Source organism: Phymastichus coffea, unplaced genomic scaffold (assembly GCF_024137745.1).
Source record: "Phymastichus coffea isolate CEN01 unplaced genomic scaffold, Cenicafe_Pcof_1.1 PCOF00267, whole genome shotgun sequence".
Lineage (NCBI taxonomy): Eukaryota > Metazoa > Arthropoda > Insecta > Hymenoptera > Eulophidae > Phymastichus > Phymastichus coffea.
In genome coordinates this window covers 24,823-87,680 of record NW_026707078.1, presented here as the reverse complement: position 1 = coordinate 87,680, position 62,858 = coordinate 24,823, and the positions used below count along the sequence as shown (strand labels likewise).

The following is a 62,858-nucleotide window of genomic DNA, read 5'->3' as shown; positions in this document are numbered from 1 at the left end:
CCTGCCCGGAGGGATGGTCGGTTCTCGCGGCCAGCTGCGCAACGCTCCAATGATACGCTCTCCGTCCGTCGCGCTCGGAAAATCAATCCGAACTGTCGTCTGCCATTAGCGCGGGAGAACAATGCCGCGGATGCGCGCACACGCACGCACACGGGCGCAGGTGTCGCGCGCGAATTGATTAGCCACGAGAGCCGATCATTAAAACCAGCCATTTGCCTTGCAGATAAATCCGTTGCCCGTTGTACCTGGGAAACGCGCGTCGATGATTGATGACGACCGATCGATCAGCGCGCGCGACCATTTCTCTCTCTCTCTCTCTCTCTCTCTCTCTCTCTCTCTCTCTCTCTCTCTCTCTCTCTCTCTCTCTCCTTTGCGGCGTTCGTTTTTCGGATTCGAAAACCATCCTCCGCTCTTACTCCACTTGTGCATCTTTTCCGATTGCACGCCTATTCTGGTCGGCGCAATTAAAAATCGACCCGAGGAGAGAGACGAGGCCTGGCGATAAGAAAAAGGAGAGGGAAAAGAGCTGGAAAGAGTCCATCAGCCGCACGCCACGTATACGTGCGTTCGCCTCTCTCGACGCGAAAACCGATTCGGCTAATACACGAGGAAATGCGCGCGGCCGCGGGGGAAGGCTCGTCGTACATCTACGTGCGCACGTGTGCGTGAGTCCGTGATGAAGACGTGACGCGCCACTATTGAGCGCGAGCGCGCACTTTAAAAAAAAGGGCTACTTTCACGTACACACATACACGCGCGCGTACACTCGAGCGACGTTCCAGTGGCTCTCTTCTCTCGCTCTCGCCCTTTGCGCGCCCCGGCTTCATGTTTTTTAGTCTGCCGTGGGCTTTTCCGCCTTGTTTTTTTGGCTCGCCGTGCTCGGCTAAAACTTATCCCCGATCGAGTTGAATTTTTCAGCCGCGGCGAGCGCCGAATCGCTAGAATGGATAGACCGAGAGCGAGGAGTGTCGCGCCGAAGGTCAAAGGACATTGGAGAAACGGTGTCGTTGTCCCCGCGAGATAAAAAAAGGAACGTGGCAGCGTCGGCGAATGGCAATTTAATCTGGCGCGCTGATCTAGGTCGAGCAACTTGCGGCGCATTGTACTTGCAAAATTTGGCCTTGCCACCGTGATATTTACTAGCGAATCCGTAAATATTGAGTAATCGCGCGGCAGCGGATGTGCAAGCGTACGCGTCTGCGCGAGAGAGATCCGGCGATAGCTATAGGTGTCGGATTTATTCCCGTTGTCGGCGTTCGCGTGCGGCGGCAGCGGCGGCGGCGCAGCGACGACGACGCCCGGTCGCCTCTCCTCGCGTGCGCCGCTGTAATTGCGCGCGCAATTTTCATAATTTTCATTCGGTCGACGAGCGCATTGAGACGTCCTCGAGCGAACCGCGAGCGCTCTACAAAACTGCAGGCGAGGGAAGCGCAGCTTTCAGCTCTCTCTTTCGGCCCGGAGTGCCTTGAATAATTCTTCGCGCCTTTCCCTTTTTCTCCGCGCGCAAATAACGGGAGACAGTGGGCGCGCGCGTCGGCGTACACGAGGCGCAAAACGAGGCTTCATTTCGCGGATCTGCCGGCTGCGAAGCGTTGAATGTGCGCGCCACCCGCACGCCCAAGCGGGTAACAGCTTTCTATTTGCGCACCCCTTCGCTTTTCACCGCGCTGCTGCTCGTATTTGCATTGAGAAATTGGCCCTCTCGGGCGCGCAGCTTTCTATGCCCGGCGCGCGCGAGGCGATGGCGTGCGAGCGCGCTCTCCCCTGCCGCTCCCTCCCGAGGCGCGCGCTCGGCTGCGCGGCGCTGTTTGCCCGGCTTTCCCCGCTCGGCCGCGTCGCAAATGCAATCGGTTCGTCGAAAAGCGCCGCCGACGCCGATTTTCATCCCGCGGCGCCTATCGGCCTCGGCGGATCTCCGCCGCCGCCGCCGCCGCCGCCGCCGCCGCGACAGCTGCGCGCCGCTCCGGCCGGCCCGGCCGAAATTACAGCGCGCCGCGACCCGCGCCCGCCGACGAGGAGCCTCCGTGGGCGCTCTCCCGATCGAGAGCGTTTACATGCTCGGCGTAAAAACGCGCGCTTATAAGGATGCCCCGCCGAAAAAAACGAAGGAGAATCTCGCTCTCTCCCTCCTCCCTCTTGGTCTTGTCCTTCTTTCTCCGCGCTCTCCGGCCCGGCATGCGCGCAGCAGCAGCAGCAGCAGCAGCGCACCGATATAAATAACGAGTGGCGCCAGGCTGGAAGGAACCTTCTCCCCGGCGAAATTGCCGTCCGAGACGCTAACGCGCAGGACCTTCCTCCTGCTGCCGTTGCCTCGTTTTTTTCCTTCCTTTTTGCCCTCTTTTCAATTATGCAAACGCCGAGCCCGCAGCGCGATGATTGGGACGACGCTTCCCCTCTGGCCCTCTCTCTCGCTTCTCCTCGGCGAAATTGATTGCCCAAATGCTGGAGAATCGTTTGCGGTGCGCGCTGCCCGAATCCTCGTCTCGCGAGCTGGGAGTTCCGCGCGCCGTGTAATTTCGCGCATTGTTGCAGCCACGGGCTTCTCCTCGGGTGCCTCTACGTCTTTATTATTCCGAAGCCACACGGCGCGGCTTTGTTTCGCCTTGGTCGCCCGCACGCACGCAGACATGTTTGCCCGGCGACAGCTCCTCCGCGAGTGTTTGTTCGGGCGTCGTCGCCGAGTTCGCGCGCGACACCTCGCGAGCCGACGCGCGAGCCGACGCGCGAGCCGACGCGCGAGCGAGAAAGAAGAAAGGAATTGACAAATCCGAAATTCAAATATCGCTCGAGGCGCCTTTCGCATATGTATCAGGAGAGCGCGCGTACGTGTGCTTTTCATCATCGTCAATCTAATCTGCGGTATCGGATCTCTTCGTTCGCCTCCTTCTTCCTCGCCGAAAACCGATTTAAATACAATATATGCGCGTTTCTCTTTCCTCCCGTGTCTTCTCTCTCTCTTTTTTCGGCTTGCCTCTCGGCCGTGCCTTCGTTTCGGCTCTCGGGCCAAATTGTCGCGCGCCAGTTCCCGGAATGGTCCACGCAACGACAGGTTACGCTGCACTTGTCAAGCGCGCGCTCGATTAATTAATCATGCATCGGTGCGGCCACGCTCGACGGACGCGCCTCCCGCGCTAATTGGAGCGCCGAAAAGCAGTCGAACGCGCGCCGATCGATCTTTCCGGCATTGTCCGCTCGCGCCCAGATTAGATCGGCCTTCCCTCTCCGCCTCGACGCCGGACGCCGAGCGCTATCCTTCTACGGACGTCGACGTCCGAGACAAAGAAGCTACGAGCGGACGGCCCAACAAATCCGTTGCCGAGCGAGCGGCCACAGGTGTGCTCGATCGCTGTAATAGAGAAATACGAGGCGCTCGAGTGGCCGGCGACGGCGCGCATTCGCTGCGGAGAAAAGCAGCGATGGCATCTGCGGCCGCGGAGACTTTTCCCGCCGAGTCGAGAAGTCCTGGCCGGGCTCCGCGGCGGCGCGCGACGGGGGGTCCCCGGCCGCGGCTTATCTGGCTCTGCTCATCTGCGAGGTTCGCGACTGCTCTCTCCTCCTCGGGCGCTCCCTCGCCGGCCGATCGTTTGTAGCGATTTGCTCGACAGACTCTCGCGATTTCTCCGCGCCTCCACCTCCCCGCCGCCGCCGACGCCGCCGCCGCCGTTCCGCCTGCGCCGGGAACGAGAGCGCGCAGCGACGTGTCAATCCGGCGCGACGAAAGTTCGGGAGGCGCGGCTACCGTTGGCCTGGGCAATTTACGCGCCGCCGATTGATATTTACGGCCGCTCGTTACGCGGGGGCCCTTTACGAGCGCCGCGGCCCCTGACTTATATTGTCGCCGGCCGAGGCAGGAAACGAGCGTTTATTTATTAAACAAATCGTTCGTTAGGCGCGCGCGAAGATCGATCTCGACGGCGGCTATCGGCTTATTAAAATTGCGCGCCGGCGACTCCCTCGTTCGCGCGCCAGCGCCCGTCTCCGGCGCGTCGCTCTCTTGCCTCGTAAATACAACTACTTAACGTTAATCCCTCGCGCGCACGCGCTATCGCGTCGCGAGATCGGCGAGCGATAAATTGACCCCGCGCGGCGCCGATAAACAGCGCGTTTTTACTCGACGGCCGGCAGCGGATTATTGCGCGCCGAGCCGCCTGGTCGATCTCGAGCGACTCGCCTATCGGGACCCGTGGCGCGGTCGTCGACACGAGTCCCTACGGGGGCTAATCCGCGGCCTAATGCGCGCCACGGATTTTCCGGGGCTCGCTTTCACGAGAGCGGACAGTAGGCAGATGGGCGAAAACCCCGTGGCGCCGCTCGGCCCTTCCTCCGCTGCTTCTTTTTTTCGCTCGTCTCCCGGCCGACGTCACGCTGTGACGACGGACGCAAAGGAAGGAAGTGCGCAGGTTGAGTGCCATCCTCTTCTCTTGTGGTTTTGCCCCATTTCTCGTTTCGCGCTCGGGCTTTCTTTTCCATCGGAACGCTCGAGTGCGCGTTCGCTGCTCTCGACCTCCTGGGCAAACGCGATGCGCCGCTCTCGTCCCGATCTTCCTTCCAATTTTTTCCCGAAATTTATTTTTTGCCGGCTTGCATCGCCAAGGCCTCGGATCGCTTCCAGATCGAAGCAATTGTCGTTGCCGCGCTCCTGGCCCGAGTCGTTGGCTCGAGAAAGCGTTTCCCGAGGGGAAAACGGCCAAGGAAAAAGGTAAAAGTTAAAAGCCAAGCGATAGTGATCTGGGCGAAAATCTTAGCGGTCGTCCGGCCGCGTGCTCTTTAGTCTATATCAATATCAGCCTCTGGGATCGCGGACAATACATCATAATCGACAGTCATAAATAGTCATCGAGTGGCTCCTCGGAGTGCCCTTTTTCGTCCTGTAACCGATCCTCCGCTGCCCGCCCATAAACAAGGATCCCCACCGAAAACGGAAAATCCTTGACTCGGCTCAGGTACGCACAAGTTCTTCCGTTAATCGCCGACTCGAGCTGAACGTTGGCCGCGAGTTTGCGCAACGAAAATGGGAAAATAACGAACTTAGGAAATGTCGGGAAATCCTGCGCGGTAACCATCGTCACGCCGGCTCATTACCGTAATTGGTCGCTGCTGCTTTGGAGGCCGAAAAGGCCGGCCGTTTTATTTTTTCTCTTTATCTATTTTGAGTTTACGACTTTCGGTGCGCGCAGGAAAAGTCCATCGGCATCGGTGCGCCCGCGGATGATTTATAGGCGCACAGGTATGCCAAATCGACGTAGATAAAAGTGGCAAAAAAAGGAAAAAAACACGCTAATGGCGAGAGCGCGCTCTCGCTTTCTCGAGAGAGCCTCTCAACAAACACACGGAGCGGCGGCTCGCTCCTCGTTCTAATTTCATTTGATCGTCGCTAACGATGCCTTGTAAAAATTCATGCGAGCCAGTTGCGCAAGACCAGTTGGAGACAGCCACTCGTTCGAAGAATCCCTCATTAAAGTGGCCGCGTCGCCGGGACCCGACTTTTCAACCATGGGTGGTCTCTCTCTCTCTCTCTCTCTCTCTCTCTCTCTCTCTCTCTCTCTCATGGGAATCAATGTCAACTTGCATCTTAACCTCCGTCTCTCGTCGATATTACGTATGATTCGCGCTAATCTGCCGCCGACCCTTTGACCGAGAGGCGCGAAAGCTCTTGACTGATGGCTAACAATTGGCGCAGCGACGAGAACGCTCATTTTTCTCTTCCGTCGTTCTTGTTCGCGGAAAAAAACATGACTCGTTGCCGGCAAACGAGGAAGCGTCTGCGCTTTCAATCGAAACATCCGAGCGGCGTGGGACTGCACGTGAAAATCTGTATTTTCTCCGCGCTCGCTAAACGCAGTTGCACAATGCTGGCTGTAATTTATGCCAGATTGAAGGAGAAAGCACGGCGGGCCGAAAAAAAGAATACTTGAATTACTGTTGTTCTGCGGATATTTATAATTCGTTGGAAAAAAGAAAACTCGCAATTACTTTTTCTCAGCTACTGGCTTTTTCTTTATTTCTTTTTTGCGCCAATCGTAATTCACTGATAACGGCCAAAACTTTCTTTCCGCGATACTTAAATCAGTGGAGTGCACGAGTTATTATAATATTATTTGAAGAGATTGGCTAGCAGTGGACTAAGCGGAACGAATGAAGCGAGAAATCGGGAGATGGATCGCATTCAGAGGCGGGACAGCCCTGCAAACGGCAGTTGGCGCGTTGCGGAAAACGGCAAACGCACATTCTGCGAGCGACTTTGAAGGTTAGGCGGTTTTCATCTCGCGAAAAATGCCCGACTGACCGCGCGAGCGCTTCCCAGCACCTCGGTCTCGGTGCTGTCGCCCGATGCGAAAAATTGGTTCGAATAGCAGTCGGAAATTCGTCGACTCCGAGCTGCTTGCCGTTCCAACGTCCAAATTCAATTTTCCGCGCGCGATCAACGGCATCATGACGCAACAATCGACGCGCTTACCAACGGGAATAAATCCGCTGGCTGGCAGAAAAATAGCAAGCGTGCTCGGCATTTGGCAAGCCGACGATTTGCCGCGCGGTATTCTCGGCTGGTGCGCGCGATGTGTGCGATTGCTTCGCGCGCGAAAGTCCCATCTAATGGCGAGAGAGAGAGAGAGAGAGAGAGAGAGAGAGAGAGATAGAGTAATTTTGCCATTTCGCCAACTTGTGCCAGCTCATGCCGCAGAATTTTTATCGACTCGTGGCCTCTCTCGTCTTGGGAAAACGAGAGTGCACCCAACGACAGCGGTAACTCCTGGTATATTGATTTTTGGTCTTGTCTTTTTTTTCTTGCTTTCGAGGAGAGTAATATCTAACCTGCACTCGTTCGCGTTCGCCCGGTATATGTGTGAGAGTTCATCGCGCTCGTTTTTCCCTTCCAGTCCGGGAGTCCGCTGCCGGGAAAAGGAGGAAGATTGATGGGGTTTGCTCGACTCGGTTTTTTCCCGCATGGCTTTCGCGGTGGCGTGTCTTCATTGCGACTTTGGCGCCATCTTGGGCGACCTCAGCCGAGTCACGTTTTCGAAGGAGGTTGGGTTGATAATGTCAATTGGCTTCTAAAAGCGAAAGCTTAAATTTTAGCTTGGCGAAATGGTGCGTCTTGAGCGACGCAAATTAACGAACGGCAGTTTTCGTTTGACTCGAGTCGCAAGGAAACCCATTGAAACTGTCGTTAATTAGTCTTTGAAACGAACGAAGAACAATAACGCATTTTCGTTCGAATCCCTTGAAAAGGTCCCTCAGACGTTGCTGCACTCCTCAACGGCTACGCTACGAATGTTCATTGACCTTAATTTGTTTTGCATTGCAGGCAAATGTTTCCGCAAATGAAGTTCAGAGTGTCGGGGTTAGACGCCAAAGCCAAGTACATACTGCTGCTGGACATTGTGGCGGCCGATGACTACAGATACAAATTTCACAATAGGTAAGCGAAACATTCGCGGCCGAGATAACGTTCACGCTCGAGTGGAATCGCATAGAGCAATATCCAAGTCTTTATCTGCTAATACGCGAGGGGTCGGAAGCTTTGCAATGCCATCTCTCCCTCTCTGTGTCTCGGTCACAGGCGCGCACTGGGGAGACGACGACAAACATGTAATCCCAGAGCCAGAGTGTACAGAGAGAGAGAGAGAGAGAGAGAGAGAGAGAGAGAGAGAGAGGCGCGCATCCAGTCCGTCGGTGCGCTCATGTTTGCTCGGGTGAGATGACACTTCGGGCTCCGGGAGGCGGGCAGTGTTCGCGACTATTACGCGCCAGGGGGAAGGCCTTCAATTGAATCAATCTCGGTGCGCGACAGAGCCCGACTACACAGCTAGTCGAGGCCAAGGCGAAGAGGAACGCAGCGCTAATTCGGTGACTTTGTCGAGCAGCAGGTGGATGGTCGCCGGCAAGGCGGACCCGGAGATGCCAAAGCGAATGTACATACACCCGGACTCGCCGAGCAGCGGTGAGCAGTGGATGCAAAAAGTCGTGAGTTTCCACAAGCTCAAGCTTACCAACAACATCAGCGACAAGCACGGCTTTGTAAGTACTGTACGTATAACGCCAAATTCCAACCAATTATCTTTATTTATTATTATTAATCGTAAGCTATGTTATAAGCTACACGCGCAAACACACACACACACACACACACACACACACACACACACACACACACACGTACACGCGCGCGTGCATGTAAACCGTTGAGCAAAGTGCGCGGCACCTTTCGATGAGAGAGCCTTAGACACATGCGCACACGGAGAAATCTAGTCAATGGCCCGCTCTCTCGCATTATAAGCCTTTGTCGCGCGCTCTCTCTCTCTCTCTCTCTCTCTCTCTCTCTCTCTCCAGGCGCGCGCGCACTCTCTTTTCTTTTCGCTTCTGCGGGCGAGCTTCTGTGCGCGCAGTACGCGACCTTTTCAATCGAGCGCTGCGCTTCGATTCGCTCGCGAATATCGCGACGGTGATTTCGCAGCTCGCGCCTCGCGATGAAAATATCGTAGGAAACGGTCGTCGCGAGATGGAAAAAAAAAACAGAGCTCAACGAGAGCCGAGCCTCCGCTCTGTAAATTAAGCGCATATCCTCGCGTAACGTACCCGTCGATGCACGCACGCATAAGCCGGCGGTTTTCACCTGGCGACACACGGAGTTCTCTCGGCATGGAGGGGGTAAAAAAAGGGTAAGAGAGAGACAGAGAGAAAAAAAAATAAGCGCGCAGTATGCAGGCCCCTCTTTACCGGTCCAGCAGCAGCAGCAGCAGCAGCGGCGGCAGCAAAGACCGGCTCCTTTCAAAAGGCCGCTCTCACAATAAGCGCACGCAGGCTTTCTTTAAAGCCGGCTAAGACGCCGAGAGAGAGAGAGAGAGAGAGAGAGAGAGAACTGCACACGCACACACACACACGCTTGCCAAAAAAAAGCGTTCGTTCTTACTCTTTTGAAGCGGTGCATCGCAGTTGCGAAAAAAAAAATAGATTCGCGGTGAGAGCAACAGTTGCGGCGCGCGTATCCCTGTCTCGCCGAGCTAATAATCCGCAAAGCCTCGAGTTCGCTGCGCTCTCGCTGGGAAGCAGCGAGTCTCGGTGGAGAGGCGATTCGATTAAGCTCGGGGAATGCCCGCGGGCGAGCCTCGCTTGCCTTCGCCTCCTGCTCGCTGTCTTCCTTCCTCCCTGGCGCCGCCGGCGAAGCCGCGCTGTCTATCGCGCGCGAGCGACTTTTCCGGGAGCCAGCGCCAGTCTCGCGGCCTCGCCCGCGCACGGCGCAGCTTCCGAGTCAAGAAGCTCCGCGCGCCGGCTGATCAGATAGCGCGCGACCACTCGAGGCGTTATAGAGCAAGAGGAGAAAGAAAAAATCGGGATCGAGAGGCCGCTACTTGTACACGCTCTCGTCTCTACGGAGAGAGAGAGAGAGAGGTGACGAAAAGCCGCGGCGCCAACCTCATTTGGGCGAGGCGAGGCAAAAAGCAGAAGCCTATCGCTCAGCGCCATCGTTTGCCGGCAGCGGTCGCGTGCTAGTAGGCTAGTTTCACTGGCGAGCGTCGGCTAGTGGGCTTTTCCAAGGCTTTACATTGCCGCGCGTCCGATGAACGTCCGACGCTGTCGCGGCTTGGACTTGGCTGTTCGCGCGTCGCTCGCGCTCGGAGTGCCGTGCGGTAGCGAGGTGTCGGACGAAAGTCAAACGAGTACAGCGATTCTCACGCATGGCCGATGAATCGTCCGCAAATATACTTTGCGCTCGTTCCACAATGCCCCCCATTAAGATTCCACTCGCGCGTGAGTCTCCGATCCGGCGTTTCTCACGCGCTCACTTTGCTTCGCCGAAAGAAAAATAACGTAAAAGAACGGCACGATCTTCGACGAGGACAACTATCTTGCGTACATACGCAGCGCTGCGCGGTCGGCGCTCGTGTACGCGAGTCCAATGTATGCGCCCATTAGGCGTCGTCGTCTCGCGCCTAATGACGGAGTCGAGCGAGCGGTCGAATATTCGGCCGAGCAGAGCGCCTGCGACTCGCGCGCAACAGCTCGACCAACGCGGATTCGCGCGGATGGCTGTGTTACAGAGCGCGGGCGAGTGCGCAAAATGGCCACCAACGAGCAGCGAACCGAGGAGGGGGGAGGGGGCTACACGTACACGGCCCGGCTCACGCGATTTCGTCGTAAGGCTTGTAAGTGCGCCGCTGGCAATGTTGGTCGACTGGAGGCGCACGCGCTCCTCGCTGGCTGAACGTATGGCCGGCAGTTTTTCTAGTCGAAGGCCTCCTCGGACTTTTCGAGGTTGCGTTTCTGCGACAATCCTTCGTCGATCAATTCGTAAAAACCAAGACACTCGCAGTCGCGACGCGACGTCACGAGCGAAGGAAAAAATAAACACGCGAAAAAGTGGCTCGGCAAAGCAAACAAAAAGCAAAGAACAAGTATATACGACTTTTCGTACGCACGGCTTTTTCTCGCCCACCATTTCATTTTTATTTAGCTCCCTCGGCGCGATTCTCGGTTACGCCGCGCTTCCGCTATATATACGATCTTTATCTTCCAGATGAGATGAGAGAGGAGGGAGTAAGGGATGCTTTTTTGTATTCCACCGAGGATATCGTTCGCTCGCCCCTTTGACTCCTTCCCGATTCTCGATGCGCGCAAGCGAGAGTCCGAAATGGATATCGAGGGAATTGCGTCTTCTTCGGCGCGAGCTTTTTCGACGCGCGCGCTCCTCGCGTAAACAAGGTGTTATTTCGTGGACAACCAGACGAACGGAAAATGTTTGTTTGTTGTTACGTTTGGAGTAATGAAAATCTGTATGAACGACGGTCAAAACAAAAGGAAAATCCATCATTGCCGCAGAAGATATAAAGACGCGAAAGCATGGGGCGTAACGGGCATTAGGGTAAAGCTCACACACGCGCATCGAAAGCAGACGAAGGGTGGGCGTTGTACACACACACACATACGCACGCGCGCGCGCATACACACACACACACACACACACACACACACACACACACACACACACACACGGCTTAATAGAATCGAACTACCAAAGAGAGAGAGAGTAAAGCGATCTTTCTCTTTTCCCCTCTATTTTTTTCCTCGGGGTCGAGCGATCAGTCTATCCGCACAGCTTTCGCCAGGGGGAGAGATCAACTTCAATTCGGACACAACGTTTCAATCGCTCTGAAAGCCCTAGCATCTCCAAACGCGGCAAATACATATGTATTTATTTTTTATCACATGTCGGAAGAGCCAAATACACGAAAAATGCCAAGCGAAGGAAGAAGCTTCCAGAAATAAAAAAAAAGAGAGAGAGAGAGAGAGAGAGAGAGATAACAAACACTTGCACGCTAACTCGTTAATATTCATTAATATGCCTTCGCACGCGGTTGTCTCGCGCGTGTTTGTACGTGCCCTCTTGCGCGAAACTTTCACTTAAAGTTCTTTGAAGTTGCTTCTTTTTGAAGCCTCGCAGTCGACGGTGATCAAGACGCTCGCGAGTCTGCTGAGGACTGCCGTTGTCGCTGCTGTTGCTTTTTTTTACCTTTTGTCATACTCGTTTTCAATCAACCGCGCGTGAATTAACCAGCGCCGGCGAGCGTCACTTCCATCTTTGCTCTGCGCGCACAGTTGGTTTTATTTCGTTAGCGCGGCGACGGCGACGACGACGACAACGACGACGACGACGACGAACGACGACAGAGGAGAGAGCACGAAGGGGAGCGAGCGAGCCAGTGTGTGCGTGCGTGCATGTGCGTGCGTGCGTGCGTGCGTGCGCGCGCGCGTGCCCGTGTCTGTGTGAGAGCGTTGGAAGGGCGTTCCTAGAGGCGGTTCGTGTCATCCCCACCTGCGTTACTACACACAGCACAACCAAAGGCTTCCTCAAAGCCAGTGAGGTAGGGGGAGAGAGTCAGACCGAGAGATCAGCCAGCATAGGTTGCCGCTTGCCTCGTCGCCGCCGCAACGCGCCAGCTAGGATTTGTCAGCTTTTGCTTATTTTACTTTCATAATTTAAAAAAAATATTTTTGCCGTTGCATTCTTTCGGTTCTCGTTATTGGCGATTAATTTTCAGCTTCTTTTGGATTAAGCGTTGAAGGGATCACAGTTGCACCAGGTATCATATTCTAAGGGTAGTTCGGGAAGCTAAATCTAACGAAGCAAGACGTAGAATTTTTCAGAAGTCATTGTAGTAGTGGCTGAATTCAGTGCGCGCTGGGCACATAACCTATCGAAAGAAAAAAGACTTGCCGTTCGCGACTTGCATTCTCAAACGTCGGTCATCGCGCCAGCTTTACGAATTTCAACGTCGTCGTTGTTTACGAGCAAAAGCTTGAAAAACGAGCGAAAAGAGGAAGCAGTTCGGACGACTTAACGGGCAAAACAAAGTTCGCAAAAACAAGGAGGACAGCGCGACGATGGAGCAGCAGCGAAACATGCTCGCAGCGTTATAGGAAATAATTAAAGCATTCGGCCGGGCGTTCATTACGGGCGCGCTGCCCTCGCGAGTGTGGAGCGTGCAGTTGGCGGGTGCGATGTTGTCGGAGGGTAAATATTAATTAGCGCGTGTGCACTACCTCCCTGTTCATTTCGTTCTCTAGCCTCCCCCCTCCCCGTCCCCCGCCTTTCGCTCTCTTTGCATACACTCGCACACAGCCGTGTGCTATATACAACGATTCGGCAGCGGCAGTAGCAGCAGCGTGTTAACGCGAATAAACACATTTCGGCCATGCATCGCACCTTCCGGCGCGCCTACTGTCCTTATAGAGGACGCGGAGGGAGCCTAGCGCGACGAGAGAAGTCGCGCTCGTCTTGTTTCCTCGACGACGGGCAGCGAGTTTTTGTCGATTTTTCCCTGAGTTCATCGCGTAAATTCGAAAGCGCTGACAACTCCATTGTCAAAGACAAGAGCAACGCAAAAGGAAGAAGCGAACGGAGAAGGAAGAGGAGAAGCGAGAGAGAGAGAGGATAGAAAAATACGACGCGACGAGGCGAAGACTAAGCCGTCGCGACATCTCGGAATCGCGACACGTTCCTTTTGCGTCCTTCGATTTTTCGGCTTTTGCCTTTCTCTCACTCGTCCGACTCCGCGTAATTGTTCGGACGCGGCGGCGGCGGCGGCGGCGGCGACGACGACTACGACGACGACGACAACGACGACAACGACCGAGGAAGAAAAAAAAGGAGCATTACGCGGAGATGGCTCACTTTGCTCGGAAAAATGGCAGATATTTGGCTTGCTTGGCCGCTCCCTCCCCTCTCTGCCTCGTTTTCTGCGGGGCGTTTCCTTGCCGCGTTGCTTTCAAGGGCTACGTATACGTGTCGACGAGAATTTTGCACGTGCGACGAGCGCGACAAAACAAGTACGAGTTGACGCGGCATTTTTTGCTCTCGGCCGGCGAGCGAGAAGGAGGAGGAGGCACTCGCGCTCGTGGAGTCGAGTGCGCGCGGAGCGACCGAGAAACGCGCGAGCGAGCGCCGCGGGGATTCCCGATTTTTCCCCGGTGAAAAGAGCATCGAGCCGCCGGCAGGCGCAACCATTTTCTCCGGCGCGGCCGCGTATGCACGCGCAGTCGTTAAAGTTGAAGCGCGCGCGGCCTGCTTGGCCCCCGGTTCGCCACCCACGGACTGTAGGCATAAGTCACTTAACCACACGTTTCGCCTTCCTCCGCCGACTACCTACCACTGGCAGCGCACTGTCGTCGTCATCGCCCATTACGCCGGCTTTTATGCCTTCTTTTTTCCCGCGCTGATTTTCCACCGAAATCATGGGCTTTCGAAATTGCCCTCCTCGTTTCTAATTTCCCTACACGAGAAAGGCATAAATGACAGCTGCCTACCGCAGCAAGCAACAACATTTACGGGAACCGTGTAATTTCTCCTCTCCTCTCTTCGTTTCTTTCTCGTTTTTTGTTCCTCTTCCCTCTTCCCTCTTCCTTCCTCTCCGCTCGGAGTGCCTTACGACATACAGCGAGATTCGGGCCTCGTTAGCACCGAATCACCTCGTTCTCTCTGTGTCCGTGAGTCTGTGTGTGCATCACAGGTGGCTCATCTTCACGCTCGCAGAAAAGGAAAAAAACGGCTTTCGAGGCGCGGTTTCTCGGTAGCGAATTGGGCTATTTTCACCTTGTGCTTCATGTGGTTTCGTTACACTTTTACGACGGCACGCCATGCGAGCATTGTTGTACTGGCTGCGATTCCGTCTACTCCGCGTGCTCCGATCAAGTTGAGCGTGTAGCTCATCGAATCGAGATATTTCCAAGGCAAGCTTTTTAAAGCGAGAAGCGGAGCAGCCAACAAGCGATCCACGCGAGACACTACCGAATTGCCGAGTCGACTGGAGGACCCGTCCAATTATACAATCACTTGGACGAGCAAGCGAACCGCAAACAATAACAAACGACTACAGACGTTGACAAGCTGGGCAAACCGTAGCTGCCTGGAGAAATGCCCTCGGCAAACGGTCCTAAAGCCACAGCGTCGCTCTCGAAATAAAACAGCCGAGCAGCAAGTGGCGCGAATGGTGGCGGGCCTGCCGAAAAAGGCAATATACACATCTTCGGGCGCTAGTCCACCGACTTTCGGCCCGAAAACTCGGCCGACCGCACAGGCCTCGTTAGTCTCGTCGGTCACTCGGCGGAAGAAGGAGGCGGGCGTCGACAGGATGCGAGCGATTTGCCGCGTTGTACGCGCAGTCGATGACGATTCTCCGAAAGCCCATTGTCTTTCTCTCCCCACCCCACGGCCCTCCGAATAATAATTAACGATCGCCTTCCAAAATCGTAAAACGCTTGTCGTTACACATCTCCCCGCGAAGCAGACGAGCGCACACATAACTCACAAATGAGAGAGAGAGAGAGAGAGAGAGGAGAGTCGTTAATTTTACGGGTAAATCGTAACGCCCATTTGCAATTTCGACTGGCGCCAGGCGAGTACTTTCCTCACTGGCCGCGCAGGCTCGTGTGCGAGCGAAATGCACTTCCGGACGATTCTAATTAGGGCCCCCGCGCGGCGTTTGCGATTCAGCCTCCCTCGCGAGAGAGCATCATTCTCCCATTTGCGCGATTGCCCCGCGGGCCTCGATCTCGCTGCACTGCTTTCGATCGACGTGATCCGCCCGTGACTTGGCCGATGCTTATTTGCGGCGCCTTTCTCCGACGCTCCGATGGCGCAATTTCATTTCCTCCTTATACGCTGATTCGCCTTTGGAATCTCGCGAAACGTCGCTCGAGAGAGAGAGAGAGAGAGAGGGAGAGAAGAAGCGCCTGACTACCGTGGCAATTATCGCAACTGGATACGCGCAGCCAATTTTCATCGTCTTTTTTTCCCAACGAGTCGATGAGTATTCTCTCTATGAATAAATAATTCATTGTCTACCTATGGGGTCACGGGTCGACCACGTTATGGATCAATTTTATTCTTTTGCTCGCTTGCCAAAGTTTACCTTTCTCTCTCTCTCTCTCTCTGAGGCTTGTTTGGCGAATGATCGCTCGTAATTATGGGTTGTATAGCCAGGCGCCAGCGAGACGACTCTCTTTCGTTCTCTCCTGCCTCCTTCATTTTTTTGTGGCTTCTGACCTATATGCTTGTTTCCATATTGCACGCGCACGTATATACCTGCACGCGGGCTCGAGCATTCCTTGGATTCTGCGCGCGTCGTTCAACTGCGCACGCGAGACGCGGCAAGTGCCTTGATCGAAAATCGCGCGATCCCGGCGACGTCATCGAGCAGCGAATCCCGCTAGAAAACGGGAGGATAACTGGAGTGAGTAACCATCCATTAGGAGTGGCCGGCCATTACGAATTCGGCGGACGATCAGCCGCTAGATCCCACGCGGCGACCGAAAGATTTGACGTATATATATATCTGTGTAGATACGCTGGGATACATACGTACGCGAGGCGCGTCACGAGCGGCCTTTTCTTTCCCACGACGGGAGAGCCTCGTGCGCATGAGCACGGCAGAGAGAGAGAGTGTGTGTGTGCCACCCATCGCGAAATCTTGTTTTTTTTTTCGTTTCTCCCTTCTACTACCTCGGCTCTCTCACTCGGCGCTGCCGCCTGCCTTCAACCCCTTTTTCTCTCGTATGGGGTTTTCTTCCGCGGTTGCCGCGCGCGACGGTGATATTGGGAAAATGTCGTTTGACGCTTCGCTTGGGATTCAAGCGGGATGCGGTGTTACGAAAAAAGCAGGACTCTTTTTTTTTTTTATTCAAAAGCGCCCTTGAATTAAAAAGAACAAGAGAGAAATAATCCATTGGACGCAAAGGGAGGGATGATTGGAATGTAGGTATCGGCTGTCCACGAAAGAATTCCGGGCGATGATGCATTCTCGCGCGATCATCGTGGAGCCGACGAGCGAAGAGGAAACAAAAGACAAGTGGTCAGCCACACACATGGAAAAGCCGGGAGCCAAAGTAAAGATAGAAGAAGTGCCTCTCGCTCGAGAGGAGTTTATCGCGCGCGCGGCTCGCGGCGTTGATGAAAGGGGCTCGCGCGTGTGCGTGTGTCCGCATCTCTTTATCTAGAACTGCCTAAAGGATTCCCGTGTTCCCTTCGCGCGTCTCTCTCTAGATCTTATTTATGCGAGGAGGCTGTGCCGCTTAAATCGATGGATGGCACGCAAAAGACTCGCGACGACACGTGATGCGCGGCTACGCTCTCTCTCTCTCTCTCTCTCTCTCTCTCTCTCTCTCTCATATAGAAAAGGCGATTGATATAAGTACTCGCGGAGGCATCGTATTTTTTGAGCTTACAAGGCGAATAACCAAAGGCAACGGATAGTTTCACGGCTGGAGAAGAAATGCTGGGTAATAATGATTCCAAGTGAGGAGGAATTCCCGTGCGGTGAGCGTTAACATTCCACGCAAGAGAGAGAGAGAGAGAGAGAGGATCTTTTGGTCACTGCTCCCCTTCTGATCGCGCATTAGCACGCGAGCTCGTTAAAAATGCAGCGCACCGCCCCGAGGTGTTTAGGATCCTCGCGTGTTGCGGGAAAATTGCCTCTTCTCCTCTCTCTCTCTCTCTCTGCGGTAGGTGTATGTACACGCCACAGCGTATACCTTTTTTTCGGGCTTTCGCACAACTTATACCACACAGGAAACATTAATTTTTTTCCCTCTCGTACATATATATCCGATCCAATCAGTGTGTGCGTGGAGTGAGTGAGAGAGAGAGAGAGAGAGAGAAGGATAGATCGTTCACGCCCCGTTTTAATAAAGCAACGCGAGTTGAATTTTTCACACGCGATAGCTTCCGCGATTGAAAATAAAAAAAAGAAGAAAGGCGAAACAAAGGCGATCGTCCGTATAAGCCTGTCCTCATCTAAATCGCAAATCTTCGGCGTACGTGTTTACGGGCGGCGTGTTAATAACCGCGCTCGCGCGCGTGTTGGGAGAGAAAAAAAAACCGGGAGCTTGCAAATTGAGAGCAGAGTGTCGGTGTAGGAAGGATGTCAGGAAATTTGCATTGGTCTCTCGCTCGGTCTTTTTACTTCTCGTTCGTTCACCGGCAACGAGCTCTATTTACATAGGGGGAAGATTAATCTTCGAAAGGGAGTCGGGGCATTTTTCAACCTATTTTTCAGCGACGACGTTAGACACACACGCATACACACGCACGCGCGTGCGTGCCCGCTTGCATAAATTCTCGCGGGGAAAAAACAATGAAAGCTCATTGCACAAGTTTTCGTGAAAAAAGGGTTAACAAAAGACGCGAGAGGAATATACATCTCGAAGAAGAAGAAGCGGCAGCGGCAGCAGCAGCGGCAGCGGCAGCGGCAGCAGCAGCAGCAGCAGCAGCAGAGAAGAAGAGAAAGGCACCTGTACAAGCGCGCGAGCGCGAGACCCCCCGCGACATGGCGCCACGGTGCTCCGCCTCTCGGCTACGGCGGCGACGACGGGCCCCGCGAGACACGGAAAAAAAAAGCGAAGCCCGTCGGGGCCCTTCTTCTCCGCTCTTCTTGTGCAGCGTCGTTGTTTTACTCTTGCTGCTCCGGCTCGCTCTCTCGGCGCTTCGATTTATCGGCGCGCAGGAAAATTGGACGGCTGAATGAAGGTACACGCGTGCATGAATAAACGCGGAGAGCGGGGCTTGCGTAATTAGCTCGGAGCGGGTTTCGCTCTCACGGGCCGACTCGTCGTGTCCTCCGTCCTCGCGCGCCGGAAGTTTGGCCAAATTCGTTGAACGCGAGTCGGCGGCTGGCTCCGCTCCTCGATGACAACCCTCGCGTTCCTCGATGAAAGCGGAACTTGGGGTGGACGACGCATTGCTTAAAGGGTTGTGAAAAGCGCTAAAGCGCGTTAAATCTGCCGGCCATTAATGCCTTTTTGAGCCTCCCCCGTGGCGTGTAATTCGCGCAAGTGGCCAGCCCGGCCGAGCGCAAAGAATGCTAATTTGGCGTCTGCCCCGCCGACTAGTTGCAGTATTCCGGCGCGCGCCGCCTGATTTATGGATACGCCGTGGCGTTTCTGCGAGAACGGACGATCGCGCAGTTTGGCGAGTGAATGAAAGAGGAGCTGGCGAGCGAGGTTCATTGAGCGAACACGGCCGAGAAATCCGCGGGCCGCAACCGCTCATTCAGCACTTGGCCTTCGCCGTTACGAGTTCTCTAGCTGCGCAGGTGAATGGGAGGCCAAATAAGAGGAGGCAAAAAGGCCAGCGAAGAAGAAGAAGGAGAAGAAGAAGAAGAAGGCGAAGAAGAAGCAGAAGAAGAGGCGGCTGAAGATCGCGCTCGAGGCACGAGGAGGGTGGTCGTCGCGGGCGCAAGCTGGCTCTCGCAACGAGGAGCGAAATCTCGCGCGCTGATTAGGGGTTTCGCGGCGGGTTAAACAAACATGTGATTACCCGAGGCGCCCGCAGCTGGCTCTCCTCGTCTTCCGTTACACACGCCTCTGCCAGCGAGAGGGCGAGAGAGCGAGAGAGACGATAAAGATCGCTTTGTGCCCGATACTTTTTTTTTTCATTTTTCGAAGCTGGCGTGCACGATGATTGCCGGGACGGACGGACGTTGCGCGGGCTGGGGCCAAATTGATTGGCCGATATGTTAATCCCCTGGTCGCGCCTGAGACTCGCAAAATGGCGCGGCGTCGCAGCAAGAAGCTCGGCCAGACGCGCTCCCCCAAGAAGGGTTATCGAGGAGGAAAGGACGAAGGAAATCGACGAGCGACCTGGCAATAGAGCTTTAATGGGCTGTCGCTGCTGCGGCGGCGGCGGCGGGACTGCTTCCTGCTTAACGCTCCGCCGTCGTCCGGCCGTCGTGCTCCGCGAAGCCTCCTCCGGCGCGCGTTTTCGCCGGCCGCCAGATCGAACTGGCGTGCCTCTTAATTGCCGTCGATCGGCGAGAAAACGGCGCGGCTCGGGCGGATTCCGGCCTGCGGCGCGTCGAAAATTGCATAATGGGAGGCAGGCCCAGGCCTGCGGGCACTGATGGCGTCCAATTGAGCTCTGTTAGGCGGCCCAACGATAATTTCCATCAGAGCCACCTCCGGGTGACGACTATACGTCGTTTAGCTTTATAACCGGACGAACGCTCTTATTGTCTCCTCGTCGATTGGCTCGTACGGCCTCTCCCTCCTCCCACGGCCTTCTGCTTTCTCTCATTGTCTTTAATATGCATCAGCTTCAATTGGAACAATTCTTATTCGGAGCGAGTGCACTGGCGAGGAGAACCGGCAGCCGGCGGCCGGGCGGCAACAATGCGGCGCGGCCAAAAGAACAGCGAGCTTCGATATTACAATAAGGCGGTGCTCGCAAGCTCGGGGCGGCCGGAAGCTTTCAGGGATAAGGAGCGAGAGAGCGCTGAGAGCGCTGCCGGCCCTTTGAGCGCGGTTTATTACAAAATGTTGTTTGAACGAGTGGAACAGCGCCGGGGCTTGCGCTAATTACCGAAACACAATAAAAGCTCTCTGCGCGCTGGCCTTACGGCGTCGGGCTTTTTTCCGCTGAAACCTGTCTTTCGCTCACTCTCTGTCTCTCTCTCTCTCTCTCTCTCTTGTCCCTCTCGAGTGGCCGCGCGAGACCGAAAGTCTCAATGCACGAGCTCTTTCTCTCGTGCGAGCGCGGTAGGTTTGTTGAGTCAATCTTTGAGAGCGCCGCGCGATTATCGCTCAACGAGCTGCTTGTGTTTTGGCCTCTCGCTCTGTCCGCCCGAGCGACAGACGTGCGCGTTGTGCGCACGTGATCGCCGATTTCCGAGAAGGCCGCTGTGTCGATATTGTTTCGCGCGATCATTCGGCAATTCGGCCGTGATGGCGCGCGCCCGGCGAATCCGCACGTATGCGCGCGGCTCTCAGACGCGCCAGCAGCCGAGCAGCGCGCGGAAACTTCAGAGGCTCGCCGCCGCCGCCGCCGCCGTGCAAACTTAAAGCCTAATGGACCTTTCGCTCTCTGTCCCCGAACGTTACATATGGATGCGCGTCGTCGCTCGCTCTATTTGCGCATCAACGGCGCCCACTCTTCTCCGAGTCCCCTCTTTTTCTCGTGCGACCACCACGGATATCGGAGACACCTATGGATACACAGCCGTCGTCGTCGTCGTCGTCGTCGTAGTCGTACTCGATCAAACACAGCCTACCGACGCTTCTTTTTTTTGTCCTCCCGCTCGGCCTGCTGCGATGACTTTGTTATTTGAGATTTTTCGTGACGATTCGGGGATGACGTCCCGCTTGCGGGCCTCTTTCTTCTTTCTCTCCCGAAAGCTCGTCGGAGATTCGATCGAGTCGCAATTACGCGAGCGCTCGCTCCTTTTTACGAGCTGCGGTCCAACGAAGCGCGGAACGCCATCAGTGCGATGGGGCAGCGCGCCACGCAACCTTCCAGGCCCCTTCGCTATCCGCGTTCGCGCATCTCCGCTTTTCCGTAATTAAGCGCTGGATCCTTTTACCCCCTCTCGCTTGATCGACGCTCCCGGGAAACCTCATCGCCGTTGTTGTTGTTGTTTCGCGGTCCTCGTTTTGCCACCGTGGCTGCCGTTATCTTGGCGTCGACGAGCGAGATAACCGATTGGCTCTTTTCCTCGTTCGCCGCCATTCTCGAAAATCCGCGCGCCCAAATCGAAAATAGGTCGAGAGAGTCGCGGCGGCTCTCGTCGTCGCGCGGAGCGCGCCGCGATTCGCAAAGCAGCGGATCGTCACCTCTCGGCGACAGTGCGACGCGATAAGCGACGCACGCGCCCCCGAAACAACTGGAGCGTAGCGGCGACGATGCGTACTGCTGGCCGCGGGAGAGCTGCTTCTGGCGCGCGTGTTATTGCCCGCATAGTGCAGACGATAGCGAGTGCTAACTGGACCTCGATAACCTTATTAAACTCCACTTTTTTTTCCGTTGCGCGCCGATACAGAGGCGACAAATTTTATGCGCTAACGCCGAAACTCGACGCCGCGCGCTATCGAGGCGCGATTATGCTTTATCGCCCTCGCCGTTTCCATCACTCGTCTCGATGTTTTCCTTTTGGCAGAATCAAAATTTCGAGAAAAGAAACGCGGATTTGCGCGGGTCGCTTGACCGCGCGTAAAAATTCTCGACGTGTCGCGTCGATTCCCGCGCCTGCTTATTTTATCTTTTTTTTTGCGAGCCGTAAATGATAGACTCAAAGTGCGCCGCCCGGAAGGAATCGGACCTCGACTGATTCATCTCCTTTTTTTTTCGTCAATCAAGTCGCCTATTGTCGAGTTTTTCTTTGCGCATGGCGCGCAGGCGATTCCTCCTTTCTCTCCTCCGTCTTTCCAATACTTTCAATGTACATTTGCGTGCGTATCAATTTCGCACTTCCGAGGGGGAAAGCTGCTCCACTTTGAGGGCTTATTTCCGTATCGGGACTTTTCTTCGCCTTCTTTACTCACAGTTGGATGTCTTTTCAAGTGGCGGGATATCTTTCTTTTTCTTTCCGCGCGCTAAAAGTACTCGAGTACATCTGCAGCGACATATAAATTTTCCATTGAGCGCGCCGTCATTCATGCTTCCGATCGAATCAATTGGAGGAAAACGCCCACCGTCGAGCACTCGATTCTTCCCATATCCGTCGCTCGAGACAGAGGAAACTGAAAGGAGAAGAATGAGCAGAAGAAAAAAAGTCAAGGCACACGCACAGGCGTACACACGTGCTACGGCATATTTGCTCTTTAGACAGAGAGGAAACGGGGTGGCATTCAAATATTTGCCGAGCACAGGCAAGAGCAGCGGCAGCGGCAGCGGCAGCGGCAGCGGCAGCGGCAGCGGCAGTAGTAGCTTCCATGGGAACTTCCGTGAAAATTTCTCGCGGGAGGGAAGCAAGGGAAAAGAGAGCGATCGCGGAGCTCGGAGCGCGAGGTGCGCGCGGTCGATAGCGCTGCAGGCAGGCGGGCGGGTGGCGCCACCCTTTCAGCGGTTTTCTCGGAAAGCGCCGGGCCGCGCGATTTCCATCGAGAAAGCCGCTCGAGCAATCCGAAGCCGGCGAGCAGCGAACGCGAATCCAGCGCGCAGCAGAGGGACTCGCGGCTTTGAGCGCCGGCCCGATTGTTCGCCGATAAGCTGCACTCGATAAGCGACGATCAAAGCCGGCGCACGCAGCCAACGAACGAACAGCGAGTCCGCGGCGCCTTGGCTAATTGAAGTGGAAAGTAATTCGCGTTTTATCGGGTGTTTACATGACAAAGCGCAGCGGCAGCCGCTTTTGCGAGAGAGACTCCGTCGTGCCCCTTGTTCCTTTTGTGCTTGGTCGCTTGACAAAGAAAAATCTTGTTGTGCGCGAAACAAATTGGACGGGGCACGGCCAGAAGGAGAAGAAGAAGCTCGTTAAAAAGGAACGCCGGCGCCTTCTCTCCGTCTCTCGTGATTCCAGGTAGGTGGCCAGGTAGCGACAGATAACAGTAAGAGATTGGAGGCCACATCACCGGGACAGAGTCATTAGCTCGACAGAACCAACGGCTTCTGTACTGCTGGACCCACGTGTATTTCTCTCTCTCTCTCTCTCTCTCTCTCTCTCTCTCTCTCTCTGCCTCTTGCTTTTGCTCTCTTTTTCGGCTAATCGAATGAGACGTTGCTGCTGTGCTTTCGCCATTCTTCTCGTCCCTCTGTCGACTCTGCCGGTGCATTTTTTTCGAGCTTTCACCAAGAGTTTGCCTACAGCGTGCTGCGTACGTCCTTCAAATTCGACTTCATAACGGCGTGCAGCGCGCTCCCAGGCAACTCGACAAGTCGTCCGAATAACTCTCTCACGAATTCACGAGAGCAACCTCCCAACAGAATTTCACGTCGACGCGCAGAAAAAAAAGGAAGGAAACCGTAAGCCTACTCATAGAAGAGTCGAAAGGGGAGAAAAAACGACGCGAGGAAGAAGCTCGCGCTCGGAAAAGGTATTCGATAGGCTAATGCCTCGAGAGAGATTAGCTATCTCTCGCGCTAATTATTCGGAGCCCTTTGTATTATACCGCCAACGCCGCCACCGGCTTTGGGATTATTTTATTTACTGCTCTTTCGCCGCATACCTTATGTATATATAATTCCGCGGCTATACGAGCCCGTTCAATAAATAACGAGCTGCTACCTTTATTTTTCGTTTGTCTTTTTCATCCTTCCGAACTCGAAACGCTGTCACTTTTTACGGGAACTCTGGCATTTTCGACCGGCTGAAAAATATCCCGGCGAATGAATGATCGACTAAGCGAATGCTAATTGACGGAGGTATTATACTCCGGCCGAGTGAAAGCTTTGACTCAGCCAAGTATATACATAAGCTAATAGGCGAGCTATAACGTGCACGACGTCGAAAGAGAGTTGTGTCGAGGGACAGGGGCGAGAGGGAGGGAGGGGGAGGGCGCGGGAATGATCAATCTCCATAATGGGGAAACTTCAGTCGCGTGGCACCTCCCATTACACCTGGGCCTGTATCGATATACCACCCACGCACACCCACGCACACCCACGCACACCCACGCACACCCACATACACCCACATACACCCACGCACGCACGCACGCGCGCACGAAACACGTAGTGGCCGGCACTTGGCTGCCTTTAACGATCGATGAGCGCGGCTTTGTAGCGCAGAACGCTGATAAGTGATTACACGGAGCAGTCTGTCCCAATAAAGTGTGCTTTTGCCGTGTTCTGTTGCAGACGATACTAAACTCCATGCACAAGTACCAGCCGAGGTTTCACCTGGTCCGAGCCAACGACATCCTCAAGCTTCCCTACTCCACGTTCAGGAGTTATGTTTTCAAGGAGACTGAATTCATCGCCGTCACTGCTTACCAGAACGAGAAGGTTCGTATTGCGCGCTTTTCTCTCGACGTCGCATGATCGTCTCGAGCAACCACGCGCGCCTCCACGGGTCTGGGGCTTCGCACTTGTTCTCTTCCGAAAATCATCGGTCGATCGATAAGAAATCATCATCGGGGCACATCTTTGGCGCGCACGGCATCTTTCAACGTTTCACTCGCGAGATAACAACGATGAGAACGTACAAGGCAGCGCACTGTCCTCGAGAGCGAGAGAGAGAGAACTCTCCTCGTAGCGGGTGACGGACGAGTTGAATGGGAAACCGACGAGCAGCTTCGTGCCGCGCGGCCGAGAGGAGAGAGAGAAAAAATGTCTATATTTTATCGCGACCTTGAAGCGCGATTCAATGGGGCTTTGTGCGGCGGCGGCGGCGGCGGCGGCGTCGCGCGATTATCATTTGTCGCCGCGCGCTGGCGATAGCTTTTCTCTCGGCGCGCGATGCCGATTTGTTTATGACTTTTGCAAGTATAAACGAACACGCGAAGGCTATCGAACGGCGATTGAGAGCCGAGTGACGAAAGTGTGTGTCGAAACGCGTGCGAGGACGAACTGATGAGAAGCTCGACCAATTGGATTGTTTTTGCTTTGCTTGTTCGCAGATAACGCAGCTGAAGATCGACAACAATCCGTTCGCGAAGGGATTCCGAGACACGGGCGCGGGCAAGCGCGAGAAAAAGTGAGTATATCGAGAAGAGAGGCGACGGCTGCACACAGCCCACAGCCCACAGCCCACAGCCCACAGCCCACAGCCCACCCCTCTCCGCAGCCGTCCTGTGCCCGATTAATTTGCACCCTCCAGACGGCCAAGAGCGCGGCCTTCATTTGTATTCAATATCGGGGCGGAGGCCTCGGCCGCTCATCGAGTTATATCCGGCGCGTTTACGTATGCATGGAATAGATCACGCGCGCAGCGCCGATAAATACTTTGAGGCCGCGCGGATAATTAGTTTTGGATGGGCGCAGTTCAACGAACGCGCCGCCGCGAAAGAACGCCGAGTGCGCTTCTCCTCGTTTTTTGCGCAATCGATGACATACTAACTGCCGGCCCGGAGGAATGCCGATGATGTTCGAAAGCATACGCTGCGCGTCCTCGAGTGAAAAAAAGAGGCATCTCGCTCGCGCCAGAAATCCAATATGGCGCGCGCGCGCGCGCTCGGGGAGAGCCTCTCTCGTGCGTTTCACGCACCGCTGGCGCACCGCCGACTCGCTTTTCGTTGTCGGCTCGCCTCCTCTTCGCCGCGCTGACGATGATTCGCACTGTCGTTTGCATTTCTTCTTCTACGGCTAATTAAGCTTTGTTTCGCGCGGGCTTTCTGCCAGAAAAATATAGAGCGAGAGAAAAAAGGTTGGCGATACAACGCGAGATAAGACGCTGTCGAAATTTGAATATTCATCGGCGGATCGCGGTGCGGCTCCCTTTGACTCGGACGTCCGAGCGAGTGGACCCGAGCCGGCGCACTCGCACGGCCGTCGCCGAAGACGCCTGGCCTTTGACGGCCAATCCCCGGGCGCGCGCGCGCCTTCGATTCTCGCCGCGCGAGCCCGGCGACAGCCGAAACCGAAGAGCGAACAGCGAAGAGCGAACCGAGGCGCGCTGAATAATAAATAAAGTCGAAGCGCAAGGCCATCCAGACGTAGAGCGCGGCGCAGCCTGGCTATGCTAATCCAATGATTGGCCGTGTTCCAGAAAAGCGGCCGGGGCGGGGAGCGACTGCGCGAAACCCTTATTCTAATTAGACCGACGCTTCGCGGGGGCCGCTTTGCATATTTTCCCCATTCGAGCCTCTGCTCGGCGCGCTGTAAATCGGCCGGCGTATTCCGACGTTCGGGGCCGGGCGCGCGCTAATCGAGTCGTCGTCGCTTCCGCGGAAACTCGCGCTCGCCGCCCGCGCCGCCCGCGCCGCCCGCGCCGCCCGCGCCGCTGGCAAAGGGTCACGCGAGTCTACTTCGACGACGACTACGATTTCGTTCTACTTCGGCGACGCCGTGTGTTACGTGTCGAGAGTGCGAGAGGGAGCCGCGGGCGCAGGCTTGATCGCATTACACGGCATTAGGGAGCGCTAAGCCTCGTCGTCTCGCCGAGCCGCCGAGTTCTCTCGCGCGACTTACACGGGACTTAGTCGTGCTCGCGGAGCTGCGCGCGCTCCGTGATCGTCGCGCCGTCGACGGCGCCGACTCGACCGATCGCCGAAAACCAGACCGCAGCGACCCGCAGCGCCAGCCAGGTTGACGCGCGGGAGAAACCCTTCGCCGCGGAGAATCAGCGAACTGTGGTCCGCGCGGCGCCGATCGACGAAACGGAAGGGCGTCGGTAGGTGCGAATCTCGTCCGCTTGAAGGGATTCCCTTTCCCGCGGGCGCGAAATTGGATTTTCCTGCTGCGCCCTCTTCGGCGCGCGCGGCCACGCCAATTGCTGCAAGTGCAAGCGCTCGCTCCGTCGTGCGGCTTCTCCGCTCGCCTCGCGCGCTGTATCGCTTTGTTTCGCTTATCGGAGGCCTCGGCTCGCCTCGCGCGCGCGCGCGTCCACCGGTCGAAAGCACGCGTTCGCGAGCGAGCGGTCGCGCCGAGGCTGCGCTGCAATTAAGATAACGCGCGCGCGCCCACGCGGCGATACGACAGCGCTGACCGTGCGCCTCGCGGCCTGCTTTCTGTTCCAGCAGGCAAGCCTTGCTGACCGTGTCGGGCGGCGGCTCCAGGCTGAGCAGCAGTCAGGGCGGGCCCGGCTCCCCCGACAAGCGCCGCTCGTCCAACTCCGGCAACGACTACCTCGACGACGACGACAAGCTGCTGGACGTCGTGGGCCCCGACACGCCGCACCCCGCGAGGTCGCACTCGCGGGACCGCGACGAGCGCCTGAGCGGCCTGAGCGACCGCGGCGACGGCAGCGAGTCGTCGGGCTCGGAGAGCGGCGGCACCGGCCTGACCAGCCACCACGGCTCCTCGGACGGGCCGAGGCCCGACGTGTCGGTCGGCCCGCCGCTGCACCCGCCCATCCTGCCCTACCTGTACCCGCCGGTGCCCGGCCTCTACCCGGGCCCCGGCCACCTGCTGCCGCCCAACCCGCTGGGCCTGCACGGCGGCGTCACGCCGGGCATGCTGTTCAACGCCCAGCTCGCGCTGGCGGCCTCGCAGCACCCGGCGCTCTTCGCCGCCCACTACCCCCACCCGCTGGCCAGTCCGCTGCACTCGCTCAAGGGCCACCGGTTCGCGCCGTACAGCCTGCCCGCGCCGAGCCACGGCTCGGCCTTCGAGACCGTCACCCCGGGCAGCCGCGGCACGACCATGAGCCCGCGCTCCCCGCCGCCGCGGCCGCCCACGGGCTCGCCCACGCCGGCCAGTGCGCAAGTCGCGTCCGGCGAGCTCAAGAGCATCGAGAACATGGTGAACGGGCTGCAGGACAAGCGGCCGCGGCTCAGCCCCGAGCTGGACCGAGGCGGCGGCGGCGGCAGCCCGTGACAGGAGCCGCGCCGCCGGCACAGCCATTCCGAGTTGAGCGCTCCACGCTCGCTGGACGAGCAGAGGCAACCGCCCGACTCGACTAGCTCCTCGTAGCAGCCGTCGATCCGGGGACGAGTGCAATTGCTGTTGACGTGCGGCGGATTTGCACAGGTGTGACCGCGCGCGACGGCGCGACGGCGCTCGCCGCTCTCTCGAAATGGCCGGCTCCGGCGGCCATTTCGTCGCGCCCGGGGGAGCGCGCCGAGTCCGCGCGCGCTCGTCGTTGCTCGCGCGTCCTTCTCTCTTCGAGGACCGCGAAAGACGCGCGCGCGAGAGTGCTTTCGGGAGGCTTCGAGTGACACGGACCGGCAGATATATACATAATATACATAGGAAGCGCCCTCCGCGATGTCTCCCTTTGACACGCCCCCCCCCCCCCCCCACCCACACACACACACGCGCGCGCCACATATTGACGCGCGCGATGAGCCGACTTAGACGAACGACGGCGATTGCAAAAACGGAAACGTTGGTTGTTCTCCTTTGTTTTCGCCTAGACTCGATAAGAATTTCATCTATTAAACGATAATTGCAATATTAAGCGCATTCTCTTACAACTATCTTGCAGCCCCTTTGTACATACGTAAAACCCTAGTGATATATTAAACACGATATCCGGTTATAAATAGATAAAACAGCGAACAAAGAAGCAAGTAAGAAATTGACCAACGATAGGCGAGGCTCTCTACGGTATACTCCGCGACGCCGAGTATGCATATGAATCCCAATTGATGTCGAAATGTATCGCGGTAAACGAGAGAGGGATGGGCGAGGAGAGCGACGGCCGAGACGAGAGTAAAGCAAGAAAAGCAAATAAAAATATCGGGCGACGACTTTTTGTGATCCGATCATTATCTTACGTATGTAGTAGTTAGGCGTTCGCGAGTGTGCGAGTGTGCTCGAGGCGGCTCGAAAACTTGTATAAAGCGTAGACATTGATGTAGATAATTTTAATGATGCGTATGCTTGCAAGTGTGAGCGTGAGTGTAAGAGAATATTCAAGGAGCGAGAGAGAGAGAGAGAGAGAGAAAGAGAGTAAAGTAAATTTTAATCTTGTCGCGTCGTCGATGATCTGATTCTCGTTTTACCTCCTTATAGCGCACGCACCATCCGCTTGCATACATATAAGAATGTGGCATGCCGAGAGAAAGAGAGAGAGAGAGAGAGAGAGAGAGTGAGTGAAAGCGAGCAACAACAAAAAAACCATGTAGTGAACTAGGCTAGTCCGATAGCTGCACCTGTATCATACACGTGTATCATAATTATATAAATTATCAAGCAAAAACAGGAGGGGAAGAGAGAGCATTGGCGCACGAGAGTCGCGAAAGAGAGAGACAGTGAGAATGAATAAAAAGCTATTATTAACCCTACAATGCTATTAGTGGGTTCACCGATTAATTATTTCTTTTTTTTTTCTCCACTTTTTTTCTGCTGTTTCTCCTCTCCTAACTCGCTCTTTTTCCTTACTTCCTCGTTAATTGTAAATTTTCAGCGACAAAACTCCTTCTTTTTTCTTTTCTCTTTTTGATTTTTTTTGTTTGGGGCACGTGAGCAATAAAAAACAAGCAACTTGGCGCGTATTATCGAAAAAAAAAAAAATTCTTTCCCATTGGTTAGTCCGGAAATCAAATCATAAAAATGTATTAAATAGTATACATACATTATTATCTGTTAAAATTGTCTATAGCATATGATACTGTATTTAAAAAATTGTTATCTTCTTTTAAATTATAACAAAAGTATATAGAGTAATTACGTACAAATACGATTCTTCATTTTTTTCGTAGCAATAAGAAATAATTTTTAACGGTGTAAAAAGTTTTCGATTTGTATCTTTACGTGTAGTAATTATAGTCATTGTATATTTGTAGCATGAAGTAATAATTAAATTAATAAAAATTGGGAAAGCGTATGAAGTATGTCATAATTATAGTACAATTTAATCCATTTTTGTGATGAATCTGAATTGACGAAAGCATGATAGCAGCAGAGCATCAGCGAGTAAAAGAGTGTAGACGTGCAAACATATTGGCATTGCAGGGTTAACAGAAGAACATTTGTCATTAGGCCTGGTTTCCTTATTTTCTGTGAGAGTCTTAGTTTGGATCTTGGACTGTGTAAAAATTCTTAGTCAAGCGAAAAACCCAATGGTTTTCGATATACTTATGTGTAAGTATAAAAGTGTGGGTGCAGCCTGTCGAACGCCGTGTCGAAATCGCAACGCCTTTCGGCAAATTTTCGGGCTCGCAGCCGAGTCCGGGCCGAGGCGCGAATCTCGAGACTGCGGCTAGCGACGCGTGTTGAAGAATTCAGAGAGAAAATTAAGAAATTTTATCACGATAACAAGTGACTGAGGATTTTTATTGTGTTTAGCGAATTGCGGTCCACGTTATCGAATGCTGTACATGTATATGAGATAAACAAGCGCGTGGCGGGCTTTCAAGCGAGTCGAAGAGGAAAGACAAAACAAGCAATAATATACAGAGGAAAAAAAGAAATAAACGAACGAGGCTCCGATCGCTCGCACTCTTGTCCACCAATGTTATTCCCGTTTACGAACGGAGTTGTTCGTCTTCTTTTAACACGGATCGTTCGCCCTCGTTTTAAGACGGAACTTTTCGCCCTTATAAGATTATAAGATGGAAGAAAAACAAAGGTATTCCTATCGCTTGTATTGTATATTGTACACTTTTAGTCTCCGAACCTTCCGAAAGATCCACACGATTAAAAATTATATATTAATTTAAAAATAAAACAAACTGTCTTATTATTCATTGCCACCCGATTTTCAGCATTCGCTCCTCGCGCAGCTGGGACGCCGATCGAACCGAACGAACCGAACGAACGGCGCGTCGGAGAGTAAGTACTCGTAGCCGCAAATCGAGAGCGATGATTCGGGCCAGTGACTCCCAGCGCAAGCTCGCGCCTCGCGCGGCAAAGGAAGGGAACAAAAAAATCAGAGCCGGCCACGGAGAAACGAGCCGAGGATATATGTGCAGGAGAGACGCGTCGCCGTTCCCAACGCGCGAAACAAATTATTCGCCGCGCGAATAAATTTCTCAGCAGCGTTCTCCGCCGCCATCAATTACGCTCTTTCCACGCGCTCGCGGTGTGTCGCTCCTCCACGCGCGGTTCGACATCAAAAGCCCGCGAGTCGCGTTTCTCATCCATATTTACGAAATAATCGGCCGCGCCGTTTTTCTGCGCGCTCCGCTAATTGTGCGCGCCGCGCGCTCCCGCAGTTGTCGATCGGTCTTATGAGGAATCGCGCGCGCGCGCGCGAGCGCTCAAATATTTTAATTAGAGACCGAGCGGCCGCGCGAAGCCGAGTTTTAATTCGATTCCTCAAACGAGGCCGCGCGCGAACGTGTGTTTGGTTAATGGCAGGAAGGCCACGAGCCCGGCGCAACAATTAGCGATAATGGGTAATTAGGCACGCGCACGCCAAATCTTGATTAATCCGCGCAAGCCCCCCGGCTTTTCCGCGCACCTCCTCGCGCACCTCCTCGCGCGCCGGTTCGAGGCCCGACGCCGAAAACCTTCCAAGCGAAACGTCACGCGTACAGAAGTACGCATCGAGAGAGCCTTTGGCCGCGCGAGCCGCAAAAAGGGAAGCAGAAATTACATAAGAGCGGCTCGCTCCCCGCGCGGCCAAAAATTAGCCGTATATCCTGCGCGCACAAAGTGTACGCTACGAGGCCCGTAGGCCACTTCCCTTATGCGCGAGCCGCACGCGCTCGATCATCTAATTTTCCCACAGCGCGCGCGACAATGTACGAATCGAGAACAAAAGACCCAAAGGACAGAGAGAGAGAGAGAGAAAAGGAACGGAGAGCCGAATACCAAAGCGTCTTGCTTTGTCGGCAAAGTAATTGAAGCCTCTCTCTCTCTCTCTCTCTCCCTCTTAAAAACCTTCTAATAATAAATCGCCTGGACGGCGGATTTTCATTAATTGCTCGGCTGACGTTTTTATCAATCGAGCGCGGAAAATCGAACTCGCCGGCCACGTGCTCCGCGCCGATCGGCGGGATCCTCGCGCGCGACCGTTCGGAAGGACGCGGCACTCCGGACGACCAAGTCCGATTCGGCTGGCGAGCCACGCGTAGCTCTGGCGCGCGGAGGAACGGGAGCGATCGATGAAACATATCTAAATAATTCAGACGGCCGTCGATGTGCCGAAGCTACATATTCAAGCCTCATGAATATCCGAAGGAAAGTGTCACGCGACGGGGGCGAGCTTGCACGTGCGCGCGCGCGCGACAGCGTTTCGCCGGGGCCTGTGTGCGAGTGCGCCAAAGGTTAATTATAGCCCTCTCGGGCGCGCGCAAACGAAACCCGACCCGTCTTTTAATTCTCGAGCGGAGCGCTGTCGATAAGCAGCGCGAGAGCTGCTCCCGCGTACTTGACATTAATTCGCTGGATCGGCCTGCCTATTACGGGGCCAGCTCTCTTTCGTCAAATATTAATCGGGCGCTCGGCCAGAACGACGATAGGTGTTACTAAACGGCTTCCACTTGGGAAATATCCGAATGGTTTTTTCGAAGCCTATTACGCGGATGATTTATGGCTCGCGTTTGATTGAATTCTTTTCTGTATCGATAAGCAGCTTGTCGGCCAGCCGGTCATTTGGATGCCATTGATTAATTCATTCTCGTGTTTTTTCGTCGACATGTGTATAGCTAAATATCAATTTGCAGCCTTGAACGCGACCGACGTACATCGTTAGCCGTCAAGAAAGTTTTCGTTGCCGTCGGGCCGGCGGATCGATCGCCGCGAACGAAGGATCGGCTGGCGCGGAGAAGGCTGATCAAAAACTCATCGACAGTCGCGCTCGCCAGATCGCCGTAATCACGAAATTCCATGCGCCGCGCATATGCACCGCCGCGAGAATACTTATAAAAGAAGCGAGCCGTGATCGGCGAGGCATTAAAATACGATCGCGCTCGTCGGAATAAATAAGAGAGAGAGAGAGAGAGAGAGGAGAAAAAGGCAGAAGACAGCGCGAAGCCGCCGGTTCGGATCAAAGAGGGGAAATCAAAAGATAGTTTCGAGCGCCGCGCTTTTATGACATCGATAAATAATCGAGCGGCGCGCACGCATGCGAATGAAATCTCGAGCTGATTTTCATTTTCACGCGGAGGATAAAGGGCCGCCTGCGTCGATTATTATCTCGTTAAAGCTAATTGCTCCATTCCTATTGGCCTACGCCTCGTCTCTCGTCCTTTTCTCCTCTCTTCGGGAATTTTAGACGCTAAATCAGCGTTATGGAAATCTTATTTATCGCGAGAGACGCTGCTTTCGGCGGCGGCCACGCCGCCACACGCACCGTTCCGAAGATGCTGAAGTGTGATTTGAATGGCTTATCTCGATCGTTTGATCGATATAAATGGAAATTTTATTGCGTTGGCTTCGCTTAATGAAACTTTTTTCTTCTTCCTCCTCTCGAGACTCTAATGGCGGTACGTTTTTTTCGGACTCACGTGGAAAATATGAGGATTGTCGCGATGGGAGTCGATAGTGGATTTTTATTCATATGTTATTTACTCGGCGTCGATGATACGGTTCGTGAGACGAGAAGGCGAACAAGACGGTACGCTCGCGTGCTCACGTGGTGCGTTGAGGAATGATAATTTTATGAATATAACTGTTTATAACGACTACCAGATATTTCAATGGCAGTATGATTCCTTTTGGGAATAACAAGAACATAAATATAGGACAAGACAAGTCAAGTCATTACCACAGAAATGGATTTGTTGCTGAAAAAATTACTATCATCAAACGCGACGTTGAAAAAAGAAAAAAAAAGGCCACAGTCGACTACTTCGGTTGAAATCACTCGAACGATACGCGGAATTCATTCGCAGTCGACATGGCGGGTAACCATTGTGCTGGCACGCACCGAGCGCAAAGCGTACGTGTCTCGCCCGTGATTTTTCGCGTGAGTTACGTAAAGGCGCACTTTTCTCACTAGGGCAGCGCGCGGAAAAAGAGGAGAGGAGAGAATATGAAGAATGGATATGCGCGATGCGCGGCGCGACTTCCTGCGGAAGGACGGTAATCACAGTGATTCGCAAAGTAGTAATGACACCCTCGTGTCTCTCTCTCTCTCTCTCTCTCTCTCTCTCTTTCATCGTTCGCTGCGACGGAACGACGACCCTCCTTGACCGCGACCGAAGCCAAATTGGATGAAGCTCTCGATCGTTTGGCCGCGCGCGATTGGAGTGCAGCTTTCGCGTGGGGAAAAAATGTCGAGCGGCATTCCTTTTGCGCGATTGCGGATTCTGCTGGCGGCAGTGGCGCGGATGCACCATTAGAGTGTGTATTTTAGCACCTACTTCGGCGGGAGCTGCCGCGCGCGCCGCCGGGCTGTAAATTTTCGAGCTCTTAGCGGCTACTTTGCGTCCGTTCGTTCGTTGGTTCGTTCGTTCGTTCGTTCGTTCGTTTTCTTCTCGTTTTCCTTCTCGTGAGCTCTAATTGATGGCCGTGCGAATCGAGCGCGCTCGCGAACAAACGGCAGCGATCTCCTTGTCAGCGTTTTGGGACGCATCCGCGTGAAACTGGAAATTTTTCCCGAAAGGAAAGAGACTCCCGTGGCCGCTGAGAGGCTTGTGCCGGGGGGGGGGGGGGCAATAAGTCGGAGCCCGAGGCACTAAATCGTGCCTCCACGCTGGAGCTTCGTTCCGCAATTACGACGGCGGGATCGTTTTGCGTACGCGTTCCCAGCTGCTCGTCCGAAAGGAAGGTGCTCGATTCCGGTAGCTTTTTCGGCTCTGTCGCGCGCGCAGAATGCGACAAAGGCCGCGCGCTGTCTCCTCCGTGTGTGAGTTTGAATAAATCTCGCTCTCTCCGGCGAACGAACGAACGTTCGCGCGCGCCTCTCTCATTTACACTCCTATACCTTATACGATTTACTGGCCTCGGAATACAATGCCAGTGCTGTCCACGGCCTCCTTTTCGAGCCGAATGCCGCCGTCACGAGTGAAAATTCTTGCGCGCGCCGCTGAAAAATTGGCCGAGCGTTTCCGCGGCCAGAAAATGCCAGGCGGAAAGTGGGCGTGGCCGAGTTTCTGATCGGCGTCGTTAACCCGAAGAGAGAGAGAGAGAGAGAGAGAGAGCCCAAAGCGGCTCGCCGTTTTCATATATATGCGTGCTATCGGTCGGCGCTGGACAAACGAGCCGCCGCACCAAGTTCAGGGGCTTTTTTTGACCGCACGCTGCGAGAGCGCGCGCAGCTTTATTAACAGCTCCTCAGCGCCGGCTGTTGCAGCGCGAGAGCGCGCTCTGATTAATTTATCGGCCGACGCCGCCACGATACGACCCATGCCGAGAGTTATCGCCGGCGCGGACGCTATTATGCTAAGCAGATGCGAGCGTCGCGAGCAGATTTACCCTCTCGCTCGGCTCCACGGAGGCCGAGGGCGCATCAGCCGCACGCGCGCGCCCATTGTCGATCGAGTCCTCGGCTCTGCGCTCTAAGCAGCTCGCGAGCGCCAGCGGCACGCACGAGACCGAGCAACCTGGTCGCCGCTGATTTGCGATCAATTTGCCCAGATTTACAATCGGCCTCGAGCGTCTCTCCGCGCCGTTCGCGGTACACGCGCGGCTTCGGCTGCTGCCAGCTGCTCGCCCTTCGCGACGTTCGCGCATTCCGAGCGAAACTGCCTGCCTCGACTCTCCGGAGTGTCGAGCTGTTTTACGCGAAGCCTCGCGCGTGCCGAGGGAGGCGATCGGACGTCCACGAGCGCGCAAATCGCGAGCGCACAACGCGGCGACTCGAGCCAATTTCGCGGAGCAGCCGATGGGTTCGAGGCCGCAACGAGACGGGGGTCGCGGCTGCGCGGCGCACGGACGATCCCGAAAGGCCTAGCCGACAGCAGCCGCCGAGAGTCTGCGGAGCCACGCACACGCGCGCACAGGCACACAGAGGCAAGATCGCGCGCGACAGCGCGGACCGTGAGGCCGAGGGAGAAGATATATAAAACTTTCTCCTCTCTGCTCGCACGGCCGATGGTCCGGCTTCGGCGCACCTTTCTCCGCACGCGTGCGCGCGCGCAGCCGAAAAAACGACGAAGGGAAACGGGTTGGTTGCCGAGGCGGCGCCACGTCGCCTTTTGGCTCGGACTCTCGCACAAAGGAAGAGAAGGAGGTAGGTAGGCAGCCTCGCGCGCTCGCGGGCTGGGATAATGCAGCGGTGGCGGCGGCGGTGGCGGCGGCGGCGGCGGCGGCGGCGGCGGCGGCGGCGGCGGCGGCGACTGGCGGTCGGTTATTTGTCGGCGCCGCGATGTTGGTTTTTCGGGATGACCCCCTGCGGCGAGCGACCCGCTCGCTTACTCTTCTTCGTCAGAATGTTTATCTGCCTACTATCTTTGCTTTGGCCTGTTACGATGATGATGATGATGATGATGATGATGACGACGACGATGACGATGATGATCGGGTTCGTGCGTGTATTACGGCAACCCTTTCGTAAGACACGGATACCTATGGCTGATACGCATTTTCTGCTTCATTGTGGGACACGCGCACGAGCAGTTGTTTGTGCTGGCTGACCAGTGCGTCGACGAGACGATACCGCTGGACGTGTCGCTGAATTTAAGTATAACAATTCATCATTTCCAAGACGATAGCGCGTAGCTACGCGATAGCCTTTTCACAGGGGTCCGCGTATGCAGTGCTGCAACCCGCGTCGGATGATCGCTGAATTCGTGACACCGCGACGAGATCTTCCATGAATAATCCATTATGTAGCGCCGATTACACAGACGTCCGAAAAAAGGGCCCGTCGCCGAAAACAAGAAAAAGAAGTGGAACGCGCGCGACGAGGCAGACAGCTGAACTTGGAAGGATCGAAAGAGAGAGAGAGAGAGAGAGAGAGAGGGGGAGAGAGAGTGGGAGGGAGAAGAGGAGAGAAATATTTAAAATAGGGTCGCGAGCGCTGCTCTGCGGACGAAAAACGAATGGAATCCTGAGCGCTTGCGCCCCCTCCGAGCTCGCGGCCTCGATGCCTCGTGTATTGTGATTTTCGCACATAGGCGTGGAAAGCCGCTCGTTAGCGATTTAAGATCCGCTCACGCTGCCGAGGATTAAGAGTTGGCGTGGGCTCGTTCACGCGTCGTTAGCTCCGATCTATGTAACGATATTCGTTGGCGTGGAGGCCGCGAGTCGTAATTTCCAGCGGCTGCTCGCCTCCTCTTGGCCGGCTCGTTAAACGATGCGACGTCGCCGTCAAATACGCGCGATTGGACATTAAAAATGAATGACACTTTGGCGGAGAATTAATTTTTTTCAAAACTTTATTGCGATGCAGCGCCCGCTTGGTTTATGCGCATCCTCGAATCTGCTCGCTCGAAGGGTACGGTCGTAACCGGCGCTGAGAAAGAGAGAACGGACGATCGCTATCAATCCATAAATCGGCAAAGAGCCGCCGCAGGTGTGAACGTATCTCGGCAACTATGCGCGATAATTGCCGAGCCGCGTATTCGAAGGCGTAGTCGTCGTCGTCGGGCAGACAACTCAATCGCACGAGGACAATGACGCGAGCGATTGTCCCCGATAAGTAATATTCGCTGCCATTGGACATTAAATGCGTGGACGTGGCGAAGTGGCGACGTGGCGGGCGCCCTTTAATCTCGCACGATGCGCGTCCCTCTGCTTCGACAAAATGGATGAATAACGAGGCGTCGCTTCCACCTGGCCGACCTCCTGCCTCCTTTTTCCCGAGCCACACGCGCGCGGACGTCCGAATTATTGCCTAAGTGATTTTCCGATGGGCTTGTTCGCTTCGTCGTCATACGTGAGTCTTGCATGGGCGAGCGAGCCCTGAAATTGCAAATACTGATGTACCAGCGCATCGTCGAGCGATGAGTACGAAGTCACATTATCCGTCTGAAAAAAAAAACAAGAAAAAAAAACAACACTCGCGACTAGCGGCATTTCCGTACGAGATAAAGAAAAGCAGCGCGGTAGCCAGCTAAAGCGAAGCTTGGGACGCCACCGTACAAACAGAGAAGCAAGGCGGCGACAGTAGTGTCGGGATATATCAGCTGACGACGAGCGAGAAACAAAACCGGCACTTAAAAATGTTATTGTCACCCGTACGCCGTGACTGGCAAAGGAGCCGAAAGTCACGAAGATTAGCTTCGCCTTTGAGAAGAAAAAAAGGTAGCCAGGCGAGATAACGATCCAACGGCGACGACTGGTTTTCTCCCCGAGGAAGAGCGCAGATAAGACTCCAGGTATACGTATATAAAGTATAAAGCTAGCTACGAAGCAGAAGATCGGGAGCTCCTCGGAAACCGCCAAGGGAAATAAAGTTAAGAGGCATTTGTATCGGTTAGCGGCACCTGCGTCCTGAGTTACGACGCTATGAAACGCCGCTTGAATAATTGGACGACGACGACGACGACGACGACGACGACGACGACGACGAGGACGAGAGACCAAGCGACCAAGCGAGAATCGTGCGACCGACGAGCAAAGACTCGTGCGCCGCCAGTCTCATACCATCGGACTTACGAGCACAAGAGGGGCGATTGCTATTTTTTTCCATCGAAAGGTTGATTTTGTCGGGAGAAGAGAGAAGAGAGAAGAGAGCGAGAGAGCGCCGAAGGCGTAGAATTGCACGGCGAGAAGGCCGTGTCGCGCGCGGCCGGCTAATGCGCACATAGACTTTTCCCGCTCACGTCTCAATCGCAGCTGCTACCGCTCCGCGTGATATGTCCGCCTCCGGCTGCGATTACTGGCTTGCGCACGCGCGCGCCGTCCTTTTACACGGCTTCCGCCGCGGTCGGCGTTGGCTACGCGCGCGCGCGCGCGCTGCGATCGCCAGGCACAACCTGCGAAATTCGGATGGTTCGATTCGTCAAGCGACGACTGTCGCAAGGACGCAGGGAAACCGCAGGAATTTTTATAGCCTGACAATTGCGCAATTTCGTAGGTGTCGCGCGAGCGCGCGTGATTAGAGAACGCGCGTGCGATGGGTCATCGATAAATATTTAGCGTTTAGCGAGCGAATGAAAAGAAAACAAGAAAAAAAGATCGGGGTCGCGGGAACGAACTGATTGACGAGCGCGGAGCTTTTTAATCGGCCGCGCTACGCAGCGATTTATGCGCTGTTACGTACAGGCGCCGCCGACGTTGCCTTCTTTTTTCTCTCTCTCTCTCTCTCTCTCTCTTCTCTTTTTGATGGATTATCGGTCGCGTTTACGGGGCTTTTTAGCGCGCTTTTAAACTCGCGTCAGCGAGAGAGCATAAATATTATGCGCGCTTTTTCAATAAAACTTCGGCGCGGTAACTTCGCAGGAGGTTAACTACATTGTTTCATGCACGGCTATTTATTTAAGCGTCGTTGAGCGCTGCGTGCTTTCTTCGCAGCGCTTGATGGTTATTGCGCGGCAAGTGCCGTTTTTTTTCTCCTCCCTTTTTTTCTTTGCTGTCCTCTCGCGCGGTAACGAAACGGAGACAGGTTATGGTTTGGCGTGTTATGGATCGATGATCGTCGGGTGACTCGTCTCGTTAATTTGGCGGGGTAACGGCGGCCGCGTCAATGATTCGCCTCGGTCCTACGACGCACGCAACGCGCGCAAGGCCTCGCCACTGGCGACGCGACAAGCCCGAGAAAGGATCTCGCTCGCGCGAGTTTCTCGTCTGTTTGCTCGGCTGCGATGATATCATGCCGCCTCGCATCGTGCAACTAGATCGCCGCGCACAAGCGTGGGACACGGCGATCCGCTGGCAGCGAGCTTTCCACTTTTACGGGCCGCGTAAGCGCCGATTTCCGGCGCGGAGCGCGCGTTCGCGGAAGGCGTTTAGCATCGATGAGGAGCGTTACGACGGGCTTGTTAAGCCGTCGCCGTCGATTATCCGCCGAGCGTATAATTTCGCTCGGATAAACGCACCGCGAGGCATCGTTTACCGCGGCTTTTCGGCTGCTTAAAGACCCATTGTTGCCGATCAATGTAATCAGATCGCGCAAATGATTCTCCGACTCGAGCCATCATCGCTCTCCGCGTCGCCTCTCCCCGACGACAAAGTTGCAGCCGTGAGGTGTCTGCTCGTCGTCGCGTAGTAAAAGGTCCCGTCGTTAAAGCCGTCCCCCCTCTAAGTAGCAGATGCAAACGGTATATAAAGCCCATAAAAAGAGCCGAAAAAAGGGAAAAAGGGAAAAAGAGAAAAAAAGGCGCGTGCGTGCCGTATAGAGAAGGCCGAGTGACAACTGTCGCGCCTAGTCCTTAAAAAATGTACACGAGATGCGGGCAACGGTTCCACGCATAAACAGGTGTATAGTTATATAGTCCGCAGATGTCCCTCGAGAAATCGCTGGTAGATCCAGGCGCACGCGCGCGCGCGGCTACGGCAATTAACCGCGAGGCGACGCGTCGTGTAAACGCGTTGAAAAGCTGATTATGGCGTTGATGAGTTTTACCTGTTCCCTTCGTGCGCCGTGGGTATTACGCGACGAGGCTTCGCCTCGCGATGACGGACCGACCGACGATCGATAAAGGTATCCTTTCTTTTTTCCAGTCAGCTGCCTGTCGATTCTCGGTACTCGTCAATTCCAAAAGAGATGCTCTCCGTCAGTCAGTTTGCGCATGCGAAAACGCCTCGAATAAGGGAAACGAGGCCGACGGGCAGCGCGGTAATCGGCAGCTGTCCTGGCTTAATTGGCCGTCTCTAGGCGCTGGCTCGGTCTTTTTTTACGGGCGCGCCGAGCGGCGAAAATGGCGCGCGTTTGCAAGAGATCGCTTTAAACGCCGATAATGAGAAACGATTCGATGCCGATTTGGACTTTGAGAACTTCATTCGCGCGGCGAGCTTCGCGCTTGCTATTCGGCTTGCGCGTCCGCGAGGCGAATCTCAATGATTAACGCCGCGCGAGGCTGTCCAAACTGGCGTTCTTTTGCTTCGCTCTCGGGCCCAAAGACGAGAGCTGTGGATATTCGAGTTTTCTGCGTTCTGTGCCAAGTGCAAATTCGGTATCGATCAATTACTCGGCGTCCCACCGTTCCGCGGAAAGGGAAAATAAAAAAAGTCATCTCTCATGCGCGGCACAATCCAGCCTTCGTTATACAATGCCGTCGCGACATAAATCAACAGTGTCAAAAAGTCGGCTGTCCAGTGGCACATCGAGCCGGGAAAAATAATTAACTCGGCGGAGATCCGCGGAGCGAAAGAAAAGTGGTTTCCGCGCAGATATACGTCTCACCGGCGGATAACAAGTTGACACTAGGCCGCGCAAGAAAAGCCCGCGCGCAGGTAACAATCGCGCTCCTCCCCTTCCTTTTTTTCTCGTTCATCGGGTGCGCGCGCGCTGTAACGAATACGGAAACGGCGCTGCGCGCGGCAGGCCTGCGCTTCGTTAAACGGACGCGTCCGTGACATTCTGGTTTTTCGCGCTCGCTCTCGCGCGGCTTTTTCTCGCGCGCCGAGCTTTACACCTGCTGACGAGCGTCTATTCGTCATTGTGTTTTGCGCTCCTCGCGATGGGTCGTCGATGCGCTCGGCGCGCCGCTCGGACGCTCGTACGCTCGACTTTCGAAAAATGACGATTCGCCGGGTCGCCTCGTCGAGCCAGGCCGCACGCAGGAAATCGCCGATCTCCATGTGTGCGTTTCTCGCGCACGGCACCGCTCAATTTTCTGGCGACGACGTTGAGGCTTGAGTGAAACATCGCACGCTCGGACAAGTCGCTCGAGGCAAAAAGTGATGCCAGCGCGCGCGCGCGCGAGAGAGAGAGAGAGCTGCACACACACGCGCGCACCAGCTACTCTCCGCTGCTCGGCTTTTTTCAAGCGAGCGCACTCTCTTTCCTCACCTGTTCGCGCTCGCTGAGAAAGGCGACGACAGTCTTTCTCTGACCGCGCGCGCGTCCGTGCAACGAGGCCGCGCGAACAACGAGGCTCCGGCTCGCCACGATTTGTTCTCTGCTCGGAAACGTTGGTTCTTGCGAGATTTGGCCATCGAGCGAGCGTCGCACGCGTGCATCTGACTCAGCAGCCCCCCTGCCCCCTCGGCGCTCTGCAATGCTCGCGCATCGTCTCGTACATATCCGTATCAGCGCTAAACCTTATCACACCCATCTCTTCGTGTTTCTCCGTCTCGGTGCACCCCTCCGAAAAGCGTTAGTGACGCTCGGGCTGCTCGCGCGGGGCTTGTTTATTCGTTTGTGAAATTAGTGCTGGTTTTGTCGTGCGCGCCGCACCCAGGGCCAACAACTGGCGCTGCTGGGGCTGACCGCGCGTTCGAGAGGAAAGCCCGGCGCAGCCTTTACTGACAAGCGCAGAGATGGAGCCAAGTTGCCGAGGCGCTCTCCCGACGAGCTTTCCTCTGCCTCTCTTTGCCGCTCGAATTCGGACCGACTGCCTTGTTCTTCGCAACTCCGCCTCGTGTCTACATCGCGGCGTATTAATTAGCGCAAAGCGACACGATCGCGCGCGAACCGCCGCAGCGGAGCAAACGAGCCGAGAAATATATTCGGCAGTGAAAGGAGAAGCAGAGAGAGCCGCGTAGACGGTGGAAGGGCCGGGGGAAGGGGAGGTTTCGTACGACTGATGACGCGGATCAATTGCAAGCGGAGCGTCTTAATCCAATTGGCGACGGCGCCATCAAAAAGTGCGAAAGCTTAATTGGGAGAATTGGATAGCTTCGCTTCGCTGGACATAGTCGAATAATCTCGTCATCTCGCTCTTGTCCCTTCCCGCAGCAGCAGCCTTGATGATAGAATTCAATCCCTGCCTGCGACGTTCTCTCTCTCTCTCTCTCTCTCTCTCTCTCTCTCTCTCCCTCTCTCTTTTTTTTCTTTTCGCTCGACCTCATCTGCGTCTGGATTCTCGCTCGCGCGCCGCGAGCCGACCGACGTTACGCGAAACAATCAGGCCAATATCGGCGCGGCGGCAGAGCGAGAGAGGCGCGTCGGGATATATGACTTTCGCTGGCATCTCGCTATCAAACATCCACGTTCGCTTTTATATTATTCCTTGAAGCTTCTTCTTCTTCTTCTTCTTCTTCTTCTTCTTTGCCGCTCGCCGCTGGCCGTCGTCGTCGGCTTAATATACATTCGTCGGGTGTTGAAACACTTGGACCAATTATCGAGATCGGGGGGAACTGGAATTCGGCCACCCAGATGATGCCGCTCGCGCCGCGCGCCCAGAGTTAATTAAGGCGCTGCACGACGCTTCGTTTTTCCGCACGAAACCGGCTGATTTGTTGTAAAGGCTTTTTGGCAATAGTCCGCTGCGCTCAAAGTGTCCGCTCCCCGCTCTCTCTCTCTCTCTCTCTCTCTCTCTCTCTCTCTCTCTCTCTCTCTCTCTCTCTCTCTCTCGTGGCGCCGTTTCTCCGCCTTATTTATTGGCTTCGTAAATTTGGGGCTCCGATGTGCCGCTGCCGACGCGCATTTCTCTTGGCCGCCGCGCGCGACTTTGTATGCGTATTTCAAGATCAGTGCCAATGGTGATTATGCGCGCCGCGCTCCTCTATCATCGCGATGGGCTTGCCATCCGCGCTCGCGTGATTCAGACGTTTCAGCGGCGCGCTGGCCAAAATGAAGGATCGCGCTTTCATTGTTCTCGTTAGATTTGGACGCGAGCGATTTGTCTCTGGCGCGCATTGTTGTCGCGGCCTCTGGATTTCAATCGACCATTTTCGACGGCAACGAGCCAGCGCAACGGACAATTTCACCTTCGATACAGTTCCGTCCCTCGGTCTACGCAGTCTAATTGGAGCGCGCGCGCGTCGCAGACGAGGAATAATTTGGTGGCAACAAGTCGCCACAAAAGCCATTCGCTGATTGTTCGCGATGCGCGCGCATGCCGTATTCCATTTGGATCGTACGCGGCGGCCACTCGATTATCCTTATCCACTCTCGTGCCTTCGGAGCCGACGTCATCGCCGATCCCTCCATTTTACGGAGATACCGTATATAATCCTCTCTCCTTCTCTCTCTCCCTCTCTTACTTATCTCTTAGCGGCAGGTGATTGGGAAACGTTTTTAAATGCCTCAGATTTTATTTTTTGCGCTCTTCGGAAATGCATGACTTTTTTCTCCAATCGCGGTGCGCGTGTGTGGGCCACTTAATTAAACTTTCGCCAATTTGACATTGTGGAATGGCGTCGTGTATTGCGTGTCGAAAAAGCCCAAAAAATACGTATACGCTTTGCACCTTCCAAAAAGCAGCAGGAGGAGGCGGCTTCGGCCAAACCCGGCGATTAAGTAGATTTATATATCGATTACCGAAGCGTCATCATCATCAGCCGTCGATTTCTATTTTTGGCGATGACGCGAGTTTACGCATATGAATCAAAAATCTTCTCTCTTCGCGTCGGCCGACCTGAAATTCCTGCGCCGGTAATCCGTATGCCACGAAAAGTCGTTGCTCGCTCTCGCAGTCATTGTGTTGAGAGTTGCAAGTCGCGGAGCCGAGCGGCCCGCGGCTGTTTTATCTGCGTCACGTGCGCGCCTACGACGACGCGGACGACGGCGAGGACGACGAGGACAACCAGCTAGATGTAGTTCGGTTTGGTGTGCGCACGTGCGGGTGTCAGATGCAAGAGCGCGATACGAGGTTTCCGGTGGGAACTGGACTTGCGTCGTTCCCTCGGACCTTTCGGCGCCGCTGATGGTCGGATCAGCAGATCGGCCGTGGTCCGCTGCGATGTTTCCGCGGCTAATTGCTCGCTCGTCCCGTAAGAAGGAAGGCCCTGCAACGCGGGCTGCGACGATCTCGTTCGGATCGCCGGCCAGAGCCCGTCTTCGCGAAATTTTCACTTTTTACTTTGCATCGCGGGAATTACACTGGCAACTACCAACTGTCAATTTGGCGAGCCGTTAATCTCGCAGATACACATCGCAATCTGCTTCGCAGCGGTCGAATGAAATGCACATAAGGATAATTGACGTAATTATAATTGAGACCTCAGCGAAAGTAAGAACGAAGAAATTGCGGGAAAAAGAAGAGAAGGAGTGTATACGCAGCGCATAACTCGGACAGGAAGCCCAAGGTGATGCCTCTAATTTCGACAAAGCCCTTAATAGACTTTATTGTTTTACGAGCCACTTACAGATTACTTTTACGAGGCGAGAGGGAGAGAGAGAGAGAGAGAGAGCCTTCCACCGGTAATGAATCCTCCAAGGCAAGAAAAAACTTCTCGCAAATTTTCGTCCTTCGTCCGCTCGCGTGTGCTTTGCTTTTTCGAGCGATCCGTTTCATTTTTCGACGCTCCTTTTTCAGCATCCGCAATCGCCGGCTCGGGGCGCCTCCTCATCGCCTCGGTCGTTCGCAGCTCGAGCGCGCCGCGGCTGCTCGTCCCTGGGGCTGGACGCGAGAGAGCGCCGGAAGAGAGCCGCACGCTCGCGCGCGACAACAATGAGGAGCGCGAAAAGGGCCGCTAGAGCCGTCCGACTCCCACAGCACGCGCACGCGGAAAGTGTCTTGAGCAGGCGCTGGCATTGTTATGCCCGATGCGCGTGTCGCTCGCGGCCTGTAATCGGCGCTTAATTTCAGCCTCCTCGAGGACCTTGTCCCACGACTTGCTTCTGTTTTTACGAGCCTCGCTCGTGCATGCCTGTGGGAAGGCTTCGATGCGCGCTCTAGGCCTCATCTCGCTCGCCTGATTTTCCTCTGGCTCTCGTTCCGCCATGATCGTTTTATAGGAGTCGTAAAATCAAATACGTTTTTATGCTCTGCTCGGCGCGCCGCAGCGGTTTTGACAATTCCGAATTACGGGATATATATACTCGCGCGCCGACACGTTATGACCATCCCGCTGGATTGTCAGATGGCACCTTGCCTCCTTTTTACGACTTTTTTAAGAAGTACACTGTTGAATCTTCGTCTTTACTTTCTGAGTTATAGCGGGCCGCGCGACGCGAGCAGGTGAATACTAATGCCCAAATTAACTCGTTATACGTGGATAACTGTTTGCGCACCTTCTTACGCTCGTAATAGGCTTTTGCTTTCGAGTGCGGGCTTCCGACGAGTTGTTATTTTTCTGTAAAAAAACAATGTCATCAAAATATTTGCGACGGCCACGGGGCCCTAAACCAACCTCGTCCGAAAGGAAAAAAACTCTCCGGCGCTACTCCAAGAAAGACAAACACACGCCTGCTCGCGCGAGAAAAGAAAAGTGGGTCTCTAAAGTGTCGCTCCTCTCCCTCCCTCCGCCTGGAGAAAAAAGGGCCTTTTGCCGCTCTTACGACTTATCCTGCGCCAGGATCGCTTACACCTTTTTTTCTCTCTTAATCCTCAATGAGCTGCTGCTGCTGCCGCTGCTGCCGCTGCTGCCGCTGCTGCCGCCGCTGCCGCCGCCGCTGCTGCTCGGCCCGCAGACAATTACGTGCGGCGGCGATGTGTGTCATCCGTACTCATCGCTTCTTCTAAAGAGGGGATTTTAAGCGGCTCTCTCATTGTCGCGCTCGCGCGTTTTTAACCCCTTTTTCCGGGCGATGTTTATCGTTTTAGCCGCTGAAGTGGAGGTTTTCATCGCGCCTTCTGTTGCGTGCACATCTTCCCTTTCTTCCCCGACGGCTCTCACGCCGAGAACGAGCAGCAACGCATTACGAACTGCTTCCTCGCTGATCATCGTTAAAATAGCCAATCGATCTCTGCCTGACTTGTACACACCGCCATTTGCATAATCCTCGGACGAATGAGTTGACGATACGGCTGTCGAGAAACGACTAACTCAAAGGCTCGTTAAAGGATTATCCACCTAGAGAAAGAGAGAGGGAGAGCGAGAGAAGGACCTAAATCAAAACAGAGCTGTAGCCACCTGATTTATCCTCAATTTTCTACCACACCTCCGAGCGACCGCCTGGCGCCATGAAAAACGAGTCGGAAAAGGGGGCATTTCATGGGAAAAATTCGTTTCGAGTGGCAGCACGCCTCCGTTAATTGGGCCGCTCTTGAAAAGCCACAGTTGTAATCCTTTACGAGCTGCCCCTGCTCCCATTAAAACTCCAAGATCCCTCGCGAGAGTGGCAGCATTTTCGGAAGCAGGCGCCGCACACCTCCGCGATAATAAAACGAAGAAAGCAGGGTGATTACCGTAGCGCGCGTCAAATTCGATCTTTCGAGCGCGACGAGTCTCGTCGCAGTCGAAAGGACGACCGACGCCGCTGAAAAAGGCGCCGAGGAAAAAGGCGCGCCATTAATCTCTCCGAAACGGCATGAAGTTACCCGCTTGTATCGATCGATGATCGCGCGCAAGGCCAATGATTTCGCGGCGGCAGCTGCTCGGCCCGCAGCGACGAGGCCTCGTCTGCATAATGCAAACGCCGAGTGCATTTGTGCCGTGACGTATAATTGTCGATGAAAACGAGCGGACGCTATAAAGTTTTGTGCCGGCTCGAGCGCGATTCCGAACTGATTTGGCCGAGGAACAGATGCTCGCGTCGCAAATTCGCTGATTGCTGTATATGACGAGGCTCTTGTTTTCGGCGCCGACGACTTACCCGCCGATGTTTTATGCATGGGGCGTGCACGCCCAATTGATTGACGATGCTTGTTTTTCAAATGGTGCTTTATGAGCCGATCGCGAGATACGCACCGAAGGCTGCGCCGACGCTCGATCGTACGCTCGATCGAATGTGAAAGTGGCCGCGGCGAAGGGAGATTTGGCGCTCGCATACTAGCCGACGGACACGCTCGGCGAGCTCAGCGCGTCAAACAGCCCGGAGCCGGCTCCTCAAAAGCTAATTGCCTGTGGCGCATTTTTCCGCCTCTCCACTTAACTTTGAGCGCCGAGGAAAAGTTCACGCAACGCACTACAGTCGAACCTGCACCGCAGATGAAAGCGCGCGCGGTAATTTCGTAATTGCCCGCGGCGCGCAAGTTTTGACACTCGACTTCTTTTACCTCCAGCCAGGTGGCAAACAAAAGGGAGCGTCGTGGTCGTCGTTGTCGCCGCCGCCGTCGCCGCCGCCGCGCGGCGCCGAAATTGGCGCTTTCCGCGCGCGCACACGAGCGACGCAAGTGGCCGACGCTTACGGCCTGTCACTTAGTCCATCGGAATGCGCTGGACCAAATATTTGACGTTGCGCGACTGGCAGCGCCGAGTGCCTGTAATCGGCTCTGGCCGACGAGCGAAAAAACGACGACGCGGCGAAACTCGGCTCGTCGCGATAGTAGCGATTGGTCGTTTTTTTTTTCCTTCTTTCCTCTTTTTCTTTCATTTTTCTCTTCGCCGAAATCCGGGCGAACACGAGCGCGCGCGCGCACGACACGCGCTGCTAAGTTGAGAAACTCAAAGCGACAGCGACTTCCTCGAGCGGCTCCGCGGTGTTATCTTCTGGATTCGGTCGATGCCGCGCAGCCGCGCGCGTGCGTCTCGCAGGAATGCGATCGATCGATCGCGACCGCTCGGCCTCTTCTTCACACCCGTAAGTGGCGCGGCGTCCTCTGTTCTTTTGCACGGCTGAGCGCGACATCGCCGCGCCACGGCGGCGGCCCTTCTGAATAAAACATGAGGTTCACACTGCGCGGACGCGGACGGGCCTTTATCGATGCCAGCGGCCGCGCCGCGCGAGCCTTAATAGAGTGACGAACTGCCGCCGCGACGACGACCACGACGACGCGCGGCGCAAAGAAACGCGCGCGGCCCTTTTATTTACGAACGCGCGGCCGCGAGAAAAGGGGAATGTAGTAATTCGCCGATGGGTCTCTCGCCGCACCGCCGCGCCGCCGCGTGTAATTGACGGGGAATGCATGCGGGTGGACAAAGGGCTGTTTGGCCAACTTCCATAGTTTATTGCTGCCGAGTAGCTATATCTTCCAGAGGGACAGCCAGCTAGGGGCACTGATCCAAGGCGAAAGGCTTCGAGAAATTACTCCTTCCCTTCTGCTTTATTTTATTTCGAAAAGACGCAGTTCCATGATTTCGTTGATCTGCCTTCGGACTATAATCCCGCGAATGACGCAAAAAAAGAAGCAATTCATTTTTTCCACGGCACCGTGAGCTCCGCACGAGTGCCACCAACTGTCACTGAGCGCGCGTGTTACGGGAGGGGGCGGGGGGTGTAACGAGACGTTGACGGCACAATTAGAATCGAAAACGTCGTTGGGGGTCGTCGACGCCGTCACCGCGGCAGTTTCTCCTGCTCTATAATGACAAAGACAACCGCGCGCTCTCTAATTTTACCGGCGGCTTTCTCGCTGCCGACTCCTTTTCCTTTGCTCTTTTCTTTTCGTTCGAGGCTATAGTAATAGCTGTGTTTATCAAGCGCCGCGGTGACGACTATTACTTTATATCGATTCGGCTGCACGTCGCGAGAATTTCGTACTTGGCGACGATGCGCTTTGCGCGAAAGAGTGGCGCACGCGAGAAGACAATAATTTATCGTGGCGCGCGAATCGATACAGTTGACCAAGGTCTGCAGTGTACGTGGCTCGCGTTGCGATTTTAGACAGCGAGTTGTCGCCTCGGTGCTTCGGCCGCTCGCGGAGCGTCGTTTCGAGCGAGTGGCTTCGGCGAGATGCATCGTCGTCCGACGAGCGAGCGCCGAGAGACGACGCATGAATTTTACGCCGGCGAGCTGCGTCGCGCACGTACGTTGACAAAATTAGCCGGCAGATAAGCTCGTTTCGAGTTTACGATGCTACGCACGCGAAATTTCAATCGGGCCGCGATGCCGCCGGTAATACGACGACTCGCGCGTTCAAGCCTCTTTACGCCGCATGACGTTCTTATCGTGTTTAACTTTCAAAAAAGCAATGACGAAACCTCTGTTCGCCGATAAATCATCGCGCTCGCGCTATGCCGCCGCTCGAGAGAAAGGGGGTCGACGAGAGCTGTCACGAGGGTTTTTAATTAGTTGACGCCGCGCATGCAGCCAGTCCGATAAGCGAAAGTTCTCGCGCGCATTCGGCTGAAAATTTCGTTATCGGTGCGTGGCGTGCGATGCTCGCCGACGTATATTACGCTATCGCACGTGACAGCTTTCGCGCCGCGTTCCGTGTACTTTCGTCGTTATTTTTTTTCTTCGGGGCCCTTTATCGCTTCATTTTCCTTGCGTCTCTTTTTTAAACGAAGAGAAACAAAGCTCAAATATCGCGTGCGTCATTTTCGTGTTGTCAAGCACTTCCCGCGAATACCAAACTCTCGCTTCTTCCCGGGGCACTGGCACGGTATAATCAGCGCGCGTACACGGCGCAAAGTAATAAATAAACATTAAACTAGCTCGCGACGGCAAAAAATAAAGGAGCGCGGGCGCTCGCCTATTTCGCTTGCTCAAACTGTACGCGCCGAGTGAATAATAATGCGAGGACGCCGGGCACGCGGAACTGCACGGCCGGCGGCGCGCTAAGTAACGACCGAGAGAGATAAGCTGCAGTTGGCGCAAGCGCGCGTCCTGCTCCTTTCTATCGTAATCCCTCGCGCGCCAAAGTGCGCCCGCGCGCGCGCGCGCATGTGTGGGGCCCGCATTACCCGCTGTCGCGCGAGCTCGCGAGTTTCGAGTCCGTGCCAGCCGAATCTGTCCGCGGTTCGCGTCGAACGACCAGCTTTCCGCGCGCGTCAACCTCGAAGGGAACCTCGCGCGCTGGCGGCGACGCGCTCGACGATAAAGCAACAACAAAAAATAGCAAATAAGCAAACACAAAGAAAAGTAAAACAGAGACGCGGAAGTGGCAAACGAGCTGATCGGTCAACCGACTGTAACGCCTGAAAAAACAAAAAAAAAAAAAAAACCGAAAGAGAAGAAATCGGGCGCGGCGGCGACGAAACGAACCACCAAGTTGATAACGTAACACCAGAGCCTCGGGTAGATTCATTTCCATATTGTAATGCGCCGTATCCTGTCGTTGGCCCGCCATTTCGACTGTGTGCCTGCGTGGCCAGGTGTTAAATTGCCTGTGACCGGACAAACGAGACGACGACGACGACGACGACGCGAGCATTTCGCTCGGATCGTAATAACGACGAGCCCCCTCTGACAAAAAAAAACGAAAAAAAACAAACAAAACAGAAATAAAGAATGGCGCAGGTGATGAGATGCGACTCCTAATCGGTTGGTATTTTTTTCGTCGTTGTGGGTGTGGATCGTGTGGGAAGCGTGCGTATCCTTCTTTATTTTCGGCGGTGGGGCTTGCTGCGCTCTTCCGACCGCTGCGTGTCTGGAATGAACGTGGGTTCTTTGTGCGCGCGTCCAAATTTTTCGTTCGCGGATCTATCGGAAAATGAGGATACCATCGTCTCGATAATTAATCGACATTAAGATCACGGATGCGAGCCGTAACGAAGACAACGACGACGACGACGACGACGACGACGACGACGACGACGACGACGACGAGATGCGTGGCTGCAGGCTGCAGGCTGCACTGCACGCGAAGAAATCGATGGCAACCGGTATTGAATAGCCGTATCCGCGAAGCGTTCACGCGTCGGAGCAACTCTCCGCCGGTGCGAAGGATAATTTAGGCTCCGACGCGATATCGCCGCGAGACTACTCGCTGTTATTATCCCTTCCTCGGCGTCGCGCGGTTATATACACGCGCGTATAGGTGTCATGATTGCGGGCCCCGATTGATTGGATAACAGCTCGCCGAGATTATTACCTTAGTCGCGTAGCTGCTGCTCTTTTTTCAATTTGTTTCTTGCCTCTCCTGCTTCTCGACTCGGCCGTGGGAAAACTTTCGATTTGTTTTTTCACTCGCGATCCGGCATAGCATCCGAGACTAATAATAACCGAGCGATTCGTCATAAGGACAATTACATTTTTCGCCATTTATTTTGAGAAAAGTCGATTGGTCGATCGACCGAAAGTGCGCGCGCGTAAAAAGATCGAACCGTATCGGCCGATAAGAGAGGAAAAGCAGCGGCTGCGCGAGGGAGGCCGAAGACGGCTGTAATAAATCTCCGGGTGCGATCGAGGGTGTGGTCAAACGCAGTTCTCTCTCTCTCACCCTCTGCGTTTCTTCCTTCTCTTCCTTCTCCGCATTGGTCAAGCTCCTCTCTCTCTCTCTCTCTGTCCGCTCGCGTGTAATGCGTTCGTGTCAACGACATCGACTCCGCTACAAAATCCAAGTGATTGATTGATAGTTCTGCCTTTGTTTTCGCTTTTCTTTCTTCGAGCCAGAAAATTATTGCTCCTTCCCGACAAACAGCTAGGCTAATTGTACGTTGCGCAGCTCGCGTGGATTTCAGCTTAACGAGGCTCGCATGTGTCGGCCGCACAAAAGACGCGTTTACACGAATGAGAAGGGGGTTGACATATGTACGCAACGCCCCGCGCAAGGAGGAAGAGCGCCGTGCGCGCGCAACGGCAGTCGGCAACTGACCTCGAAGACGCTTAATTTTTCCGTTGAGAGCACGTCGCCCGCTTGCGATAGATCGCGATCAATGAAAATGCAATCCGACGTCGCGCGAGGCAATATCGACGCGTGAAAAAGCAGGTGCAATGACACGACTCCCACAGTAGCGCACGCACTCTAAAGGCGTGCAATTTGCGCCTCTCGCCTCGCGTGATCGTGCACGTATGCCTCTCTCGTCGATACATAATGTTTCTCACCTCCGAGACCCGTCATTTCTGACAGCTGTGTGGTTTTTTCCATTTCTCAGCGAGCTCGTGAAAGAAGTAGGCGGTCGCTGCTTTTCTATATTCATCCTCGAGTTTAATTTGGCGAATTCTTTTTTTTATTCCCATTAGTGCCTCCGAGGAGCGACGCGTATGCGTGGCCAGGAAATGCATTCTGCCTTCCGCAAGGTCGGCACACGCAGATGGTCGAATGTTTCCGGATATGGAGATTTGTCTGCTTCTCGCAGACACGACTGTCGATTATTTAGACAAAGGTGCAGGCAGGCCGAATTGTTTGACTTTATTCGGAGGCTACACTTTCAATGCATTTTTCTTTGTGCTCCTACCAACGGAAGAGTATTGTTGAATTGCGATTTTGGTTACGTGAGGCAAGCAAGTTCGACCAAAATCGTCTAGTAAAGAAAAATGGGTCTTCGGTCTGAAATATTCGGTGCGAAAAACCTTCTGTTCTCCGCAAACAGCAATTAATGGATTTCTCTCGCTCAACAAGGCAAACACAGCGGGTACAGCACAATCGAACTGCTCGATATGCATGCCTTTATAGGCTTTCGGTGGAAAGTGAATAAAAAAGGCGTGACGTTGGAGGGCGAACACAGAAAACATTCTCTCTCTCTCTCTCTCTCTCTCAATTTTCGTGGCGCACTCTCTCTCACACTCCACTCGTTGGCTTTCAATCAAGTGTCGACAGTTTGCGTGTACGCGTATATATACACAGCTCGTTACCAATTCGAATCGGTGCACGCATAAATTTTCCGCGTCCGCTTTCATCCCTTTTTCCGGAGAGAAGCGCGAGGGAGGAGAGGGAGGCCACAGCAAAGCGCCAAAGTATATACAGAGAGAGTTTCCCACAGGGCAATTAGTTGCAGCGTTGCTTTCGCGGCTCACACACACACACCCATACACACACATCAATTTAACGCCTTTGCACGCTGTGCTTTTTTTTCTACCTACGTCGAGTTGCTTTTTCCCGCGGCGGAGAATTTTTTTTAATTAGAGGTGATTTCGAGCGAAGATGTTTGCGTTTCGAGAATGAAGCTTGAGATGCAAAATTTTAGTATAATTATATTTTCAAATGCGATATTTCCATTTCGTCTCTGAAGAGCTTGCTGCTACGGGAAGAAATGGAAGCCTGAATTAACGAGATTTATTGAAAAGAAGTAAATTTTCGTGTAAACGCTCCGAAAAGCCAAATAACAGATAAAATTGCCTAAATTTGCTGCATTCTTATTGAAGGGAATTTCGGAGAATATTTTTCTTAATTTCAGCAAATTCTTGAAGCAGATTCTCGAACGAACGATAAAAATTTTGATTTGAAGAAAAATTGACGTGAGCATGCGTCGAGTTTAATTTGTGCTGTAGTGACGCAATGCTTGAATCGAACTTTTCGCAGAGGCCGAGAGAGGTGCAGAAACCGAAGTGAATCGAAAGGAAGCTATTATAAAAAGGAACAGTCCCATCGTCTCCGGCGCAGGGTGCGCGTGTAAAGGCGCGCAGGACACTCGTAGCGACGCACACTACAAGCCTGCTCGCGGCGCGCAACGAGGAAGAAGGAAAAGCGCGCGAGCACGCGCAGGTAAGGCGGGCAGCAAACGAGCCGATTAGCGACGGGAAGGAGTTGCGAGTCTGGCGTCTAATTAATGCGTTACACCCGCGACGACTAGGCAGCCGTATCAGCTCGTGTTACGCGATAGACAAGCGGCGAAAGTCGTTTTACCTCTCGCGACGGCGACGCTCGCTTCGCGCAGTAGAGCGCGCTGCGCCCCGCGGCGATCCGCACACTCGCAGCGACGTTTTAATTATTACATCGACGCGCGCGAGCGCGAGCAACAACATCTCGTCGCGACAGATGCGAAGGAGAATAAAGAAGCGCCAGCTTTTGCGATGCACAGTACGACTGCACCCAGAATTTAGTGCTTCCGGCGCGCTAGTGCTCTTCCTTTTTTTCTTTTTTGTTTCGTTTTTTTTCTTTTTTTTTTTTCATTTTTTTTTCTTTTTATTTACGTGTTCCCTCGATTTCACGCATTAGCGAGCTACGCCGCGCCGCGTATCGAATATTTATAATAGCGCCGACTGCTGCGCGCTCGCGTCCTCGTCATTAGTTTCCGTTTCGTTAGCGCGTCCTCGATTATCGTTTCATGCCCAGGTCGCATGGATGGCTTGGCTCACGGAAATTAGGGAAACGAGCGGGCGACGAGTCGCCTATAGGAAACGCCCGAAGCAAGCAACGAGGCGCGCGAGACGTGGGCGGGATAAAAACCGCAATCATACCGGATCGCGTCGACCATTAATCAGAGTACGAAATTTCACTGTACACGTTTACGACATTCCGAATCCGTTCCACCGAGAGACAAAAGCACCTGCAATATGAAAACGGCAAACCCCAGCTCGACAATGCGGCAATCAATTGGGTCAAGTATATGTGTGCAACTCTCTCTCCCCCCCTCGCAAATCGCAATTGACGCGTATCCCGCGAAAATCCCACAGGCGTAACTAATCGCCGGACAGCACATTCTTATCTCCCGATATTTTGACATCGCAGCCTACAGACTTTTATTGGGCCATGAAATATGTTTTCTGCTGCACGCGTACGTCCGAGTGAAAATTGACGTTGGACCCCCATATCGTTTCACGGTATAATCGAGCGTGACGGATTTGATAAGGAACCGATTTTCGCCGTCGTGGCTCGGGGAGAATTCTTTTTTTCTCGTGCGCGTGGACGTGAGGTGCAAGACAAGTGGACACCGGGCTGTCTCCTTTTTATTGCGTGTTATTGCGGTGAAATATGCGATGGCAGTTGGATTGATAACGCCCAGACTGCTGCGCGTTCGCGTGAATCCATTGGACTCTAGCTTTTTTTTCCGTTGTCCTTTTGTGAAAAACCAGCCCCAACGACACTTGCAGCGTCCCCTCGGTCAGCCCTGAAAACCGCCGCGTCTCTTATCAGCCGATCGCAATATAGAGAAGACAATCGATCTGGAATTCCAAGTTGGCAAGCATAATTAAGCATCTGGTCGATAAGACTGCGTCGATCGGCCCCTCCGGCTCGTAAGCTTGTTTTCACGAGAAGCGCCTGCGCGCCTCGGACGCCGAGGCACAGAGATCCCGGCAATTAATCTGAAATTGGATAGGACGCGCGCGCGCAGCTTCCTCCTCGCTTTCTATCTCGTTCGATAAATTGACGGCGAGCAGCGCGAAGCGTTCGGCTGTGTCCGTGCGCGTAAGCGGATCAGACGGGAGGAGGGTTGGCTGGCTGCGGGATCGGACACGCCGGGGTCGGGCGGGCGCACACCCCTGCTCGCGTACATTCGATCGCGCGCAGAGCAGTTTACGCGCCATAGGACGTTTCTGCGACGATTTGCCGAGTGTCCCGGGGCTCGGCCGGGGTTTCTCGCCAGGGCTGCCGTTGTAGTTCGCCGGCTCCGTCGACCGTTCGACGCCTTCTCGCGCTCGCCTCCGACTGGCCTTTTAATCGCGCCCTGTTTCGCCGAGCGCGCCGCCAGAAATTATCGAGGAAAGACGCGCGCTCGACAGACGAGAAACGGAAAAAAAGCGGCACAAGGTATCGGCCACATGAAAAATTCATCGACGCGTCTATGAGAGACAAATTGCCCTCTGTCGGGTATATAGAATATCGTTTTTGTTGTAAATTGCTCTTTGCGGTCGGTAGGCGCTATATGCATCCTTCATGAAGAGCGAGGGGTGAAATTCTGCGTCGGTCTTCTGTGCGAACGCGACGATTATCCAATTATTAGCCGGCTGAATTGCAGCCGAGCAGGCGTTCCGCGTGCGCGGACAGTGTTTGATAATTTCGCCGTGAAAGTTTAATCGGGCTCGGCGTCTTTTACAATGTGTGCGCGCGGAGGCTCGCCAGCGTTTCGCGCGGCTCGTTGCGCGACCTTGCGCCACGAGCGAGATGTCTCAATTGGCCGCGTTACTTTACGTATTTGCCCCCTGCGCTCGCAGCTCAATCGAGAGTTTTGGCTGGCGCTGGGCTGATCGACGAGACGCATCAATCGCGATATCTTCCGGCAAATTGAGCGTATCCCGCGTGTGCAAACAGAGAACGGCGCAGATGCATTCGATTACGGGCGGCGAGCCGTCCAAGATGTAATTACGCCTGTCTCATCGGCCCTAAGTGCACTGCGTCCCCTGCCCGTAATGGCTGCATGCGTGCCTGCCCGCGGGCGCTTTTATCGAAAAAAAGTGCGGGGCAAAAAGGGAAGAAGTCGAGGACCAGGAGGCAAGAGGGACGCACGTGTTCCGCCGGCTCGTTTCCAAGAGCTCGTTCGTTTGATGCGTCGACGCACGAGCGTGCGCGCCGCCTATAACGACCGACTGCCGACCTCGGGCGGATCACTCCGCAGTCCGCGGGTTCCCTATCGCTGCGAAGTGACTTGAATTTGCCGGACGCGGCGATTCGGCCTCCAGGCGACGGAACAATCGCGAGTAGAATGGATCGAGACGAGGAGCAATACATCCGCGCTGGCCTCGGCGCAGGGATCGGGAAAACTGAAAAAGCCATGGGACGGAAACGTAAGCTCGCGCTGGGGAGGCGCTGCCTAGTGTGCGCGCGTTGTACGCTGGCGGTGTTTCTCCGTCTCTAGCATTTTCGGTGGGGTAGTGCTCAGTCTAGCGAAAGTACAGTGATCACACAGAACATTGAGCATCGCGCGGAGCGACGCCAAATTATAACTTATTTTATGAGTTTTTTGCATCGGTCATTTAATCTCCCTCGCTGCCTCGCTTCCGTACATTGTCACGGTGGTCTGGGCGACGAAATTTCGGACGCCTAATAACTTCCAGACGCGTGTGCGCGCTCCCCGCGCGAAAAACTCGCCGGAATTCTGGGGAAAAACTAATCCTTTTCGACTCGGGCCGACGCTGCAAATCATCATTCATTTTTTTTTTCTTCTGGCGCTGTTCCGGGCACCGCTCGTCGCGCCGGAGGCCAGTGGGACGCACGCGGAAAGAACGATTTCGAGGCTCGTCGAACGCGTGCCATTGAAGGCCGGCCGACGATTCTTTTTTTTCGCTTTTCGCTCGCGTTACATCGATCTCCGGCGTAATTGCTCGCGGGACACAAAGGAAAAGCGCGCGCGATTAATGAATCAGCTCGTAGTTTCGCACGCGTGATTTAATAAAACGCAAAATACATGAGCGAGGCAGCGGCGCGAGTCCCCTTTTCGAATGTAATACAATAGCCCCCACGACGGCGTGCATTATTGAGTGGAAGCGTCCCACTGTACTGAAAGCTCTGCCGCGGCTGCGGACGCGCGTCAAATTAAACAACAAAGTTTATAATGCACAGCCGAGTCAACAAGTAAGCGCTCATCAAAGTTATACGCGCGCGTGCATACGTTTGAAAGTGTGTATCTAGTACCCGCGAGCCAAGTACAAAGTAGCTCTCTGCGTTTGTCTTCCAATGTGTCCGCGCCTATGCGACTGCGCGCCCGATCGACTTACAACACTCGAGCGCTACTCGCGCACACGCAAGTACTACTTGTGTTTTCTTTTCCTCTGGCCGTGTTAGCTCGATGACATTTTCGTCGGTTCCACTCGGTCGCCGTCGTCACCGTGAGTTGTCATCGATCCCTTTAGCTTCTCTTCGGGACGGGGGGAGTTGTTGTATACTCTGTCACACACATGCACGCACATACCACCTATAGCCTTGTATACGTAATATATCATCGTGTACTTTTCTTTAATTGCAGCTCCGCTCTCTCTCTCTCTCTCTCTCTCTCTCTCTCTCTCTCTCTCTCTCTGATAGCTTTCGCTACAGTTTCTGCCGCTCTTACGTCCTTTGCGCCTCTCTTTGTAAAAAAGACTTTTTTATTTCGTGATGTCAGTCGAGGCTGTTTCAATGAAATTGTGATGCAGTCGCGTCGATGTACTACGATAGCTTTTGCATCCATCGAAAAAAATAGTTCGGTCAATTCGCGTCTTCACTCCAACGGCACAATAATCTCCAAAGCAAGAAAAAAAACAATCGGCTTTCCCAAACAGCACACCTCAACCCAACCCCTTCCCCCGGTTCCTCCCAAGCAGTCGCGCAGCGGCTCCGCTTTTAAAGGTTTCCGTGGCATCCTTTCAGCTGCGGCAGCCTCTCGCGGCGCGTGCGTTCTCCCTCAAAGTGCCTACTTAGCGTATAACGCAGGCGCCCTTTCGGCGCGTATTGGGCATATCGCCGCCGCCGCCGCCGCCGCCGCCGCCGCCGCCGTCGCCGCCGTCGCTGCTGCCACTGCCGCCGCGATATGCCGCATTCAATGAGATTCCCACGAGGCGCTCTCGCCGAGAAGAAAAAAAGAAAACAAACAAACAAAAAAAGCAAATGCTGAAGGCTTCGCGCATAGGTATTCGCCGGTTTTTTGTACACGCGCGCGCTCCGTGCCCTCGAAACGCCAGCGCGGCCGAAGGTCCGAGCTGATTCTTTTCTAATTCTCCTCGTCGCTCGGCGGGTCGAGAATGTCTCTTCGCGGCCTCTTCCAAGAGGGACGATCGCTCTTCGAAACTTGTAATTCGGAAAAGTCCCCATCATAAATACGCTGGGCAGCGCGTCGCCACCGAAAACTATCGCCCCTTAGCGATTTTCCAAGTCGGAGGCCAAAGCTCGAAGAGTTCGTCGTCCGAGGAGAATCCACTCGGATGGCAAACTATTTGGCGTGTCTGGGAGCTCTCTCGAGTAGGATCGAGCGTCTTCGTCGAAAAAGACTCTCGCGCACAGTCCAATACACTTTGTACAGCAGTTTCTCGGGCGTCTCTTTCTCTCTCTCGCTGCAAGGGACGGCTAATTCCAGAGAGCGCGATCGCCTCCCGCTCTCTGCTGATCGATGTCCCGCGCGCTCTCTCTCTCTCTCTCTCAGACTCGACCCTTCGGACTTTCTTCCTTCGGCGGCAAAACTATTGTCCCCCGGAGCTAGAGAGCAAAAGCCACGTGCCTATTTTTATTGAATGTATCCCCTGCAGCATTACCACGATCATCCCTTAATAAGCTACGGCACAGTGTTTTACATTTTGATGGGGTGGTCCTAATTGCTTTATCATTCGCGCTGGTCTTTTCATCACGCAGCCTCGGTCTGCGGGGATCCAAAGTTGAATAAACAGGCGGTATTGCAGTCGGGTGCAATCCGAGTTGCCGAACGATCCTCGAGATCCCGACGGAACGCGCGCGGACAATATCTTGTCGCCGTGCCAGCATCATTCTTTTGTTTTACTTGAAAAACCTTTCCTGCTCGTCGAGCGCACAGCGGAGCATCTCCTCTGCCGGAGACAGACGGAGACGAGGCGCGATAAGGGCAGTGCCGACGCACATGGTCGCGGCGTGCCAAGTGTATTATATGCCGAAGCCCGGGTGTCGTGTGTGTCGCTTATCTTATCTCATCTCGCTCTCCCGAGACAATCCCGAAATTCGACGGCCGATCCACTTATTGGCCACGCCTTAATTAAAGCGCGGCTCAATCATCGAACCGCTCGCGCGACCAGATAGAGCGCCGAAAAGCGTTTATCACGCTTCGCCCATTTATGTCGCTGTAAATCTTTGCCGGCTGATACCAATTCATTTCGTATTTGTTTTGTTCCTTCTTTGGCTCCGGCCACGGGCGCTGGCTCGATCATCCGGCTGGCGTTTTCAAAAGTCCACCCGATAAAGGATGCCGACTAGTTTTCAACAACCACATCCCTCGAGTTCGTCGCGCAAAGCCGATGCAGATCAGACTCTCGTATCCGGCGAAGCGCCGCGATCGTCCGCTGAAATTACGAAGGCACTTTTTGCCAAGCTCGCTAAAAACGAAGAAGAAGCTCAGCGTTGTCCCCTTCTACGATCTGTATTAATAACCGTCAGCCTGACTGCAAAGAGCTACAATATAAATTACAAACTGCAAACTCGTCCCACCTTGGCAAAAAAGGACGAATCTGGCTCTTCGGCAAATTTATCGAAGTAATAAACATCCTCTTACACGACGGATATATAAGGTAGCTGGCGGCGGCGGCGGCGGCGGCGGTGAATGACAAACAAACCGACGACACGCTGCTTGACGCTTCCGTGCAATGCGAAAGTGCTGCTTCTTTTTCGTCCTGCCCTCCTCGCCGCCGCGCGAGATAGATTTCCCGCAGATACAGCTCGGACATTTCGTATTCCTCGCGCATTTGTGCGGCTTTTATCTCTCTCTGCGCGCACAGCGCCGCCTTCATATTTCGTGCACGCCCGAGCGCAGGTTTAGTTTTCTCTCGGTGGACCGCGTGCCTGGGATTAGGAAGCGGGGGTGGATCGTTGCTGTTGGTTCTTTTTTCCTCGACGGGGCTAATCATTTTGCTGCGATGCGTCTGCCTTTCCGAGGCTTTTTTGGCTTATGGTGATTCGATTCGGCGAGGGTTGCTTGGAATCAGAGATCGAACGACGATTGCGATATACGAACTGTTCTACATCAGATTTATTTTTGCCAGTTCAAAAGCCGAGACGCATCTCAATTTTCTGTATCGAAAAAAAAAAAAAAAAAAAAAAAAGAAACAAATAAGTGCCGTAACTTTTGCCGTTGGTACGTAATTAACACGCTCTTATGCAAAATAAACGTCCATAAAGTCGAGCTGCCCTTCCGAACAGATCGTTCTGAAGACGTGTTCATCGAATTCGCTCGATCACGAAATCATACGATCCAATGATAATCTAGTTGGCTGCGCTAAAAATACCAGCGCAGCAATGATCCGATGGATCGGCGTAGTTCGTCATATTCAGGGAGCTCCACGAAGATGCGAGCGCTTACCCTCTCCGCGCGACAAATTTCTCACGCGAGCGTCTCGCGCAGATTTCGCACGCAGTCGCGCGTGTACATTCATATCTGAGCGGTTAATCCTTTTGATGCGGCGGGCGATGGCGACGAGAGAGACGCGATATCTCTCTTCTCTCGTACAAAGACCCGAGTATAGACGCTGCTGCACATGCATACGTACAGTCGAAATCCAAGATGCGCGCATAATTTATTCTTGGAAGGACGAAGCGTAGCGGCGCATACGCGATTAATGTCTTCTCCTATGCACACGTGCGCCTCGCAAAAAGCCGCCTAATTAAAATGGATTTGGCTTTCTACCAGTGTTTTTCGCCGCAGTAATTTACTTCGGTCTACGTGGATTGTTCCATGGCCTGGATATCCCGCGGTCCGCGTCGACTTTACTACGTCAAGTAGCTTGTCGCGCAAGATTTTGTCAGTTTGACATTCGGTCGCGGTCATTTACCTGCTTTGTCCCTATCGTTTCTGACGATAAATTAGTTATACCGCTTGTTTTATGCCATCAAAGCTCTGTTATTGCTGTAAAGTTCAGACTTCGTTACAGACTTCGTTACATATAAGCAAAGAAAAATCGATGCACACACAAAATTATGTATTATCGTATCATATTATTATAACGTACTTGTTATTGAGTCTACATTATGGAACAGTGTAAAGCCGAAGTAAATAAAAGCCAAACAGTTTCACGGTCAAGAGGACATCTTCGTAATTATACTAATTTAACTATGTTTCTACATGGAAAATATTTATGGAAAGTAATTGAAATTAAAGGAGTAAAATGAATGACAATTGAAATTGAATAAAATTAAGAAAATCATTTAACGTATAATTATCGCAATCTTTCAAATACTTTTACATTTCTGATGTATTCTAATATATTCTAATTTAGAAATAAAAATGAAACATCTTCGAAACTATTTTCGTCATTTCTGCATCCTTTTAAATTGGCGGGTGTGCAGCATACTGGAAGTTTTATGGAAGAGCGCACGCGCAAGAAAAACGCGCGCCGATCAGTCACGTTGTTTTGTTTTTTCCGCAGTGGCGGTAATAACATTTTGTTAACGTGATGCTACTTGTTTATTGTTTCGGACTGTTATTCGTGTGCAGTTATTATGTCCGAAATTACTTGAAGAGAAAACTCGACTCGTAAGCGATAGTAAATTGTCAAGAATTTTATGGAATGTTTTGAGGTTAAGGCTTTAAAGAATGCAGGTTCAGACTTAATTTGTAAATATAGCGGGCTTCCTGGTCCCGCTTATTAAACCGAGTGACAACGTTTATTTCCGAGAAAGATAAAACAAAACATTACTGTCTGCAGTATTTTTAGTGTAGATAATTGGTTGCTCGTTTTGTATCAGTATATGACAGGTGTCTCAGTAGTTTTCGTAGGTAATTCAAATATTGTCCTTCGTGTTCGTATGTAACTATAGCATTCCTTTTTTTATTCTGTTCAATTTAATAGTATTTGTTCATATTACAAGTTTCCTCCACTGTTTGTTGAATCATATTTTCAAAATTTAAGTGCAGTAAGCAAATTTATAATTATTTCTCAGCCATCAGTCATCAAAGAAAGTCAATATGAGTGATGATGAGTTCTGTGATCCAGGAGCTGCTCATAAACATTGGCAAAAAAAAACAGAAAACTCATCCTCTTCAAAAGGAGTAACTCGATGGAAGAGGCAGACTCCCTTACAGAGTACACTAATTCATAAATGTGAGAAACGACAGAGAAAGGATATGGAAAATGAATATGGCATAATCGACTTAACAATGAACGATGCTGCAGCAGAAGAAAGTCCTGCTAAAAAGTTATCACTAGACAGTATTT

General features: G+C 54.0%; 2 protein-coding genes across 2 annotated transcripts in view; both read left to right on the top strand.

The window, feature by feature from the left end:
• Nucleotides 1–6,432: 6,432 nt before the first annotated feature.
• Nucleotides 6,433–30,432, top strand: LOC131674618 (optomotor-blind protein). The gene is made up of 6 exons (XM_058953388.1): nucleotides 6,433–6,548; nucleotides 7,307–7,420; nucleotides 7,866–8,019; nucleotides 24,059–24,205; nucleotides 24,820–24,896; nucleotides 26,878–30,432. Exons 1-6 carry the CDS (start codon nucleotides 6,433–6,435, stop codon nucleotides 27,674–27,676), a joined length of 1,407 nt encoding a protein of 468 aa, XP_058809371.1. The 3' UTR covers nucleotides 27,677–30,432.
• A 31,602-nt stretch (nucleotides 30,433–62,034) lies between these two features.
• The window catches only part of LOC131674620 (uncharacterized), a gene marked incomplete at its 3' end in the record, with an annotated part of 1,584 nt that continues 760 nt past the window's right edge, over nucleotides 62,035–62,858 (top strand). The window contains exons 1-2 of the mRNA XM_058953389.1: nucleotides 62,035–62,176; nucleotides 62,584–62,858. The exon at nucleotides 62,584–62,858 is cut by the window's right edge and continues 50 nt beyond it. Of these exons, the coding sequence (XP_058809372.1) occupies nucleotides 62,097–62,176; nucleotides 62,584–62,858 (355 nt within the window). The remainder of the gene's footprint in view (nucleotides 62,177–62,583) is intronic.

Coding starts and splice junctions, on each gene's coding strand:
- LOC131674618 (XM_058953388.1), top strand. CDS start 6,433: ATGACGCAACAATCGACGCGCTTACCAACGGGAATAAATCCGCTGGCT. Junction 7,421..7,865: donor AGATACAAATTTCACAATAG/GTAAGCGAAACA, acceptor TTTGTCGAGCAG/CAGGTGGATGGTCGCCGGCA. Junction 24,897..26,877: donor GCGGGCAAGCGCGAGAAAAA/GTGAGTATATCG, acceptor TTTCTGTTCCAG/CAGGCAAGCCTTGCTGACCG.